Raw genomic sequence first — 60,948 nt, forward strand, 5'->3', positions numbered from 1 at the left:
TGCTCTATCAGCCAAGAGGGCACAGAAGCAAAGATACCCCTGTAGCAACTAACACACTTAGTGCCCAGAACTTAGTTTCCCGTAGCATTCTCTACTAAAAGGGCTGGTTAGGGCTCCTTAGAGAAATGGCTAATTCTATGACTGGGGCAGAAAATATACAAGATGAGCCTGGAGCATCTTATAGTGCCAGAAAATTCAAAAGTGCTAAAAACAAACAAACAAAAAACCACACTGGAATGTTTTGAGCAACAAAATTAAATAGCATGGGGTTATAACCCAAAGTATAGAATAAATATCTATGATATAAATAAATGATGAAATAGACTATAAATGGGGGGTGATAGACAAATCTCCCATGCAGAAGAATTGCAAATAATTTATGTAGACACTCCACTCTCAGAGAGGTAGAACATAACCTCCCACTTAAGTGTGGGCTGCACATGGTGACTGCCTGCCATAGAGAACAGTATGGAAAAGGGGAAAAAAGAGTAACTTGACAGTAGAGAAACTTGAAAACACTACCTTAGCCAAGTGATCAAGGCCAACATCAACAGTGATAAATAATGTTGAGGGTATGTTCCTTAGATGTGATGTGATGAGGATAACCCTTTACCTCTGTGGTCTTCCCCCCAGAACACATAACTGCAGTCTAACCATGAGGGGAAAAATCAGACAATTCTCAATTGAGGGATATTCTACAAAATACCTGGCTAGCACCACTCAAAACTGTCCAGGTCATCAGAAACAAGTCATGTCTGAGAAACTATTATCATAGCCAAGAGGAGCCTAAGGAGACATGACAACTAAGTGGAATGTGGTGTCCTGGGTGGGATCCTGGGGCAGAAAAAGGACATTAGGTAAAAACAAAGAGATCTGAATAAAGTGTGGATTTTAGTTAATGATACTGTATCAGTATTGGTTCATTCATTGTAATGGACCTTAATTAATTATTAAGAAGTTAATAATAAGGGAATCAGTGCAGGGAACTATCTTCACAATTTTTCTGTAAACCTAATACTGTTCTAAAATTAAAATTTTATTTTTAAAAATAAAGTGAATGCTACCCAAAGAGAAGGAATGCATGCACGCCTGAGCAAAGAGCAGGCGTGTAAATAGTAAAAGAGCTATACCAACAGGGAGGGTGAATGGTGGACAGCTAGTACACATAAAGCAAAGGCACAGAATTGCCAGAAAGCTTAACGCTTTGTCACTCCAAGTGTGACCTCTAACCAGCAACACTTTATCACGTGGAAACATTAGAAATGCAGAGGCTCAGGCCCTACCCCAACTTACTGAATAAGAATTTGCATTTTAACAGGCTCTATAGGTGATTTATATGCACTTTAAAATTTAAAAGGCACCAGCTTAATGACTATCAAATACAGATTGTCCGTTCATCCTCTATCCTCCCCAAACCCCACCTCTCCCCAGCAAAATTCTTTCACCTATAAAGCTCAATAATTCGGTTTTTCTTTTTATCTTTTTAAATTTGTTATACGATTTTTAAAGGTTACTTCTCATTTACAGTTATTACAAATATTGGCTATTTCCCCCGTGTTGTACAATACATCCTTGAGCTTATCTTACACCCAACAGTTTGTACCCCAATTTTCAACCCCGATATTGCCCCTCCCCCTTCCCTCTCCCCATCGATAACCACTGGTTTGGTCTCTATATCTGTGAGTCTGCTTCTTTTTTGTTATATTCACTAGTTTGTTGTCTTTTCTAGATTCCACATATAAGTGACCTCGTACAGTTCAATAATTCAGTTTTTCTGATAGACATCCTTTACTACAAAAGTCGATGAACTTACCAAGGATTCTAATTGTGAAAATATTTCTAACAGAACAAATTACAGGCTGGATCTCTGGACAAAGACAACACTTTTAGTCTTAATTTAAATTCTGTAGTAGTTAACTCTCCTCAAACAACTTAGAGAGTTGGTATGGGGAGTTCTTTTGTTAAAAGATAATTGTTTATTGATTGGTTTGAAGTATTGATATATGTAAGCTTACTCCAGGAGAGCAAGAAAAAGGCTTTCCCTCTGCCCAGATGAAGGTGTATTCACCTCTATCTACAGAGTGGAAAATCAGGCAAAGTAATTACAGGTGGAATAAGGACTGTACGCTCCAGATTACTCTCAGGAAACATTTCTGAGTCTAAATGTACTTTTTAATTATCTCTTCCAATAGCACCATGCTAATTGGCTAATTTGGAAATGATATGAGATCCCGTGTGCTTTAAAGAAAATCTGTTTGTTTATATATTTATTTGCACCTGAGACTGTCTTATTTCTGGCAGGACAAATGTTATTAAAACAGAATCACCTGCTTATTTTAACCAGATTTTTTTTTAACGAACATACATGAATTGGATTATCCCTAGGGTTTCAGGAGGAAGTATTGGCATTTTGAGTCATGGGAAATTGCCACTTAGCCAGGAAATAAATGAGCTTTAAAAAGATCCCATTATTTTTTACAAGATTATTATTGTAAATGTTTCATAATAGAAGAAATGCCCTTCAAGTTTGCCCTCATTGTTGGTTTATGATTGGGGTGTTAACCTCTAAGGAGTCCAGCTCTTCACATCAAGCCACAGTGAGTTTTCATAAGTGGTTATTACAAAAAATAAAATTACCCTTTATTGGTCCCCATAATATTTCCAACAAGTTCCTCCATTTGTTAGCTATTTTGTGAGGAAAATTTATTGAGTTTATTTGTCTGGGCTAGGAAACAGTGGCTTTTTTAAGTTTTTATGAGTTGAACATATTTTACTATTAACAAGACCATCCTGAACTCTGTAGAAACATGATTTAGGTGAAAACGTGGTGATATATTTGGGTATTTATTTATATTTCACATGAATATTTCACATTGCTGTACCTGTTTCACTAAGAGATGGAACTTCGTGATCCAAACAGACTTTCCCTCTAGCTTACTATTGAAAATGTTCCTTTCCAGTCTAACTACTGCCACTAAATAATGAAAGAAGAAACTGCTAGGATCACCCTGGATTTCAGAAAGTGCAGTGGTAAACAGTCTCCTCCCTCCAGCTTGACATTCTCCTTTTTTTCTGAAAGTATTATTGAACAGGCTGCTGCTCTTCTGCACTGTGGGCTGAACCTCATCGCGAAGTTTAGAAATGTTAGGGTGCCCCCTACCGTTGCAAATGGGGAAGCACGGTTCTTCGCTGTTACATTCGGGGAACAGGATTCTTCCAAAAGGAGTACTTAACCAAAGTTCACATAAGTGATGGTTAGTCACATGGAAGGCAGGTAAAGAGGGAGGAAGGGAAATGGGAGGGAAGGAAGGGAGGGAGAGAGAAATAATAACTCTACCTAAGGATAAATTTAAAATTTTGGAGCAGGGCTACTTTAATGTTCAGCCTGGTCTAGAGATCCATCCGTGAAGGGGGCAGGGGATTTGAATATTACACCACCAAAAATATATGTGTATGTGCACTTTTCTAAAATGATAGTGTGTAGCTTTCATCATATTTCAAAGGGATATGTAACCAGGGTCACTCTCTCTCTGCCACCTTCCCTGTCACCCTTTTTGGTAACGTCAACATCCCTGTAGGTGGTCTCCTACTTAACACCAGACTTCCCACTGTTTGAACTCCTCTCCTTCAGTGATCTTGTTCTCCAACCGATTTCAGTCACTCATGCCCATTGTCGCACCCCAAACATTGTTACCAACAACCCTACCATCTCCAGGATCTCACGTGCAAGCGTTCCACTCTCTGATCACCGTCTCCTATTTTTCTAGCTTCTTTTTTGTGATACTTCTCCACAATTCTTGACCCACTGGAATGGTCCAATCCATTGACCCTGCCATTTATCACTACCATTTCACTTCTGAACTTCCTCTTTACCCATCTTAGTTTCTGTGGTAATCACTAGAATCGTTTCCTAGCATGCACTCAGCTCCTATATCCACCCCCCCACCATCTTATTCACCAAGAGAAATTCCTACCCTCGCTAAATCCAGAGCTCCACTTACTCCACGTCTGAAGTTCAGTGGTTGCATATGAAGAAAGGTATTAAGGAATCAGTGGAAGAATAACTGAGGCAGAAGAAAGGAAAAGTGACCTGTAAGACAGAATGCTGGAATTCATGGCTGTGGAACAGAATAAAGAAAAAAGAATGAAAAGAAATGAAGACAGCCTAAGAGACCTCTGGGACAACATTAAATGCAGCAACATTTTCATTATAGGGGTCCCAGAAGGACAAGAGAGAGAGAAAGGACCAGAGAAAATATTTGAAGAGATTATAGTCATAAACTTCCCTAACATGGGAAACGAAATAGCCACCCAAGTCCAGGAAGTGCAGAGAGTCCCATACAGGATAAACCCAAGGAGAAACACGCCAAGACACATAGTAATCAAACTGGCAAAAATTAAAGACAAAGAATAATTATTGAAAGCAGCAAGGGAAAAACGACAAATAACATACAAGGGAATTCCCATAAGGTTAACAGCTGATTTCTCAGCAGAAACTCTACAAGCCAGAAGGGAGTGGCGTGATATACCTAAAGTGGTGAAAAGGAAGAACCTACAACTGAGATTACTCTACCCGGCAAGGATCTCATTCAGACTCAATAGAGAAATCAAAAGCTTTACAGACAAGCAAAAGCTAAGAGAATTCAGCACCACCAAACCAGCTCTACAACAAATGCTAAAGGAACTTCTCTAAGTGGGAAACACAAGAGAAGAAAAGGACCTACAAAAACAAACCCAAAACAATTAAGAAAATGGTCATAGGAACATACATATCGATAATTACCTTCAACATGAATGCATTAAATGCTCCAACCAAAAGACACGGGCTTGCTGAATGGATACAAAAACAAGACCCATATGTATGCTGTCTACAAGAGACCCACTTCAGACCTAGGGACACATACAGACTGAAAGTGAGGGGATGGAAAAGATATTCCATGCCAATGGAAATCAAAAGAAAGCTGGAGTAGCAATACTCATATCAGATAAAATAGACTTTAAAATAAAGAATGTTACAAGAGACAAAGAAGGACACTACATAATGATCAAGGGATCAATCCAAGAAGAAGATATAACATATAAATATATATGCACCCAACATAGGAGCACCTCGATACATAAGGCAACTGCTAATAGCTAAAAAAGAGGAAATTGACAGTAACACAGTAATAGTGGGGGACTTTAACACCTCACTTACACCAATGGACGGATCATCCAAAATGAAAATAAATAACGAAACAGAAGCTTTAAATGATACAATAGACCAAATAGATTTAATTGATATTTATAGGACATTGCATCCAAAAACAGCAGATTACACTTTCTTCTCAAGTGTGCACAGAACATTCTCCAGGATAGACCATATCTTGGGTCACAAATCAAGCCTCAGTAAATTTAAGAAAATTGAAATCACATCAAGCATCTTTTCTGACCACAATGCTATGAGATAGAAATGAATTACAGGGGAGAAAACGTAAAAAACACAAACACATGGAGGCTAAACAATACATTACTAAATAACCGAGAGATCACTGAAGAAATCAAAGAGGAAATCAAAAAATACCTAGAGACAAATGACAATGAAAACATGATGATTCAAAACCTATGGGATGCAGCAAAAGCAGTTCCAAGAGGGAAGTTTATAGCTATACAAGCCTACCTCAAGAAACAAGAAAGATCTCAAATAAACAATCTAACCTTACACCTAAAGGAACTAGATAAAGAGGAACAAACAAAACCCAAAGTTAGCAGAAGGAAAGAAGTCATAAAGATCAGAACAGACATAAATGAAATAGAAACAAAGAAAACAATAGCAAAGATCAATGAAACTAAAAGCTGGTTCTTTGAGAAGATAAACAAATTGATAAACCATTAGCCAGACTCATCAAGAAAAAAAGGGAGAGGACAAATCAATACAATTAGAAATGAAAAAGGAGAAGTTACAGCAGACATCGCAGAAATACAAAGCATCCTAAGAGACTACTATAAGCAACTCTATGCCAAAAAAATGGACAAGCTGGAAGAAATGGACAAATTCTTAGAAAGGTATAACATTCCAAGACTGAACCAGGAAGAAATAGAAAATATGAACTGACCAATCACAAGTAATGAAATTGAAACTGTGATTAAAAATCTTCCAACAAGGGCTTCCCTGGTGGCACAGTGGTTGCGAGTCCGCCTGCCGATGCGGGGGATGCGGGTTTGTGCCCTGGTCTGGGAGGATCCCACGTGCCACGGAGCGGCTGGGCCCGTGAGCCATGGCCGCTGGGCCAGCATGTCCAGAGCCTGTGTTCTGCAGTAGGAGAGGCCACAGCAGTGAGAGGCCCGCGTACCGCAAAAAAAGAAAATCTTCCCACAAATAAAAGTCCAGGACCAGATGGCTTCACAGGTGAATTCTATCAAACATTTAGACAAGAGCTAACACCCTTCCTTCTCAAACTCTTCCAAAAAATTGCAGAGGAAGGAACACTCCCAAACTCATTCTATGAGGTCACCATCACCCTGATACCAAGACCAGACAAAGATACTATAAAAAAAGAAAATTACAGACCAATATCACTGATGAATATAGATGCAAAAATCCTCAACAAAATACTAGCAAACAGAATCCAGCAACACATTAAAACACCATGATACACCATGATCAAGTGGGATTTATCCCAGGGATGCAAGGATTCTTCAATATATGCAAATCAATCACTGTGATACATCATATTAACAAATTGAAGAATAAAAATGATATGATCATCTCAATAGATGCAGAAAAAGCTTTTGACAAATTTCAACACCGATTTATGATGAAAACTCTCCAGAAACTGGGCATAGAGGGAACCTACCTCAACATAATAAAGGCCATATACAACACACCCACAGCAAACATCATTCTCAATGGTGAAAAACTGAAAGCATTTCCTCTAAGATCAGGAACAAGACAAGGATATCCACTCTCACCACTATGATTCAACATAGTTTTGGAAGTCCTAGCCATGGCAATCAGAGAAGAAAAAGAAATAAAAGGAATACAAATTGGAAAAGAAGAAGTAAAACTGTCACTGTTTGCAGATGACATGATACCATACATAGAGAATCGTAAAAGTGCCATCAGAAGACTACTAGAGCTAATCAATGAATTTGGTACAGTTGCAGGATGCAAAGTTAATGCACAGAAATCTCTTGCATTCCTATACACTAATGATGAAAAATCTGAAAGAGAAATTAAGGAAACACTCCCATTTACCATTGCAACAAAAAGAATAAAATACCTAGGAAAAAACCTACCTAGGGAGACAAAAGACCTGTATGCAGAAAACTATAAGACACTGATGAAAGAAATAAAAGATGATACCAACAGATGGAGAGATATACCATGTTCTTGGATTGGAAGAATCAATATTGTGAAAATGACTATACTACCCAAAGCAATCTACAGATTCAATGCAATCCCTATCAAATTACCAATGGCATTTTTTATGGAACTAGAACAAAAAAATCTTAAAATTTGTATGGAGACACAAAAGACACAATAGACAAAGCAGTCTTGAGGGAAAAAAACAGAGCTGGAGGAATCAGACCCCCTGACTTCAGACTATACTACAAAGCTACAGTAATCAAGACAATATGGTACTGGCACAAAAACAGAAATATAAATCAATGGAACAAGATAGAAAGCCCAGAGATAAACCCAAGCACCTATGGTCAACTAATCTATGACAAAGGAGGCAAGGGTATACAATGGAGAAAAGACAGTCTCTTCAGTAAGTGGTGCTGGGAAAACTAGACAGCTACATGTAAAAGGATGAAATTAGAACACTCCTTAACACTATACACAAAAATAAACTCAAAATGGATTTGAGACCTAAATGTAAGACAGGACACTATAAAACTCTTAGAGGAAAACATAGGAAGAACACTCTTTGACATAAATCACGGCAAGATCTTTTTTGATCCACCTCCTAGAATAATGGAAATAAAAACAAAAGTAAACAAATGGGACCTGATGAAACTTCAAAGCTTTTGCACAGCAAAAGAAACTACAAGCAAGGTGAAAAGACAACCCTCAGAATGGGAGAAAATATTTGCAAATGAATCAATGGACAAAGGATTAATCTCCAAAATGTATAAACAGCTCATGCAGCTCAATATTAAAGAAACAAACAATCCAATCCCAAAATGGGCAGAAGACCTAAATAGACATTTCTCCAAAGAAGACATACAGATGGCCAAGAAGCACATGAAAAGCTGCTCAACATCACTAATTATTAGAGAAATGCAAATGAAAACTACAATGAGGTATCACCTCACACGAGTTAGAATGGGCATCATCAGAAAATCTACAAACAACAAATGCTGGAGAGGGTGTGGAGAAAAGGGAACCCTCTTGCACTGTTGGTGGGAATGTAAATTGATATAGCCACTATGAAGAACAGTATGGAGGTTCCTTAAAAAACTAAAAATAGAATTACCATATGATCTAGCAATCCCACTACTGGGCATATACCCCGAGAAAACCATAATTCAAAAAGACACATGCACCCCAATGTTCATTGCAGCACTATTTACAATAGCCAGGTCATGGAAGCAACCCAAATGCCCATCGACAGACAAATGGATAAAGAAGATGTGATACATATATACAATGGAATATTACTCAGCCATAAAAAGGAACGAAATTGAGTCATTTGTTGAGATGTGGATGGATCTAGAGACTTTCATACAGAGTGAAGTAAGTCAGAAAGAGAAAAACAAATATCGTATATTAACATATATATGTGGAACCTAGAATAATGTACAGATGAACTGGTTTGCAGGGCAGAAGTTGAGACACAGATGTAGAGAACAAATGTATGGACACCAAGGGGGGAAAGCCACGGCGGGGTGGGGATGGTGGTGTGCTGAATTGGGTGATTGGGATTGACATATATACACTGATGTGTATAAAATTGATGCCTAATAAGAACCTGCTATATAAATAAAATTCAAATGAAAAAATTCAGGAAGTTAATACAAATTAATAATAAACATTTTATAATAGCTATCAAAAAAAAAGCAGGCCAAAGTTAATACATCATATTTCGGGGTCGGGGATGAAGAATTTCATCAGATATGGAGGGTAATCAGATATCGACGATGGGAGGATTCTCTGTTAACTGACTTAGCAAGATTCTTGCTAAAACTGTGCAATGCAGGCCCAGGAAGGACAGACACAGAAGCCCAAGGTCAAAACCTAATTGAGAAAAGGGTTCAAAGGAGCCTGACTAAAGTTCAGTCAAGGAGCCTGCCTCTGTCAATACGTGGGTGAATAGACAAATGATAGATCAGATAGATAGATAGATAGATAAATAGATAGATAGATAGGGACATAGATAGAGACATAGATAGAGACATAGGTAGGTAGATGGATGGATAGAGACATAGATGGGTATGTAGGTAGGTGGATGGATGGATGGATGGATAGATAGGAAGATAGGTAGATAGATAGATAGATAGATAGATAGATAGATAGATAGATAGATAGATAGATAGATAGATAGATAGACAGGGAAATAGATAGACAGATAGATGTAGAAGTGCTTGTAAATGTTCTTTGGGAAGGGCGGGGATCCCCGATCTGTAGCATGTGTTGGTTTGCTTAGTGTAAATACTTTCACTGTAGCTGGTTTCAGGCTACCAACATGGGGTCAGGGACACAGTGCTGGGAAGGAATGCCCACAGTTGACCACAGTGGACAGTAAGAGCAGGCTCCAGCCCACCCCTGCATAATTCTGGACTGTGCTCCCACTTCCCCATCACCATCTGGATCTCATCCCGCCCCGGCATCACATTTGTATATCAAAGAACCGAGGCAAGGGCTTCCCTGGTGGCGCAGTGGTTGAGAGTCCGCCTGCCGATGCAGGAGAGGCGGGTTCGTGCCCCGGTCCGGGAAGATCCCACATGCCGCGGAGCGGCTGGGCCCATGAGCCAGGGCCGCTGAGCCTGCGCATCCGGAGCCTGTGCTCCGCAACGGGAGAGGCCACAACAGTGAGAGGCCCGCGTACCGCAAAACAAAACAAAAGAAAGAGCCGAGGCAGGAGGGAGGGAATGATTCAGCACAATCTGCAACAATAACTCTCTAAAGCTACATCTAACAGTGTGGTCAGCTGTGTCCTCTACAGATACTCCAAGGACAATATGCTTTTCTGGCCATAAAAAGATGTGAAAAGCCACCAGACATCGTGTAGTTGTTAGAAATCAAGTTTTTATTCCCAAAATTCTGCTCCTTGTAATTAAGTCTGTTTTCCCCAGATGCTGACAGAGACTTAAAAGCCCATTAAGCTTCAGTTGTGTCACAGTGACACCTAAAGAGAAAAATAACAAAATGTTGAAGTCAAAATTTTGTGACCCTGGTATCACAAACCAGACTTTGAATATCAGGCCACCCACTCAAATGCATAGCATTCTTAAGCATACTAAACATGACAAACTTCCAGCATCATTCTGGGCTATGCCTTTGGTGAGCTTCAAGGTTAACTCCAAGTGCTCGGCAAATTCTTTGGTGCTTTATAGGAAACAAGAAAATAAAGTTTAAAGTCCAAGATCTAATTTATTAGCAACGCATCCAGGCATATAAGCCCTACCACAGTGATGGCTGAATTATAATATCTAAATCCAGAATGGACTGAACATTTTAGATGAACACGGATTTAACAATTCTTTGGTGTAAATGAATGAACGCCACAAAGATCACATGGCTGTTTTGCACTTGGTCCAGTCTGCGTACTGTAACTCATTCAGAACATTTCTGATAGTCTCAACACAAACTTGTCCTCTGTGATGTTTTTTTGATGCAAGATTCCATACATTTTCAAATTCATCCTCGGAAAGCTTGACACCAATGTTACATAATATGTCTGCAATCTAGGGGAAAAAAAAACTTTCAAAGTCAGGCTAATATTTATGTGTTTTTCAGTTTGTATTTTTAAAAATATCTTTATAATATCTAAGACTATGGACATTTATCCCCAAAAAAGATGTGAGGATGTGTGTGTGTGTGGTGGGGGAGGAGGGCTTATTACATATAATAAGCCAATATTAAAATTCCAGGACTTTCAGCTCAGGAATCATTTTGCTAATATGAGTGAATATGAACATGTTCAACTCTACTAGCCAATATATAAAATTACTTTCAACTCCAAGTGTTTCTGTTTATTTTAAAGGGAGGTGGCCAAATTCAATCAGAAAGGGTAAAAGAGTTAAAGATAGAAGACTTGCTGGATTTGATTTCCGTCCCAGTCACCTCTTATGTATGTTATCTAGACCCCTTGCATATTAGTTTCTCTTCTTTAACATAAGAATATTTATGGGACTTCCCTGGCGGTCCAGTGCGCTTCCACTGCAGGGGGCACACGTTCGATCCCTGGTCAGGCAACTAAGATCCCACGAGCCACGTGGCCAAAAGATAAAGAACATTTATGGAGTGTCTCTAACTGGCCTGTTGTAAACTTTAATTATAGCTGGGGGTGTGCAAATGTCGGAGAGAGAGTGCACGTGCGAGCGAGTGAGCAGACTAAGATCTGAGCATATTGAAAACCAGCAAACTTTGGTTATTAATCATCTCTCTGCAGTGATAATTAGTAAAAGAGATAAAGGGAGGGGGGAAACATGCTTTACATGTCCCAGGGAAAATATAAGAAAGGAAAGATAAGAACCAGTAGTGGGAAGAAATATTAGAATGAGTAGAGGGAAGAAAAGATTTGAAAAAAAGAAAATGAAACTAAATTTAAAAGAGGGAAGACATTTACTATGAAGCATACAGGAGGGAAGCAAAGAGGGAAATGGAAAGAAAGGTTAGACCGTGAATAGGAAAGCCAAAGAAATAGAAGACCTGCAGAATACCTCTATTAAACTAAATCTTAACAATTAAAAGGTCCCCTAGGTATGATGTGCCTTGTGGGAAATTAACAATATAATCAAATACACTTGAAATTCAGGAGAGCAGTGCTGTCAGCGGCAGCACTTACACAGCGGAAGCGCCTCAAGGCACCCGCGCATAGTTGCTATTTTCCTCCACCCGGTGACAGGAAAAGAAAGTCCCTGCGGGGACCTCCCTGGCGCTCCAGTGGTTAAGACTCCACGCTTCCACTGTAGGGGGTTAGGGTTCGATCCCTGGTCAGGGAACTAAGATCCCGCATGCCACGTGGTGCAGCCCCAAAAAAATATGTCCCTGCAGAGTGAAGCCCTGAGGTGTGTTCTTGGGCATCCCAGCCCTTCTCCCCTGCTTCCTTCCCAACTCTTTGGGAGACATTCCTACCCTCCTTCAGCTTTCCATCCTCGTGTATTGATTAGCTAACACTTTTACGGAAGGAAACCCATCTATTCTCAGGGTGACGTTATTACTCCAATCAGGTCTCTGGGTTCTTTTTTTTTTTTTTTCAATAGACTTTATTTTTTAGGGCAGTTTTAGGTTTCTAGAAAAATCGAGCAGAAATTATCTAGAGTTCCCGTATGCTCTATCACTTGCCCCCTCTTTTCCCCTGTTAGTAACATCTTGCATTAGTGCAGTATATTTGTTACAGTTGATGAGCCAATATTGATACATTCTTGTTAACCAAAGTCCATAGCTCACATGAGGGTTCACTCTCTGCGTTGCATAATCTATGGGTTTTGACAAATGTATAATAACACGTATCCACCGTTATGGTATCATACAAAATAGTTTCACGGCCCTAAAGATCCTCTGTGCTACACCTATTCATCCATCCCTTTTTCTCTCCAACCTTCTGGCAACCATCAGTCTTTCTACTTTGTCCATTGTTTTGCCTTTTCTAGAATGTCATTTAGTTGGAATAGTATATGTGCAGGCCTCTGGGTTCTTACTTCCTACCTAGAATTGTGAGATAAAGGATGACTTCCTAGTTAAAAGAATTTTAGGCATCAGGAAACAAGCAGGAGATTTTTCTTTCTTTTGGTGGCCCTGAAGCCCTATTTCATAGGCCCTTTAGAGTGACTGAGGGAAGAGAAAACACAGTCTGCGAATGTCTCTTCTCTAACCTTCTGTGGTGGATCCTGGGTTCCTTCTTTGGGACCAGCCAGGAGGCATCTTCCTCTGAGTTTCTCCCCTCCTCTCCCCCCACCTCAGTGGGAATGAATCATTGGAATGAATCTGTTACTAAGTTTGCAAGTTTGCAAGCCATCAACCCTGCATGTGAAGTCCCAGAAAGCATCACACGTCTGTTCACATCATTTCTAGCTCTGGATTTGAAAGCTCAGAGAAGCAATTGCTCCCTTGATCACAGCCTGCTTTCCACAATGACAGATCTAGACAGGCTGGCTGCTCTGACCAAGACTTGCCGTTACTCCTCGGCCCTCAGAAACCCAATGGCTATTCTGGCCTAGCCGGTTGCACCTGCTTTATAACAAACCTAGGAAGAAAATCACCTGGGCCATGAAGACCACGTTTACCAAGCGAAAAAACAAGATACAATGGGCTGACACGTGGCAACAGGACAGAACATTTTAAATCAGTGCTTGTTGTAGATAGTCTGAGATAGCAGCTCATAAGGATGGCAGAGTGGCCCTCCTCACACTTACTCTTTGGTTTTGGAGACCCACGACCACAAGGGTACTTACACAAGGAAGGGATTGAGCCACTTTGCTTTTACTCAATGAAGAATAGTGTTGAATATCTTAGGAAAACAGTTTTCTTTTTATACATAGGTCACAGTGAATATATGACGTGAGTGTAATGCTTCTTATTAGAGCAAATTCTACTTCAAGAATTGTACCAAATATCACAACCAAATTGAACATTATCCTCAAGAATCCTAATGGGGGGGGGGACGGGGTGGTCCTGATGACTTTTGTAATATAAACGCTCAAGCAAATAAACATTTCCACCGTTGTGTGTCGTTGGCCTTTCTTTCAACCCTTTTGAAATCACATGTTGTACCTCTTTTTTGGATCTGGTCTTGAAGAAGTCTCTTTCAAACAATCCTTTCTGGCCAAAGATGGTAGGATACAGCAATGAATAGGCATTTCCCTCTTCACCATAATTGGTTCTGTCACTGATACGGCGAATTCGGGGGGCGGGAATATCGGACCGAATGGTTGGAACACCGTAGGTGGGATAACCTAGGACATGGATGGGGGAGGAAAACAGACATTCTAAATACAGCCGCCACCAACCATGCGCCTACTGAGCACTGGAAATGTGGCTGGTCCAAACTGAGCTGTGCTCTGAGTGTAAAATACACAATTTCAAAGATGTAGTACCCAAAACAAGAATGTGAGACATTTAATTAATCATTTTATATTGATTCCTTGTTGAGATGATAGTACTTTGGAGATACATATTGTATATAAAATATATATATATACTATTAAAAAAATTGTTTTTTATTTTGTCTGTGCCACGCAGCATTCAGGAACTTAGTTCCCTGACCAGGGATTGAACCTGGGCCTCGGCAGTGAAAGCACCAAGCCCTAACCACTGGACTGCCAGGGAATTCCCAATGTACTATTAAAGTTAATTTCACCTGTTTCTTCTTCTTAATGTGGCTACTAAAATTTTTTAAATACAGATGACACCAGGACTTCCCTGGTGGCGCAGTGGTTAAGAATCCACCTGCCAATGCAGAGGACACAGGTTCGAGCCCTGGTCTCGGAAGATCCCGCATGCCGCGGAGCAACTAAGCCCGTGCGCCACAACTACTGAGCCTGCGCTCTAGAGCCCGCGAGGCACAACTTCTGAAGCCCGCACGCCTAGAGCCCATGCTCCGCAACAAGAGAAGCCACCGCAATGAGAAGCCCACGCACCCCAATGAAGAGTAGCCCCCGCTCGCTGCAACTAGAGAAGGGCTGCACGCAGCAAGGAAGCCCCAACGCAGCCAAAAATAAATAATAAATTAAAACAAAAAAAAATACATACAACACCAATTGTATTTCTATTGGGCAACACTATTCCAAAGCAAGTAGCAAGCTCTCATCACAACAGAATGTAAAGCATGTCTATGAAATCCAGTTGAGAAAAACATGTAAATCCTTAATCATGGCCTTAGTCCAAAAAAGGGATCTTGACCAATATAAAAGAGTCTTCTAAATTCATCATGCTTGATATTGAGATCTGGGCAGTTATGGGTTGAACTGTACCCTCCCCAGACTTTTATATTAAAGTCCTAACCCTTAGTACCTCAGGAGGTGACCTTATTTGGAAAGAGGGTCATTGCAGGAATAATTAATTAAGATGAGGTTATACAGGAGAAGGGTGGACCGTTAGTCCAATATGATTGGAGTCCTTAAAAAAGGGGACATTGGGACACAGATGCTCACACGGGAGAATATCAGATGAAGACGAAGGCAGAGATCAGGCTGGTGCAGCAGAAGCTGAGTAGCACCAAAGACTGCCGGCAAACCCCCAGAATCCAGGATAGGGCCTGGAGCAGATTTTCCCTCACGGCACTCAGAAGGAAGCCACCCTGCCAACACCTTGACCTCGGACTTGCAGCCATCATGAGATGATCAATTTCTGCTGTTTAGCATTCTGTTTGTGGTATTTGTTATGATAGCCCTAGCAGACTAACAGACGGGGAATAAAGATGTAAGGAACTGTTCTGTAAGAGCTCATCAAATATTTGAAGGCAAATCTGTTTGTAGCTAAGAATCACGTGGTTCAAAAGTCTCCTAGCACTTGGTGAAGTCTGAATTACGACGAGATCTAACCTTCCGGGTTCTGAGCTATGATGGTTTCAGTTTCATTGATACAGAGAGAGTCATTTTACTTGGGTCACCATGAACACTAGTTCAATTCAGCCTACATTTATCGAGCCTTCCTGGTTGCTTAGAATACAGAACTGAATGAAAGGTCCTGGGCTTTGAGAAAGTTAGAGTCTAATTGAGGCTGGGGGACAATGCAAGGACAGACAAAGGACACTCCCCTTCTGTGTTTGTTGATCCTTTTAACACTCAGCAAATAATGTGACATACTCACAAGTAGAAGGAACAGCTCCTACAACTGCACTGATCTCCGAAGAAGTGGTCTTGTAGTGATTAGAAACTTGATCGCTTGGCCTCAGAAGTGTCCGCAGAGTCTTTTCTGAGCTCCCTGGCTTTTTCAAGACAATATCTTCAGGCTTTATCAGGAGAGCTGGTTCAGATTCTTCTACATTAGCCTCAGCAGGGTTTGCACAATCTGGTTTTCCACCTTCAAGCAAAGACGGAAAGGGGGAAAAAAAAGTACAGGACAAAGTTACTACCTGGTGCTCACCCTGTAACAAGATGAGTTTTCCCATTTAGTCTCTTCTTGCTGGTGGAAACAGAGGCTGAGCTGGTGTAGACCCTCCACTGACACCAGTAGCCACTGTGGAAGCACAAGTTCAGTCCAAGGTCATACACCAGGAAATCTGAACAAGGTCTAATGTTTCTGCTCACCACTGCACTCATTTTATGCTAGAATAAAGCTTTAAATCTGAAACACCAAATGAAAACGGAGAACTTCTTTTTTCTTTCCTCTTTTTTAAAATTAGAGCCTATTTTCATATTTGACTTGAACTACAGGATTACCAGAGTTGTTCCTAAGACTGTGCCCTGGGGAGGGACAAGGGAAGAAATATTTGGAGCTGTAAATTCCACACATACCTGATCGCGGTAGGGAGGGAGCCCCCATGCACTGTGACATTTGGAGAGGCGACGAGAGCTCGCTGTGAGCGCAGGAACCGATTCTATAAATAACTCCCTTCCAATCAGTGTATAAGAGAAAACCCTGTAAGATTCTGTTCTCTTTTGCAGATTTGCTTTGCTGAGTCAGTTCTGAAGTTGAGGAGGAAATTCCTGACACAGCTTTTTCATGGAGCTGCTAAGTACACAGCTAGCACTAGGCGACGCTGTGGTCTCTCGAGCGCGGGAGGAACTCAAGGTGCTGGGGAAGGCCCAGCACCGGTTACACGGCGAAGAGTGCCCCAGTGCCCGATCGGGGTGGCAAACCAGAAAAGACAGACCCATCTAAAGTCTGCACCCCCCGACTCAGTCCCTGCCAATCGCTGCAGTGAAAGCGTCGGGCCCAGTGTTCCAGACCCTCTGGACCCAGTCCCTGCACCCCCGAGTGGGTGGGCGCAAAAGGCAGAAATCTGGACCAAGTACGAAAAATAGTTTCTCAGAAAACTGCTCGAAAACCCCTGCCTTAAATGAAGCTCCCCCTTTTCTCCAGCCGTCAACAGTAAGATGGAACTTGATATAAGAAAATTCCTGGCAATACATTCCCGAGTCCCTTCTGACTGACCCACCAGCCACTGTCTTAGAAGAAGAGGAAAACCTCAAGAACTCCGTTGAAAATGGCGCTCAAGTCAGGACCCCCCAACCAGGAACAATTAGAAGAACCACCTGGTTTGAAAGCAGGCTTTTGTTTCCCCCACTGCTTCATGAGTTGTTCCAAGAAGGAAAATACTCTGTCACCCTCTATTAATTTCTGAGAGAACTAGGGTAGAGTTGTTTTCTATAAAAAGCTTCATTAGGTAGAGAAGATCCTCCTGCTTTCCTAGTGGACAGCAGAGAAAAGCCATCCCAGAAACTGGTAAGGGCTCCCGTGGTCAATAAAGCCCCAAATGTGGTACTGGCTTTGCAGGAATAAAAATGAAAACAGGAGTATCTTCACGTTTTAGAGGAGAGATATTCCAAGAGGAGATAAGCATGTAGACAATCTTTCAAAAGTTAATCGTCTGTAAGAATCAAGACTTGAAAATTAAAGCAAATGAGGTATCATTATATAACAACTAAATCACAAGAATGTTTGAAATAACACTCAATGGTAGCAAGATTGGAGTAAAACCTTCTCACCAACGTGACTGATAAAATTGCAAATTGGTACAATCATTTAAAAAAGCAAAATGAAAGAGAGAGTTACTTCTGGGACAAAAATAACATTCATAAGAAATGAAATAGAAACAGAAAGCTTTCTGAGAGATGATAATCATTATAGCGTCACCCATATTACTTTAAAAATATCTGGAAATAACCTAAGTTTTAAAAAGTGAGGAAATGGCTTAGTAATTCATAATACCTCAGCTTAAGGGAACTGAAAATGAAGTTTACAGAAACCATAAAAGTATCTCTTCATTCCATAGAAATTTGAGAGCTAAGTTTTTTTTTTTTAGCCAAATAAAAATGGTACAGTCACCGTGATTTTAGCTATTTTAAAATATTTCCATACATGGACTTCCCTGGTGGCACAGTGGTTAAGAATACGCCTGCCAATGCAGGGGACACAAGTTCGAGCCCTGGTCTGGGAAGATCCCACATGCCGCAGAGCAACTAAGCCCGTGTGCCACAACTACTGAGCCTGCGCTCTAGAGCCCGTGAGCCACAACTACTGAGCCTGCGTGCCACAACTACTGAAGCCTGTGCGCCTAGAGTCTGTGCTCCACAACAAGAGAAGCCATCGCAATAAGAAGCCTGTGCACCGCTACGAAGAGTAGCCCTTGCTCACTGCAACTAGAGAAAGCCCACATGCAGCAACAAAGACCCAACACAGCCAAAAATAAAATTAATTAATTAATTTTAAAAACAAAGAACAAGCTTATAAGAAAAATTTCCATATGCACACACACATATGTATATATGTATATCTATATATGGTTAGTGATGCAGGAAGATAATGTGTAAACATAAAGATATTTGAATAAAAGTAAAGATTATGTTTTTCCTTTTCTTAAAAAATTTAACAGATCAAATTCTATTTTACAATTGACTTTTCCTGGGGGAGGGGAGCTAATTTCTCTGAGAAAATGGTTTTCAAACAGCTTTCTGAGGAACTCTCTTTCATATTTTGGGCTTCTGTGTAAATTGTTTTGCTCGTAACTGTTTTCTTTTGAATGAGTAATACACGGTTCTAAACTTAAAAGATACAAAAACATAGATTGAAAAGTGAGTCTCGCTGCCGCTTTGACCCTCAGCAACCAGTGTCCCCTCCCCGGAAATAATAAATGTTATCAAATTCTTTCCTAACCTTCCACAGATATTCTATGCATAAAAATAAAAACAAATATATGTATATGTGCATATCTTTAAATATATAATATTAAAGTTGACAAGAGTCAAACTCCTAAGAAAAAGAAAATACTAAAGTCCATTTAAGAATTTAGCAAGCCTTCGGAAATTAAATACCTTTAATAATGACCCTCTCTTCATACTCCTTAAGGGGGGTTTTATCTTTCCAGTTAAGAAAATTTGCAAATTCAAGGTAGTTAATCAGCCCGTCGTTATCCACATCACAGTATTCAAACAGCTGGTCCAGGAGCTTCTCATCTATGTGCACACCGGCCTGGTCACACGCTTCCCGAAGCTCAGCTTTATCTATGGCCCCATCTCCCTTCTGTTAGACACGAAGCAAAAAAAGATGACGTGAGCATTGTCTTCACGAGCAGAGTGGGCAACATCTGTTATTTCCTTTAAGAAAAAAAGAAAGAGCTCTATCACATAAATTCAAAGAATCGGTCCTATTTTTCACATAAGGAGAGTCAGATACTAAGCGAGATTGGTCCCCATCGTGTCTATCTGATATGTGCCTGGTAATTTCAACCCTGGTTGGAGTGGAGTGTGGCTCACAGCCTTTGTTCATTTTAATATCTTTCTCATTATTTTATTTTTATTTTATTTATTTATTTGTTTTGCGGTACACGGGCCTTTCGCTGTTTTGGCCTCTCCCGTCGCGGAGCACAGGCTCCGGACGCACAGGCTCAGTGGCCATGGCTCACGGGCCCAGCCGCTCCATGGCATGTGGGATCCTCCCGGACCGGGGCACAAAGCCGTGTCCCCTACATCGGCAGGTGGACTCTCAACCACTACGCCACCAGGGAAGCCCAATATCTTTCTCATTAAATCATGTTGTTTACACTTGGGTTGAGAAGGCCTAAGCATGATTCATGCTTGACATTTCATTTGACCAATGTTGTGTACTTTTGACAGCTTTCTGCAATTTTCAATGCTTTCAAAGTTGGTGTTCCAACTAGGCAGTCAGGGACTTCCCTGGTGGTCCAGTGGTTAGGACTCCACACTTTCACTCATGAGGGCCTGGGTTCAATCCCTGGTCAAGGAACTAAGATCCCACATGCCGCGCGGTGTGGGAAAAAATTGAAAAGTCAACTGGGCAGTGATTGTCCTACACTACATTGCCTGGTGAAAAGAAGAAATTAGGGAAGTGGCTGCAGGCCAAGCACAGAGAGTGGATTCAAAGGCAGCTGCCCCTGGATATTAACGCTCCCCGTGGACAACAGGATTCACTCAGATTCATCCTGGAAGCGGGAGGAGGGGAAGTTTCCACCCCTTTCAGACAACAGTTAAAGACAGAAGCACCTACGCTGAGCGTGAAAGGAGGGAAATTTAGAAAGACTCTGGGCAGAACCCGGCTGATTCACTCGCAGGGTGACGGGCCGGAGCACATAATGCTTGTTAAGGAAGAATGGCCAGAGCTGAGCGTCTTACCACTCAGCCCTACTGCAGCCCGTCAAGCCAAACTTAGATCCATCCGAGATGACAGGGAAAGGTCCCAGTGTTTTCAAAGTGGGTGCCAGCTGCTATAAGGGAGCTTTGGCCCTCTCAGAGAGATTTCCCCGAGATAGTTAAGCTCCCAAGGGAAAACATAAATGACTCAACAACAATCAGCTCCTAGGCCCAGGGTTGGATTCACAACGCTGGTGAAGGCAATCCCCTTGAGAACAAGAAACTGACCCAGTGAATTCTAGATAAATTCCTGCAGCCAGACCCATAGGCCCGGAGAATGTTCCTAACCCTCATGTTGAAAAAGAATGAGAATTTAAAATATATTATATGGGGCTTCCCTGGTGGCGCAGTGGTTGGGAGTCCGCCTGCCGATGCAGGGGACACGGGTTCGTGCCCCGATCCGGGAAGATCCCACATGCCGCGGAGCGGCTGGGCCCATGAGCCATGGCCGCTGAGCCTGCGTGTCTGGAGCCTGTGCTCCGCAACGGGAGAGGCCACAACAGTGAGAGGCCCGCGTACCGCAAAAAAAAAAAAAAAAAAGTAGACTGCTTTATGAAAGTCTCTGCTGCCAGCCCAAGTCAACCAAAACTACGAGCCCCACACCCCTAACTGAAAAGCAAAGGTGGGGTGGTGGGCTGTTGAATCGAGGGTCCCCAAATCTGAAAAAGATGGTGGCGGTAATGAAAGAAAATGCTTCTTATTCACTGGGTACGGAGCCACTCCTGCCTCTGCAGCCTTGACGTTTCCCTCCCCCCATACCCCAACCTCAACTGTTCTAAGCAGGACTAGGTATGGGACAAGAGCTCCTCGTCCCCAAGGGGGATCACAGGCCACAAGTATCTGTCCCAGTATGTTGTGGAACTTCAGGGGGGTGGAGACTGAAACCACTACGGCTTCATTGGCTATGGGTGCCAAAGTCGTCACCCTACTGAGTGTGCAGCAAGAAGAGACGTCAGGAATCAGCTGGTGGCGTTTGGGCAGGGTTTGTTCAAAGTGGAGAAGGAAAGTTAACAATCTATTATTTCTGTGGCTTCCACTGCTGGATGTGTCAATTGATATTGATGCTTTCCATCCCTGTCTTATGAATGTTCAGGCACTTATGATCAAGAGAAGCCACGTGGAGACAATGCTAGTACCTTTGGGGCCCCTCAACCCTCATGACCCCTTTGAGCTGCAAGTCTCTATGAATAATGATTTCACCACGTAGAGCCACTGGGCCTGGTTCACTAACCTGAAACCCAGTGGTCTTCACTGGTCTGCTGTGGCTTTCAACCTCAGTAAGAGCTAAGGACCAAAAAAGGGCATAGTCACTCTACTCAGTGGGCAGAACTCAAGGTTATTCTCACAGCTCCGGCCAATACTGCCATTGATGAATCTGTTATATTTTTACTGACTCTTGGACTGTTGCCAATGGCCTGCGTGCTTGGTTGCCACTTGGAAAAACTACAGACTGGGGACTTCCCTGGTAGTCCAGTGGTTAGGACTCCATGCTTCCAATGCAGGGGGCATGGGTTCGATCCCTGGTTGTGGAACTAAGACCCCACATGCCGCCCGGCATGGCCAAAAATACAGAAAATTAAAAATTTAAAAAATTTTTAAAAAGACCACTACAGATTGGAAGATTAAAGACACCTCTTTTTGAGACAGAAAACTATGGATCAACAGAGGAATGGGTAAAGAAGATGTGGTACATATATACAATGGAATAAAAATGAACAAAATAATGCCATTTGCAGCAACATGGATGGACCTAGAGATTGTCATACTGAGTGACATAAATCAGACACAGAAAGACAAATATCATACGATATCGCATATATGTGGATCTAAAAAAGAAGGGGGTACAAATGAACTTATTTACAAAACAGAAATAGCATCACGAATGTAGAAAACAAACTTATGGTTACCAGGCAATGGGGGGGAAGGATAAATTGGGAGATTGGGATTGACATATACACAGTACTATACATAAAATAGATAACTAATAAGAACCTGCTGTATAGCGCAGGGAACTCTACTCAGTACTCTGTAATGACCTACATGGGGCAAGAATCTAAAACAAAAAGTGTGGATATATGTATATGTATAACTGACTCACTTTGCTGTACAACTGAAACTAACATATTATAAATCAACTGTACTCCAATAAAAAAAAGAAAACTATGGAAACAAATCCCGGCTGCTGAGTGAACCATCCAGGTAATTCACATAGATGCCCAGGATAAGGGTCCATCCTCCGATGTGGATGACAGGAATCAAGCTTTGGATTGAGCCTGCACCACCCAGGTTGCACCATCGCTGCCTGGATCCATCCTTGTAGCAGACACGACAATACACGCACCATTAGACAAAGTGCCAAAACAGCAGTCGACGTTTCTGAGGCAGAGGCTACCACCACATGCCTAACTTGTGACTCCTGCCACAAGCTGACCCACTTGTCTCATGGTGAGGGAGGACACATCACACACAAGGCATTGCCCCATGCTCCTGGCATACTGACTACACGAACCTTTGTCTCCACTCAGAGCTATTGATGGTACATCTCTCTGTTGACACGTTTTCAAGTTATAGAATCGCTATTTCAGGCCAATGAGCCAGCTGCAGACACAAAAGTGTGGCCCGTGCAAGTCATCTGAGTCACGTGCTTTGCTTTCTGGACCACTTTAGGTCTGACAGTGGCGTGACTTATAGCACAAAGGCTACTCAACAATGAGCTATTAGTCAAGGTATTCACTGAACCTTTTCTGCCCCCAACCATCCACAGCAGTCTGGTATTACTGAGCTTTGGAACGGCCTTGCTCACACGTCTTAGTAAACCAGTTTTGTCAATGAATGCAACTGTCCCCCAAAAGGAATCATCCCATCTCAGCTACTTCCTGGATAATAGGCAGAATAAAAGGAGTTGGAATTATATATACCTATTTTGAAAATTTGAGACTCTGCTGTGACCATTCTTGGACATGATGAGTCTTTATTTCCCCCACCCTTTAGATTTTAAGTTCCCTGAGTTAAAAGCCTGCACGTTATCTGGGATAATGTTTGATGTGCTGTGAGTGTTCAACAAATAACAGAATTAATCCTCTAAGCCAAGAAGAGTCATTTAGGAAATCACAGTTTATTTGTTCTGTTTTGTTTTGCTTTTCAATTAAATTAAATCTGGGCATTCAACAGTATAAGATTCTAATCATCAAAAACAATCCTACAGCTGTACTAGGAAGACCCACATCTTATTACCCACTCAGGAAAAAAAAGCTCCTCAAGGGCACTGAGCACTACATTGTACATATTAAAAGTTAACTATTTACGGGCTTCCCTGGTGGCGCAGTGGTTGAGAGTCCGCCTGCCGATGCAGGGGACGCGGGTTCGTGCCCCGGTCCGGGAAGATCCCACATGCCATGGAGCGGCTGGGCCCGTGAGCCATGGCTGCTGAGCCTGCGCGTCCGGAGCCTGTGCTCCGCAACGGGAGAGACCACAACAGTGAGAGGCCCGCGTACCGCAAAAAAAGAAAAAAAAAAAAAGTTAACTATTTAAAAGGTATATCAGCATTAAATAATTCTCGGTAATTTCCTCCTGCTTAATTTAATGTTATCATAAGGAATGTGCCTGGTGGTTCACTGAGATCATCAACAGCTATTAAGATGATCACCTTGATTATGATTACATTTAACATGAGGAATTTTTAGAAAGAGGAGCACTATGCACCCTGCTAGTTTTCCTTATTCACGTTACTACCATGTAAATTTCCCCAATATCATCTTTGTAGATACTTGGAGTTGAGTAAGGTTTAAAATATACTTGTTGGGCTTCCCTGGTGGCGCAGTGGTTGAGAGTCCGCCTGCCTATGCAGGGGACGCGGGTTCGTGCCCCAGTCCGGGAAGATACCACGTGCCGCGGAGCGGCTGGGCCCGTGAGCCAGGGCCGCTGAGCCTGCGCGTCCGGAGCCTGTGCTCCGCAACGGGAGAGGCCACAATAGTGAGAGGCCCGCATACCGCAAAAAAAATAAATAAATAAATTTTATATATATATATATATATATATATATATAAAACTTGTTTTTGCTTAAGTAATTTAATTCTGAAGAATAATTTTTAAATTACCTGTAAATAGCAATCGGTCTCTACTAAAAACCAGAGAAACAGTTGAATACTTACATTTTCTTTAAACACAGCTTTGTGAGAAATGTCGTTGATGACTGATTGGTGTTTGTCCTGACATAATTAGTACAAACCTAACTGAGGTATTTAACCCACTTTTTATTCACCAGTACATCACAGGTACATAGGCCCCTAATCTAAAATCAGATAAAACTCATGGGCTTAAAATGAATGAGCCAATGAGTGATCAAGATTTTTTCATAAGATAAAAATTGTGAGGTGTCACTTTTCTAAAACTGTACTCAACATTGGAATGGAGATAAGACTATTATCTTTTTTTCCTTTTGAGATGAACTGAAATTATTCTGCTCTTTCTTTTCTTCTCCTATCAAGATTATGATGCACTACCTCATCACGGGTTTATTATTGAGCTTTTATTTGTTTATGTTAGACTCATTCTAAAACGGTTTGAGGCCGCCTAGAAAAAGAAGTACAATGAGAGCCAAAAAAAGTGAGGAAATCAGGGCAAAGAGAAAATAAAGTTGGACGAAAATAAGATGAAACCTGAAATAAAAAGAGTGCACAAAATGTATGCTATAAGATCACCTTCACAAACTAGATGTGTTTCTCTGTATTGGCTCTGAGCTTCCTGGCAGCCAAGTCAAAAAGGTATGCACTATTGGTCCAAATTCATGCTGTACGTGACGCAAAAACAAACCAGATACCTAGACAGAGCACAGTTATGTGTTTTAGAAAGACTGGGTTTCCTTATAAAGAGGATGCGTGTGACAAAAATAAATAACAGCCGCGTGGGCATACTAATAAAAAATGTGCCACGTTTCACAAACTGTTTGTGTAGTAGCGTTCCTTAGTGCAAGCCTAAGGCGCTGTGCAGCTTGGTAAATCCTGTAATGGCCTAAAATGATGTCCGGTAATTATGCAGCCCTGGGTTGATCTGACTTGATCAAAGAATAAAATGTAGAGGAGCTTGAAAATTGAGTGATCTTACTCTCAAAACTGAAACCACACCTGGTGCCCAGGGGAGAGCGTTCTAAGCTTGACTTGGACCAGACTGACAGTGCCGTGTGTACACATTCAGAGTGAGGCAGAGACTGTCCATCCCCCAGGCTCCCAGCACACTCTAGTTTAATGATCTGCAACAGTGGTTCTCAAACCTCAGCCTGCATCAGAATCACTGAAAAGCTTGTTAAAACACAATTGCTAGACCCCAACCCCAAGTTCCTAATTCAGGAGGTCTGGGGTGGGCCTTAGGACGTGCATCTCTAGCATGTTCCCAAGTGACACTGACGATGGTGAAAGAACCACATTTTGACAACGCAGGTCTACTCCAGCAAACATTTTCTGTCAAGGGCTCAAAAGTAGATACCATAGGTTTTGCAAGCCATTCAGTCTCTCTGCATGTGTAGTTGCAAAAGCAGCCGTGGACAATACTTAAAACAAATGGGCATGCATATGATCCAGCAATCCCACTCCTGAGCATATATCCAAAGAAAACTCTAATTCAAAGAGATACATGCACCCCAATTTTTTTAAATATAGGCATGTAAAACTATTTACAAAAACAGGTGGTGGACCGGACTTGATCCTGATCTACACCAGCCTGCTGGGACCTGTAAGCCCATGCGTAGACCAAAAAAGCTTCACTTTACTACTGGCCTTGTCATAGTGTCTGAAGGCTGACAACAAAGTGTCAAAGTTTTGGTAGTTAACTTTCTTTAAGTGATGTCGCACTGCTGCAACCAGGGCTCTCTGTCTGTCCTTGCCTCGGAGATATTCTCCCGGAAGTCTTCTGTGGATGAGATCACCAGCTCCTATTGAAGAGAGGGGGGAAAAAAATCTTTTATCTGAATTTAAAGTCTGTCACAATTATTCCCACACTAACTAAAACAGAGAGAGATCTAGCAACTTCTGTGAATGAAAACACCTAACTCCAATACTATTATGCATCATGACAGAAAATTCTTTTGTATAAAAAAAAAAGTACAAAGTAATTGATAAAAATGAATACTTCTGCTGTATGCGACTTCTTTGCTCAATGAAAAAAATCTGAAACAATGAATTTTATGGGGGAATCATGAGCCCACTCAGCTGTCAAATCCTTTCCTAAGACAAAAAAGTCCTTGCCTGACACCCTCTTAGCAGACATTTGTCTACAAGGCTGAGGATCTGAAAGCTGGGGCTGATTCCACGTGGGGGTCACTCTGTGTGCCTCAGGGTTGACCAAACATCTGGGAAACCTTGTAAAAACTGGACACAAGTTCCCTACTCCTTCCTAATGTGAGTTCCCGGTCTGCCTTCAGTCTGCACACCAAGTCCCCATTTCTCTCCTGCTTCCCCTACACTATTACCAGGACAGGAGACCTCCATTCACAGTCCATTAAGTGAGTCCTGACCCACAACCCCGAGTAATAACCCCTCCAATCCACCTGCTGCCACTGCCACCCCCAGCCCTTGCTTCCACTTTTCTTTCATGACTTAAAGGAACTTTCCTGAATTATGACACAAAGAAAGTACAAATACACTACCTCTAAACCCCATTGCTTGGATGTTAATGGTGACACAGATCAGACCAGAGTTGACCATGTTGCTTCAGATGTGACGGCTTGGTGGATGTCACCAGAAGAAACCTTCTGCCTCTGTTCTTTTTCCCCTGGCCTATACCCCTCCCTTCCTGCTTTCTTGCGACAGGGTCATGCTGGCAGTTGGCTGTGATATCCTGGGTAAGTTAATTTAAATTTCAACATTGACGGATGCAACTACAGAGGATCATACTAAGCGAAGTATGTCAGAAGGAGAAAGACAAATCCCACATGATATCACTTATATGTGGAATTTAAAATATGACACAAATGAACCTATCTATGAAACAGAATCACAAACATAGAGAACAGACTGGTGGTTGACAAGGGGGTAAGGGGTTGGGGGAGGGAAGGATTGGGAGTTTGGGGTTAGCAGATGCAAACTATTATATATAGAATGGATAAACAACGAAGTCCTACTATATAGCACAGGGCAGTATATTCAACAGCCTATGATAAACCATAAAGGAGAACAATTTTTTTAATGTATATGTATATGTATGTAAAACTTTGCTGTACTGCAGAAATTAACACAACATTGTAAATCAACTATACTTCAATTTTTAAAAATTGAAAAAAAATAAATTGCAACATTGGTTGCAGTTCAAGGCAACTAATATTCACACCTACTTTGTACAAGGCCCTATATTATTAGGCTCTGTCAAGGGTCTTTTTTAATAGGTACTCGTAGCACCTCTAAGTTTATTATAAAATCAGGAGTTAATCCTGCATATTCTGACAAAAGCCTTCTTTCTAAGGGTAGACCCTAAGTATGGGTGAAAAGCCCACAACCAGTGCTGGTTCCAGGAACTGGCCAAGTGCCTCAGAACAAGATCATCTGAAACGGGGTCAGCTATTATCAGACCATCCTAACGTAGGCAAAACCCAAGTAAGGCTCTGCGAGAGGAAATCAAAGTGATTAGGGGTGATTTTTGACACATAAGTGTGGCTTCCTTTCCTCTTCCACATTTCTTCCCCTGATGTCAACCCTCTGGGGGGCTTCTCTGTATAAGGACCTCCCCCCACCCCGGCTCTTCCACAAGATGGCTCTTGGTTGAGTTTTTTTTTATCTTCAGAGGCCTTCACTCTCCATTAACATCCCAAAATAACCATTTGAATGGTTGTATCTCCAACTCTACCTGGTTTTCCCACCACAACCCTACCAGGTATGACTGCCTAGTGGATGAGAGGTACGCTGATACCCTCTTCTGGCCTGGCCCTGAGAGAATATTTATGAAGCTCATGTCAAATCACTGACAACTACTCAAGAGCCACCTCTGAAGAGCTGAAATCAGGAGTACAAGCTGTGGCCCTAAGAGAGAGACCCATGACCTTGCTACCACGCCAGGGACATCAGAAAAGCCACACCTGCTCCTCAGTTGCACCCTGCCTGCTACCAATTCTCATGATGCACTACTGCCTATGATTCTCCTCCACATTGCATCTGCCCTGGTGCATTCTGGGAGCCGGATTCTCCTCCACATCGCCTCTGCCCTGGTGCATTCTGGGAGCCAGATTCTCCTCCACATCGCCTCTGCCCCGGTGCATTCTGGGAGCTGGACACAGCCCTTGCACTTTTCCTGGAAGCATCGTAACATAACCAACAACCCCAGGCCTGAGGGATGAGGCATTCTTTGTGCAGTTGCCTTTCTTTCCCTAAGTAAGGGTAAGGGAGCAATCCAGGCCCAGTAAAGAAACCAATATGTTCTCGGAAGCAGGCAGGCCCTGAAGCTTTCCACAGAATAGATGCTGCTAGTTAACCCCAATAGTAGTCACAAAAGGCCACTGGGGATAATCTGTGTCCGTCCATGAGCTCCAGGAAAAGTCTAGAGAGGGCTGACAGTCCCCTTACACAGTTACGCTGTACGGTGCCAAGGCCAATACTGACACATTTTTTAAACTATTAATGTCAGTGTCCTTCCTTTTCACTTTATAGCTCTATCTTATCATTCAACTTTTAAGGGTAATGTAGCTCAACTATTAGGAAATTTGTCAGTGTTGCCTAATTGTCAACATGATAAACTATGTGTTAGATACATTGATTCATGCTATAGATTCATGCTATAGATACTATAGATAGATATAGTACTGTGCGCTAGACCCCAAGAATCCAACAGACAGCAAGATGGGGCGCCAACCAGCATGAACCTGCCCTCAAGGAGGCAGCTGACCATGGTTATCTACTTGTATTTCAGGCTAACTGATGGATTTCCTAAATCATCCCTTACCCACTTCTAGAGGTATGAAGAGCCTCTAAGATGGGCAGGCATCCATTACACATGTAACAGTGGATCTAAAAACAGAACCAAAATATAATCCCCTAATGTGGTGATTCATGGTGCTCTGAAACACCATGTTGCAGAAGCTCAGTAAATATTTATTTTATTTTTCAGTGAGTGGACTCTAACACATTTTTAGTAGCAGTTCTTAAAGTTTAGTGTACATGAGAATATATGAGCATGGGTCCCAGGAACCTGCATATTTAATAAATTCTCTGGGTGATTTTAATGCAGGTACACTGCAGACTGTATTTTGAAAACCAGTAAAATACAGCCCAATCCTGATAAGTTTTGGCAGAGTTTTCCCTTTGGAAGTCTGCTGTTTAGATCCCTTAGCACTAAAGACAAAAATCCTGGGAATTTTCTTCTGCCACTTTATAGGTTGATTAATTGATTGGCTGGTGGGAAGAGTGGTTCTTAAGTATGTGGTTGTAGAGTACAGTGCTTTCTGGAACTTGAATGTCCCTACAGTTCATCTGGGAATGTTGCAGTTTCTGATTCAGTAGGTCTGGGGTGGAGCCTGAGATTCTGCATTTCTAAGAACCTTGCAGGGGCCACCAACACTGCCCATCTGCAACCACATTTTGAGTAACAAGGGTCTAGTACAATATTGGAATTCATTAAAAAGCTGCCTCACTTCACTTTGGCTTGTTTAATACAGGCCTTATTTATTTTCTAAATAAAATTCTGAGCCTTAAATACACTTAAGGAATTCATTACAAGGGCTTTAAACTGTTCCTATTTCAAATATAATATGAAAATTTTGTTTCTTTCTTGTGCTACAAATTGTTCTCTTTAATGTTAATGTAATATTTTAAGCCATTAAAATTAGAAGCTTTGAGAGAAGGAGATGGTGAACTTAACTGCATGATTTGGGGGGTGGGGGGGATTTTGTTGTTTGTTTTTTAAGAAGAAAGTTTGTATATTTACCATAATCATCAGGACGGAGACAAGCCCCAAATGTGTGGTCTGGGGGAACATTCATTGTTTCTGCAATGCTATCAAAGAAAACAAATCTTTTAGTGAAAATTCCCACCACATGGCATCCCTGGAATTTAAAATATGTTTGCCTTTTTTTTTTTATCGCCTATATTTTCTCCTATAACCAAACTATGAGAATCAAACAGAAGTTCTCCAACAGATCTTTTTCCTAATCTCCCACTCGCATTAGCAATGGCTGAATGCTTTCACTGGCTTCCAGTGAAAAAGTCCAGACTGAAGAAGAAAAAACAGAACATACTCAAAGCAGAATTATGGAAGTACATACATATACATGGGGGGGCGGGGACAAGGAAGAGAGAGGAAAATATAATGCAATAAGTTAAATTTCTGAGATCTCAGAAATAAAGCTTTACACAAAATTCTTCCACCCTGTTCTCCAAAGGCCCCGTCCATTTTGGAGACTCAGTACTTTCCTGGAACCCCAAGCGCTATAGAGGCTAATAAGAGTTCCCTGATTAACACAAAAGGATGATTCTTATTTAATTGATAGAACCTAATAGAACACAAACCAAAATTTACCACAAGAGTAGTTTGTAAATTTGATCCAAAAACATTTTCAATTCTAAGTTAATCATGAACTTACGGATCTAAAGTTCTTCCAAGTTTATGTTGAAATTTTTCTTTGAAATCATCAACTCTCTTGGATACAACCTTAGCTCCTCTTTTCCTATAAAATTAGAAAATTGTCAGGTATCTGTATTACCTAAAGTATTCTTGGCTACCAAATATACATATGGTGAGGAATACCATAGTATCATTTGGGCCATCACAAAATAAATCCAGTTTCAAAAGAAATTATATGCTAAAAAGAAAGCTTTATGTGTTCATTCTTCTATCATGTATATTCTATTATAAAGATAAGTTTATAATAGAATATAAAATTTTGATTAAAGAATAAGACAAGCAAACAAAATTTTTTTCAGTAAACAAAAAGAGTTAATATCATTCTTATGAGTGTAACTCCTAAAACTGCTAACGGAAAAGTAAGCATAAAAGAAATAAATAACCAAAGGATATAAACAAATAACTCAAATCTAGTAAGCAAATATATGGAAAAATTATAATACTCTCCAGTAATAAAAGAAATATAAGATAAAAGAACAACAAAGTACCACTTTTAAATAGTACGTAAGTAAATATATATATATATAGAGAGAGAGAGACAAGAGACAGAGAAAGAGAATATCTAACATTGGCAAAAAGTATGGTAAAACACTTGTAGATTGCGAGTGCAAATTGCTATAATCCTTTTGGAAATAATTTGGTAACATGATTCAAAAAGCATAAAAATGTTCATCCTCTTTTATCTACATCTGAAAACCAATCATAAGGAGATAATCCACATAATTAAGTGTGAAAAGAAGTTACATTTATAAAAATGCTTGTAGCCTCACTGTCTACGATGGGGAAAAAAAAAAAAGAATCTAAATGTTCAATCCTGGAGGGTGATTATGTCGTATTAACAAGAACACACTTTGTGTGCATTCAAAATGTTGGTTATTTAGAATACACAGCAATATAAAATTATTTTATGTTAAGTGAAAAACCAGGATATAAAATGTTATTGCACTCTGATTAAAGCTATGCAAAAATCAACACAGGAAGCCACACTAGAAAGAAATAGATTAAAAAGATAATAAAGGTTGAATTAAGGTGACAGGATTATGGGTGATTTTATTTTGCCAATTTTCTGTAACATAATTTCATTACTTCTATCACTGTGATTAAATGACTAAGAATTTCTTTTGAAAACTGCAAAATTACAACACCGCTATTTAATAACATTAAAATTAAGAAATTCTCTATTGTTTTGCTAAGACTAAAAACAATGAACATTAAACTCTTAGATTCCATTTGCTTTTAAAACTATTTCCTGTACTGGAGAAATATGGAGTTGAATAAATTTCTGGAGAAGAGTGACACTCTGTGGAGAAACAAAAGATGAAATACAAAGTAATTCATCTTTTATTTCTTCGTTTACTTCCCATTAGTTCAAAAAGGGAGAAAAAGAACAATATGGGTAAAGTCAGAATAAATCAGAGGCAGTTTAAGGGCTGTAATCTGAACAAATAAAGTTGACAATCTAAAACCAGCTCCAAGGACTTCCCTGGTGGCACAGTGGTTAAGAATCCACCTGCCAATACAGGGGACACAGGTTCGAGCCCTGGTCCAGGAAGATCCCACACGCCGCAGAGCAACTAAGCCCACGCACCACAACTACTGAGCCTGCGCTCTAGAGCTCGACAGCCACAACTACGGAGCCTGGAAGCCCACGGTCCTAGAGCCCAAGCTCCACAACAAAGAGAAGCCCCTTCAATGAGAAGCCCGCGCACCGCAACAAAGAGTAGCCCCTGCTGGCCGCAGCTAGAGAAAGCCCACATGCAGCAACGAAGACCCAACGCGGCCAAAAATTAAAAATAAATAAATAAATAAAACCAGCTCCAAGGGGCATGATTAGGAACAAGCCTGGATGGTAAAGGTAAGGATTCTAAGTCATGGAGCCTACGCTTCTCAGCCTAAAAGTGCCTGGGTTATGTTTCTGGGAGAATCGGGAAGTATTTCTGAGCAACCAAGTATGTCAGAGTATCAATAGCTGTAACATCATTACACACCTCAAAGTATTCACTAACCAGCTCAGAGTAAATCCTCTGCGTGCCAATCAATTTTTTCATTCAGACACATACACCCACCCACACACACACCCCATTTCAACATTCTAACTGATTCTTCAGACCAAAGGTCATAAACAGAATATAGATAGAGGTAGTTTTATGGAGGAAATACATTCCTTAAAAGTATATATCTCTAATAACTCTCAAAAGTTAAGAGTGAAACAAATTTATGTTAAAATAGTGCATATCAAAATGAGATGTAAACAAAACAGAAAAAGACTCACAGACATAGAAGACAAACAATGGTTACCAAAGGAGAAGGTGGAGGAGGGATAAATTAGGAGTTTGGGGTTAACAGATACACACTACTATATATAAAATAACCAATATATATAACAGGGAATATATTTCCCTGCGCTATACAGTAGGCCCTGTGCTATACAGTAGTTCTTGTATAGCACAGGGAACTATACTGCATATCTTATAATAACTTAGAATGGAAAAGAATCCGAAAAAGATTAAATTTATATATATATGAATAAATACATCACTTTGTTGTACACCTGAAACTAACACAACATTGTAAATCAACTATTCTTCAATTTAAAAATAAAGACAAAAAAAGAAGAAAATAGGAACAAAAAAAAAGAGATGTAAACGAATATACTTCACTCTAAGTTTATAATAGAAATCACACTGAAGAATGAAGTAGTGAGTCCTTTTTGAAATACAACAAATCAAGGGAATAAAGAATCTATCATTTCAGCAATAATTTTCCAACTAAGTTCGAAATACAGAAAGTGATCAAATAAAACAGTGTTCCATAAATGATGTTTCCTTGTGGGTAGAGACAAGTTGGTGGGAAATGCATCCTGCATATGGCCTGCTTTTATAAATTCAGTGTGGTTTTTTATGACTATCCCTAATCATTGATAAATATGTGCTTGTTAATGACCCAGAAGCTCTACTCTTAGGACCTCGTTAAGGCACCTTGTGAATATGTTTATTTCATATCTTTAAGAAATGGATAACAGATTTAATATTTCTAAGCTTTCAGAAGTGGATAAACCATATTTGTCACCTTCTTTTAAGTGTCAATTTCTATGTTATATTTAATTATAAATATCTAGTGAAATACTTAAATCATTTCTTCATGTTTTCCTTTATGTATATTTTAACAACTTTAATAGCGATAAATTCATGAATATTTGTTTTATAAGCTCTTCTTCTATACCCTAAAGAAAAACTATCTCATATGGGTTTAGTATAATATTGAAAGAATTTCTTCTGTGTTTGTGTTTTAACATTATTGTTTTCAATAATTCAAGTATCAGAAATTCATATAATAAGGGAGTGGGAGAAAAATGGAAATCAAAATTTCAGGCCTGTGATCACAGAATCCACTGTCTATACCCCTGGTGTAGTGGTTAAAGACAGCCCCTGGCGACACACTGCCAGGGTTTCAACCCTACCCCTAGTATTTCTCAGTTGCATGATCTTGGGCAAATGATTTCACTTCTCTGTAGTTCAGTTTCTTTTTTTTTTTTAATTTTATTTTTTTTTTATTATTATTTTTTGCTGTATGCGGGCCTCTCACTGATGTGGCCCCTCCCGCTGCGGAGCACAGGCTCCGGATGCGCAGGCCCAGCGGCCATGGCTAACGGGCCCAGCCGCTCCGCGGCATGTGGGATCTTCCCGGACCGGGGCACGAACCCACGTCCCCCGCCTTGGCAGGCGGACTCCCAACCACTGCGCCACCAGGGAAGCCCTGTAGTTCAGTTTCTTCATCGGTAAAATGGAAAGGCTAAAAATTATAGTACACCTGAAGTATAGTTGAATTACAGTGTTGTTAGTCTGCTGTATAGCAAACTGACTCAGTTATGCATATATATACATTCTTTCTCATATTCTTTTCCGTGATGGTTTATCACAGGATGTTGAATATAGTTCCCTGTGTTATACAGTAGGACCTTGTTGTTTATCCATTCTGTATATACCAGATTGCATCTGCTAATCCTAAACTCCCAATCCTACCCTCTCCCACCCTCTTGCTCCCTTGGCAACCACCAGTCTATTCTCTGTGTCCCTGATTTTGTTTCTGTTTCATAGATAGGTTCACTGAATAAACTTTTCCATACCCCCCTGAAAAAAAATTATAGTACACCTACCTCACAGAGGTTTTGGTAGGATTAAATTAATCATATATAAAGTACTAAGTATTTGGCCTCTATAATTGGGAGCTGTTATTTCAGCAACCAGACAGGCAAATGAGCGAGGCAGGTGGGTGCCTGTGGGAATGTGCAAACTCTGTGTGCACCCTGGGGGCCTATGGAAACTTGGAGGGCCAGTGTATCCTTTAAAGAGGACAGAGGGTATAAAAAATGGTACAAATGAACTTATATACAAAACAGAAATGATGTCACAGATGTAGAAAACAAACTTATGGTTACCAAGGGGGAATGGGGGGGAGGGATAAATTGGAAGATTGGGATTGACTTATACACACTACTGTATATAAAATAGATAAACAACAAGGACCTACTGTAGAGCACAAGGAACTCTACTCAATACACTGTAATGACCTATATGGGAAAAGAATCTAAAAAAGAGTGGATAGATGTACATGTATGACTGGTTCCCTTTGCTATACAGCAGAAAGTAATGCAACATTGTATTTGTTTTGTTTTGTTTTTTGTTTTTTTTGTTTTTGTTTTTGGCCGCACTGTGCGTCATGTGGGATCTCAGTTCCCTGACCAGGGATTGAACCCGCAACCCCTGCAGTGGAAGCTCGGAGTGGATGGCCAGGGAAGTCCCAACACATTGTAAATCAACTATACTCCAATAAAAATTAATTTTTAAAAAGTTATAAACTAAAAAAATAAAGAGGGCAGAGAGCAAAGCAAATCCACTCCCACCATTGATGTATAGAAATGCAAGCCCAGTATATTCGTTTCCTGTGGGTGCTAGACAAATTACCATGAACTTGTGGCTTAAAACAGTAGAAATGTATTCTCTCACAGTTCTAGAGACCAGAAGTCTGAGATCAAGGTGACAGCAAGGCTGCATTCCCTCCAAAGGCTCTAGGGGATAATCTGTTCATTGCTTCTTCCAACATCTGGAGGCTGTTGGCACTTTTTTTTTTTTTGGCCTTCCTTAGCTTGCTGTCACATCATTCCAGCCTCCTCCATCTTCACATCACCTTCTTCTCCTCTGAATGTCTTCTGCTTTTCTGTCTCAACCCTCCCTCTGCCTTTCCCTTATGAGGACACTTGTCATTGGATTTAGGGTCCACCCAGATCATCCAGAATGATCTCTTCATCTCAAGATCTTTAACTTAATTGCATTTACAAAGACCCTTTTCCCATATGATATAACCTTCATAGGTTTTGGGAATTAGAACATGGACATCTTTGGGGGCCACCATTCAACCCAGTACCTCAGTATTTTCAATCTTCTGATTTTTTAAACATAGTAGGAAATATAGGTTTTTATTTTGTTTGTTGGCTTAGATATAAAATATAAGACAGGGAATGAAAAACTAAGGAAACTTATTTTAATTTCTTAGGAAAGTAGTCAAAATGTAGAATGCAGGTATAAAAAGGTCACAGTTTGTGAGAGTTAAGTCAGATGCTCAGGTGCCCAAATAACTATTAAAGAAAGCTGAATGATAAATGACAGGTCAATTATATGTGACATGATTGTCTTTGTTGAGACTTGAAACCCCACTATCTTTAAGAAACATAGTAGGGTTGATCCCATAGATTAAAAACATTCATGTATGTCTTCCAATCTGCTGAAAAGACATGAAATTACTTTAGAATCACAAACACACACACAGGGAAGTCCATGGCAGTCCAGTGGTTAGGAGTCTGCACTTCCATTGCAGGCGGCCTAGGCTCTATACCTGCTGGAAGAACTAAGATCCTGCAAGCCACGCGGTCAAAAACAAACAAACAAAAAATCAAACAGAAAAAAACCCAACAACAACAACAAAAAGACAGTATCATGGTTATCTCTGGGGGAACTGGACAGTTTAGAAGACATACCATTGTGTATCTTTTTCTATTATTTTTATGTTTGAACCCTGTCACTGCATTACCTCTTCAAAAAATAAACGTAATAAACTGTCAAGTCCATATGCCATATATCTAACCCTTGTTCCAAGACACAACATACTTAAACTTACATTTGTAGTTCGTGGAGCCAATGTAAAGTTTTTGCCATGTTTCGTCCATCATTAAAATGTGGTGTTGGGATCCCATACAAGTTAAATCTATGAAAACTTGACGGATTATACTTTCGGTGCTTTGCTTCTCCTAAGAAAAGAAAAGGGAAGACTTCTGACTTAAGCAACACAACTTTGTGCAAGAAGCGCACGATGTTCTCACTGACAATGAAAATGAGAGTGGGAAAAAGAATGGAACTGTCACAGCACAGGAAACTGCACACATTTGGCTACAGATGACAGATGCATTCTCCCATGTGAGCTGGGAGACTGGTGGAACAAGGGCTCCTTGTGTTAATATTTGGAAAGTAAGTAGAAAAATGATGTAGGAGAAAGACATATAACTGATGAAAAATTCAGGGCCCATCAATGTTAAAGAAATCCTTAAGATCAGGGGAGGTACTGCAAGGCTTTGTGACCCCAGCGGTGCTTTAAGCTATGCTAAGATTTGAGAGATTGGTGTTTTATATTTGCTCTCACTGAGATTTGCGTTACAACCTTCACATTTCGTTATAATCACTTATCTCATATTAGAGACATTCAAAGGGTGATAGAGGGCTGAGAACCCAACAGGGAGGTCTTTATTTTTAAGATCTAGTACTGTACCATGATGTGGTATTAGTTTTCTATTTGTAGGTAAGAAAGTAAGACTGAAACTAGAGATCAGCTAAAAGGTTATAAAATGATGGAGAAAAGATATTCAGCCTCACCAGTAACCCAAATAATGTAAGCAAAAACAATAGCGCACAGTTATAATTCAACTCTCAGTTAAGCAAAATTAAAGAAGATTGGCAAAGTTCGCCATTGGGGAAGATGCAGGGAAATGGAAATTCTCATACACTGTGCCTGTGAGGGCAAACTGGGGCAGCTATCCAGGTGGAGAGTTTGGCTCTAAGAGTGAAATTTTCAGATGCTCAGAAATGTAGGAATGTATCCTATGGAAACAAATCACATTCACAAAGATATATAAACAATACATTTTTGTAATCCTGAAAAATACAATATTGATAACTGACCTGAAAAGACAACCAAGAAATTTCATATGTGGGGGGGGGGGGGCGGGGAAGAAAAAGGGGAAAAAAAAGTGTGTACAGTAGGATGCAAAACACACACATACACTCATATATGAATGAGCAAAGAAAAACATATATGAAAGTATCACCTATGGCAGACTGGGAATTGTGGGAGATTTTCTTTGCATTTCATATACTTCTATACAACCTGCATTTTATAAAAGAAAATGTGTATTACTTTAGTAATAATTTAAATTAAGTGTATTTAAAAGAGGTTGTTATTGTTATTGAATGATGTCCTTGACATACTATTTCAAGTAAATGCATATAGCAGGTTCTCCAAAAGCATGGAGATTATTGTCACATTTAACTGAAGATAGCTCCGTGGATGGGGGTTAGAAAGATGTTTGATGTATCAAATGTAGTTATCTCTGGCTAATGGGATTTCAAGGTTACATTTACTTTTTCTTCATTTTTCCATGATATTTACATTCTCTACAGTTATATTTTTATAATAAAAAATAGTGCTTTCATTAAAGGGAAAAAGTAAAAAATAAATATTTAAAGGATTGGATTCTATTCCTTTTCAAGAGGCTAGTGAGACTTTTGTAAAAATCAGCAAATGAAAGTAATTTCAGTCATGTGATAGTCCATTAGAGTCTTCTAAATATTAAAAAAAAAAATTGGACTGGGAGTTTGGGACTAGCAGATGCAAACTACCATATATAGAATGGATAAACAACAAGGTCCTAGTGTAGAGCACAGGGAACTATATTCAATATCCTGTAATAAACCATAATGGAAAAGAATGCACATATGTACAACTGAATCACTTTGCTGTACACCAGAAACTAACACAACATTGTAAATCAACTATACTCCAATATAAATAAATAATTTTAAAACTACACTCATTTTCCTCCAAATTGTCCTCCAAATGCTAAACGCATGTAAAGGGTGTCTATATACATATTCATTGAAATAGTTCTTTCTTAAAACAATTAAATGGCATTGGATTAGATTGTGCTATCGATGCTAAACTTTTCCAAAAATGAATAAAATATTTTCACAAGAGAGGAATGGAGGGAAGGAGGAATAAAGAAAAGAAAGACTAGAAGGAGGAAAAGAAGAAAGGGAGGGGACTTCCCTGGTGGCGCAGTGGTTAAGAATCCGCCTGCCAGTGCAGGAGACACGGGTTCCGGCCCTGGTCCAGGAAGATGCCACAGAGCAGCTAAGCCCGTGTGCCGCAACTACCGAGCCTGCGCTCTAGAGCCCGCGAGCCACAACCACTGAGCCTGCGTGCCACAACTACTGAAGCCCACACGCCTAGAGCCCGTGCTCCACAACAAGAGAAACCCCCGCAATGAGAAGCCCACGCACTGCAAGGAAGAGTAGCCCCCGCTCACCACCACTAAAGGAAGCCCACGCGCAGCAACAAAGACCCAACTCAGCCAAAAATAAATAAAATAAAATAAATTTATATTAAAGAAGAAGAAAGGGAGGGACAGAGCCAGGGACGCAGCGGCGGAGGAGACACGGAGAGAAGCCTTGTCAAGGCTGTGAAAAAGCGCGGTGGAAGCAGCCGTGGGAGGATGGAGATGATCTCAGCACCGGGGTGTACCGGCAGCGTAAGGAACCAGCAGAGACTGGTCATGGGAGAAGGGAATGGCTGACTCCAGCCGGGGAGCAATGGGCATAGCAGACAAGCCCCAGAAGGAGTATGATGTGAGGGGGCGGTGGAGGAGAAAAGTAAAGAAATAAAGACGGAGAGAGGGGTCTTGTGCTGCAGTGAAGGGCTAGTCTTACTTCTAACTAATGCAGATTAGTTCGTGAATCTTGCACAGGCCATCGGCTTTCTCAGGACAGGTATCAGAGTCTAATTGTCAATCCTCTGTTAGATCAAGATTCTACTTAGCACCCACACGTCAACAATTAAATTGTAGTTTACAGCAAACATCCAATGCCTTTTAGTTATGCTATAGAATAATTCTAGTAATAAGGCTTTTAGTCAAGATCACTTAATAATAATAATAATAATAGTTACTGAGCCCTCACTATGTTCCAGGCACCATGCTTGGCATTTTGCAGGCACTCACTTCATCCTCGCAACATTATTATCCCTATTTAATAAATTTAAAATAGATGGTGATAAGTAAAATATTCAAGGTCTAAAAGATAATAAATGGACAAGCTAGGCCTTGAACTTGATCTGACTCGAAAATTTCTGCACTTGACCATTATCTAATATTCCTCATGTAAAGCAAAGCACTTAGAATAATCGTATTTGAATAAAAAACAAGATTAGACTACCCAACATTTAATCTTACTTAGCTATTTTTTTCATTTTAATGAAACATATCTTTCTACATTTTACACCCAAAATGCATAAGTGTATGTGTTCCCAGCTATCGGGGTTTATAACCTTATAAGTAATAAGTTATTATTTATTGATCACCTATTATATGCCAGGCATTTTAACTTTAAGCACATCATCTCCCTTATTCCTCTTCACAAATCTGAGTCTCATATTCTCAGGCCCATTTTACACTGGAGGAGACTTACCTGCATAATAATCATTGTGAGATACAATATACAGATCGTGTCCTGCCTGTCCTTCTTCAAATACTTCTTGATAGGATTTTGGTGGATTCACCACCTCTCTAGCAGGTAATTCTGAAGGAAGAATTAATGAAATCAGTTTTAAGGCATTTTTCAACTCTTTATAACATATTTAAGTTGACTAGAGCAAATGACAAACTGGTATGCTAACTATATAAGCTACATGGGCAAAAAGCCAACATACATAGAGATTTCTCACCAAAGACAGGAATAGCCCAGGCGTCACTGTCTTAAGGATCCCACTTGAACAGATTCAATCCCTAGAATTCTGAAGAACTCCATACTGGTTAACCATTTGGTTGTCCTGAGCTATATGCCAAGCCCAGTTAAATTCCCAATTTTGAGGATCTCAGGATTCTTTTTATTTTAGTTTGCTCCAGACTTCCCAAGATGATCTAGGCAAATTTGAATCACAAATCAGTTTCAGAAACCCTGATACCCTGTGGGGAAGACTTGATGCAAATGTTGGCAGCTGTAGACAACAGCACACAACCTGAATCTGTTTAGATGTGAATATCCATCTTCAAAATAGCCCAAAGTGCCGGGGAAATCACTGGCATCAGAAAGAAATTCTTCCTCTTACTGCTCCCAAACCTAGAGCTAGAAGATCTTTGTTGAACAGCTGCTTTTCCAGGACTGGTGGTCCCTGGTTTTATATATAGCGAATTATTTTCTTTTTATTGTTTCATGTAATGATTTTTAAATATAATTCCATTTACAATTTCACTCTTCTCTTTCAACCTAACAACATACATTAAGATGTTTTCTTTTGGACTTTCTGCCAAGAAGTGGGGTCTATAAACAGTTAAGAATACCAGAAGGTAGCCCTACTCAGAATAATCCTGTAAAGCAGTGCTTCTTTTTGATGTGGGAACCATTACACCTATTAATACACATATATACATTTTAGAACATTCTCTCTATTACATATTTAAATGAGGCACACCTAGGCAGTACTTTCCATATTAAATTCTTGATAGCGGTTATGATATAATTACTGTAATTCTGTAATGCCTGGTGTACTTAAATACAATTTTTAATCCTATTTAAAAGGAAAAAAAGATATTTTATCTGTTCTAAAATACATTTTTCATGTTTCAAATTTTAACAAGTTTTAACTTTAGATCTGATAAACTAAAGTACAACTGCAGATTTTGCATTCCAAGAGAAAGGCATAATTTATCTCCAGAACGGATGTTACTATGTCAAGGAAAATAATCTAATGGACATTTTGGTGAAAAAAAGATAAGTTCCTGGTGCAGAGCCGCAGTGGGTGCAGAAAGATAAAGAAAGAAGCGAATTCCTCTGCAGGATGATAAAAAGATGGAATTTGAGTTTTCCTGTAATAAGATCCCTGGAAGGAGAAGGTAAGAGACCAGAAAAGGCTAAATGTGAGAAGGTGTAAAGGGAAAGCACCCAACAACATGGCAGGACGCTGGGGCTGCAGAAGAAAATATGGCCTGTGACCAATTCTATTCTAAGTCATTTGCTGAAAGATTGCTTCACTCCCTCTCAAGATGAGAGGGGAATCTGCTTTGATACTGCCTGTTAGGTTAATAAGCAAGTGTACACATCATGGATCTTCATGAATGAGTGTTGTACACAGCATTTACCTAACATCTGTTTTGCGGTCTCTGTATGAAACAGAATTTCATAAAGAGTTAAGCACAGACGTAGAGAACAAACTGGTGGTTGCCAAGGGAGAGGGTGGGTGGAGGAGGGATGGATGGGGAGTTTGGGGCTAGCAGTTGCAAACTGGTATATATAGAATGGATAAACAATATGGTCCTACTGTATAGCACAGGGAACTATATTTAATATCCTGGGATAAACCATCATGGAGAAGAATACAAAAAATTATGTATATATGTGTATTACTGAGTCACTTTGCTGTACAGCAGAAATTTACACAACATTGTACATCAACTATACTTCAATACAAAAAATTTTTTTAAAAAGAATTAAGAGTTATGAACACATTAGAGGCTTTGGTGGAAATAAAACACACAAATAGATGTCCAGGGGAAAGAGATAGCAACCCTCACATCTGGTCCCAAGATCAACTTCCCGGAGTCTTTTTCCTGTCTTTACACCATCTCTACTCTGCTCCCTGAATCTCCTCTCCAAACCCTGAACTCTTACTGCCTTGACATACATCAACTCTAAGGCTTCTGGGTCTGAGAGTAACTTTCTTGCTATGATTCCCATCTTTCATTCTGGGATCAACATTTACACCAGCACTAAATAAATCCCAACAAGATATTTAATCCCATTTTCTAAGAAGACATTTTATCATTCCTTCCCCACACTTTATTTTCACTACCTTTGATGACTGCCGTCCCAAATGTCGTGTTGAGTATATCCAGGCCTTTAGGTAATCCTGGCGTCTGGTCATGAGATTTTCCTAACGGTGCCCGTTGATTGCTAAAATATACTGATTCCTTCTTATCTTTCATTTTCTGTTGAAAGGTTGTAATAGGCTGTGGGTTGATCAGTACCTTTGCCTAAAGAAATCGTACAAAGCAAAGGTGTAACAACCAAAAACAGGAAAAAAAGTCTGAACACTGAAACTCAATAGCTGGGGAGAAGACAATATGATTGTGGGAAAACATTTCATGATCGTTGTCTTGGCTCACCTTCAAATGAACCATCAGAATTGGGGTTATGCAGCTTAGACATGTCTAAACATGACTTTTCATTGGGGCTAAAGAATTTATGAGGGCAACTCCCTGGTTACTCGACTCCAAGGTTCCAGAAAAGTAGGAATGACAAGTGCAAGAGCCACGTGATTCCCACCAGCTCCCTCCAGGTATAAGATCAGGTCTTCTGACCCTTGGCTGTCCATTCAATCTGTAGCAGGTAACACCGGGACCCTGCGTGCACACAACGCATGTACAAGCGCTCTTAGCATCTCCAGCAATATCACCCAGCCTTTGTCCCCACCATGCTTTAACAAACCTTGACAGCACTTCTCTTTACTGTGAGAAAATTAAGTGCAGCTTGGCTTTTATTATCTGAGGGGAGAATATTAGTCTGTGGCTTAAACCATTGACTTTTCTACACTCACCCTCCTGGCTGCGGCTGCTTGGATTTTTTTCACTGCCCAAGATTAAGAGTGGGAAGGAGATATTTCACTAATACCTCATTTGTTCATTTTCACCTTGGTAAGTGAATAATGTACAGGGAAAAATAGAAAAGAAGTTACCGGTGTTGAAATTTTAGATCTGATTCCGTGTGTCAAAGAAGGTGCAATTTGGGGATCATTTGCTCTGCCGTAAAATACTCTTTCGGCTCCAGCAGGTGGATATCTGAAGTTGAAAAATTTTTTTGCTTCAGGTGGGGTCACTAGCTACCAACAGGGAGAGAAGAAAATAGAATTATTAAGTCCAGTCAATCAGATATTAGCAAGACTGATCTATACCAATCAATGAACACCCTTCATTACATGAGTTTAATCAGTACCTGGGGATCTACAGCTCCAAACAATGAAACATCCTGAAAATTTTTTAATAGAAATAAACAACATATTTTAAAAGTTATATTTAGAAAACAGCCAAGAAGTATCCAGGTTAGGAAGCATACCATAAATGACTATTTCCCATCGAAATAAATGGAATCTCCTGTAGTTTTTGTAGAGCTGGAAATTGTAAGCCTGGAATTTTCACTTCCTCGGACAAACTCAATAGAAGGCCCCAAAATACAGTAAAAATAATCCAAATTGACCACATTAAATTTATGCAACTCTCAGAAGGAATGTTGAGCGTTGTTTATCTTATGTTCACACAAATGGATTTTTTTTTTTTTTTTTTTTTTTTTTTTTTTTGCAGTACGCGGGCCTCTCTCACTGTTGTGGCCTCTCCCGTTGCAGAGCACAGGCTCCGGACGCACAGGCTCAGCGGCCATGGCTTACGGGCCCAGCCGCTCCGCGGCATGTGGGATCTTCCCGTACCGGGGCACGAACCCGTGTCTCCTGCATCGGCAGGCGGACTCTCAACCACTGCACCACCAGGGAAGCCCCACACACAAATGCATTTTGAAAACACTCACCCTGGGAAGTTTTTCAGTCAAGCAGTTTGCAGCTCTGTATCCAATCGGAAGAACTTTCCCTGCCTAAAGAGAAAAAAAGCAATAATTGGTCATTGTCAGGTCCAGGGGTAGTGTTTTGAAGAATGGAATGTATTTCAAATTTGGCCTATGTATCTAATGCTAAAAAGTTACTTTCAACTACTTAACACAATTAAGAAAAGTAGTAAGAACAATTAGCAAATCTAAGACAATCCTGATGTATAATATAAACGTTAGATGCTACATATATTCAAGCATACCTTTTTTTTTCACAGTGCAGCATTATTAGTGATCCATCAATTATAGGACCTCTGCAACATGCTGAGGGATTCAACTTTCAGAAATAATCCCGTCATAGTTCACAGGTTAATTATCGGCTGTCCTATTGTCATCAGTACAATGAGAGTGTGGCTGAATTCAAGCTAAACTCAAAGTATTAAGTATTTCTGAGTGGGTGTGGGTGTGTTTGCACTGTGGGTGTATTTCACCAACACCCTAACTTTTTTTTTTTTTGCGGTACGTGGGCCTCTCACTGTTGTGGCCTCTCCCGTTGCGGAGCACAGGCTCCGGACGCGCAGGCTCAGCGGCCATGGCTCACGGGCCCAGCCGCTCTGCGGCATGTGGGATATTCCCGGACCGGGGCATGAACCCGTGTCCCCTGCATCGGCAGGCAGACTCTCAACCACTGCGCCACCAGGGAAGCCCACACTAACTTTTGATATATGCGAACATGTCACCCCTGGCCAAGCTCCTTCAGTGAATGGCCCAAACCTCACTTGGCTTTGTTCACTTAATTCTAATTTGGGTCTTATCTGCCCTTCCCTTGCCCAAGCAAAGATTATAACAGTTCATTCCCAGCAATGCACCTCTTATCTATTTGCCGTTTATCATTTCAAGGCAGCTGATAGTTATTTCTGCAAAGCATAAGTTTCTCTTTAAAAAACCGAGAGAAAGAAACTTCCCATACAGAATGTTCTAGGTCTCTGGAGGAGGATGGAGGAAATCAGTGAAAAGCAGAGAGGCTGAGAGCTGGGTGAATGGATGAATGTGTAGGTGTTGGCAGGGGGATGGATTAATTAGACAAATGAGGGATGACTGGATGACAATAAAGACAGATGGATATAGGTGGGTAGGTGAAAGTTTTTTATTATGTTAAATGTTAACTGAGGAATTCCTCTTAGAGGGAGAATCATCAAGGATTAAGAGAGTAAGGACTTCCCTGGTGGCTCAGTGGCTAAGAATCCACCTGCCAATGCAGGGGACACAGGTTAGAGCCCTGGTCCAGGAAGATCCCACATGCCACAGAGCAACAAATCCTGTGCACCACAACTATTGAGCCCACGTGCCACAACTACTGAGCCCATGTGCCACAACTACTGAAGCCTGTGCACCTAAAATCCGTGCTCTGCAACAAGAGAAGCTACAGCAATGAGAAGCCTGTGCACTGCTACAAAGAGTAGCCCCTGCTCTCCGCAACCAGAGAAAGCTCGTGCACAGCAACAAAAACCCAACACAGCCAAAAATTAATTAATTGATTGATTGATTGAAAAAAAGAGATTAAGAGAGTATCTTGATGACACCTCTGTGTATAAAAGAGGAAGCCCATAGACATGGTCAGACAGAGAATTTAATTGCTTTGCTAAAAAATGGGAGAAAATATGAAGTCTTGATGGGATAGACTAAAGAAGGATTAAGAGAGATGAGAGAAAGACTGAGAAAGAGGTGGGAGGAGGGAATGATCTAGCAACAAGGTCAGAGGCCGGGGGGCCCAAGATGCGAAACTGGCCAGTCACAAGCAGTCCAACCTTAATGCCAAATCTTGGGTAAATTCTACTTACACAACTACACAATAGGAGAAGAACCTTAGGTTAAAAAGGAAAGGGGCTGTGCTCTAACTTGAGCGAACCAGGGTGGGGAAAAGAGAGGAGGGATGCAAGTGATTTTTTAAAATTTCTTTTTGTTTGTTTTTTATTTTATTTATTTGTTTGTTTGTTTTTTGAGATACAAATGATTTTTAATTCAGCTGGAGATGGTAAGAAATCTCAGAGATATCAGGGAACATAAAGTCTCTCTTGCTATACATGTTATAGAAGCTCCAGCCATTCTTTTAAATATTTAATGTAAAGATTAACTCATAAGGAATGGAGATGTGGTACATATATACAATGGAATATTACTCAGCCATTAAAAGGAATGAAATCATGCCATTTGCAGTGACATGGGTTGACCTAGAGATTGTCATACTGAGTGAAGTAAGTCAGAGAAAGAGAAAGAGAAAGGAATCTAAAAAGAAAAGATACAAATGAACTTATTTACAAAATGGAAACAGACTTGCAGAGTTAAAGAACAAACTTATGGTTACCAGGGGGAAGGATTGGGGGAAGGGATAGTTAGGGAGTTTGGGATTAACATGTACACACTGCTCTATTTAAAATGTATAACCAACAAGGACCTGCTGTATAGCACAGGGAACTCTTGTTCAATATTATGTAACAACCTAAATGGGAAAAGAATTTGAAAAAGAATAGATACATGCATATACATAACTGAATCAGTTTGCTCTACACCTGAAACGATATATCACAACCTTGTTTATCAACTATACTCCAATATAAAATAAAAAGTTAAAAAGAAAAAAGACTAATTCCTAAGGCTGGGGGTACCCAGGGCAGCTACTCGCCAGGTGCTACATGATGAGAGAGATGGAAGGAAGATGATTTTACTTGTCCGTCATCTGCTGACTTTCCAAGTGTTTGACATTGGATATTCCAGGTTTCTATCACTGTAAACATTCTGTTGGACAGAAATGCCTTTGGTATTCCTCATCAAGTTGCCTACTTGAAAAGCAATTTGATTCCAAATCAGTAGCTGTAATCAGGTTTGGATGTTCTCAGGCCATTTGATTGGGGACACAAAGATGGAAGCCATTATGTCTGATTTCTATCTACCGTGTCATGTTATGTGTGACAAGTCTCGCTGCAGTCATGGATCTCTTTTTATCTCTTTTTATTTCAGTTGTTTTCAAGGATGCCTGTTCATCAATTTGAGATGTGAAGGATAGCAGAATTCGCCACCCCCAAATATGCCTCTTTGGCATAAGGATTGTTTTGAACCAATTATTTTAAGAAACAGCAGAAGCTCTGAAAACAGAGTAGAAGTTACCCTTTTGTAAGGGACATGTACATTTTACAAAGGAAATCGCTTGTAAAGGTGTTTCCCTCTCTGTACTAGGAAGAGAAGGTTGACTCTAAATGTCCAGGAACTCTTATCAATGGAGAAGGCACTGATGTAATCTGCATAATAATCCTTACCCTTGTTTACCATGCTTTCCGTGGTAACCTCCCATAGCTGGCCTTCTTTTTGCCCCAACATCTTTTTTTTTTTTTTTTTCATAGTTAGATGAGTTTTCTTCTTTTGTTGAAGTATAGTTGATTTACAATGTTGTGTTAATTTCTGCTGTACAGCAAAGTGATTCAGTTATTTTTTTAATATTCTTTTCCATTGTGGTTAATATAGTTCTCCGTCAACAACCTATTTTTTTATAAGATTTTTTTTTTTGATGTGGGCCATTTTTAAAGTGTTTATTGAATTTGTTACAATACTGCATCTGTTTTATGTTTTTGGTTTTTGGCCTCAAGGCATGTGGGATCTTAGCTCCTCGATCTGGGATCGAACAGGCACCCCCTGCATTGGAAGATGAAGTCTTAACCACTGGACCGCCAGGGAAGTCCCCCAACATCCTTTTTTGTCTGTAGCTAAAGATGGTATTTAAGGTGGTGACTTGGGCCATCTTGGGACTTACTCAGTTTTCCTGGGTATCTTCCATGTATACATGAGGTATACGTGTTAATAAATGTGTTTGCTTTTCTCTTGTTAATCTGTCTTTTGTCACAGGAAGTTTCAGCCAAGAACTCAGAAAGGCAGAGGGAAAATTATTTTCCCTCCCCTATTATTTCTCCATCAAGCTCCACAACATGGATATACTCTATTCTTCATAGCCTACACTTTGAATCTGGCTATCCCAAACATGCTTCCCAAGTTTGGTGAAAATCTGTTGTGTAATTTTTCATGTGGTCCAGTAAGAGACAAACGCGGGCTTCCCTGGTGGCGCAGTGGTTGAGAGTCCGCCTGCCGATGCAGGGGACACGGGTTCGTGCCCCGGTCCGGGAAGATCCCACATGCCATGGAGCGGCTGGGCCCGTGAGCCATGGCTGCTGAGCCTGCGCGTCCGGAGCCTGTGCTCCGCAACGGGAGAGGCCACAACAGTGAGAGGCCCGCGTACCGCAAAAAAAAAAAGAGACAAACGGAATGAACTTTTGTTTTATTTATATAGATATAAACACACTAAATACGCAACAACAGGCAAATGGTTAAATAAAATATGGTACCTTCAAAAGATATGCTATCGTGGAATCATTTAAAATGATGTATATACATCATTTTAATGGTATAGGAAAATGTTCATGAATTTAAAACAAAGACGTAAATTTGCATCGTACAAATTCAAAGAATCACGTCTCTATCTGCAATATGCACAGAACACCATAGACAAAAAGTTGTTAGTTGTGATCGCCATTTCTGAGTGGTGAGATTCCATGTGCTTTTATTTTCTTCTTTGTACTGTTTTCTCAATATTTTACTGCGTACTGCTTTATTACGCAAAAGGAAGCAATGGAGGCTTTCAAAAAATCTATAAACAATATCAAATAGAAGGGAAACAGCTGCAAGAGCACTAGAAATAAGAATGAGAATCAAGTATATGCAGAGCCGGGACGGAACTTAAGAGCAGCTTTAACGGTCACCTTAAGTTCTACTTCCTGAGCTCTAAAGGGGGGACCTCTGCTGATCCTAGGGACCCCTTAACCCGAGAAAGGGAACAATGATATTTTCTGAGTCTTTTTCCTTTTGCCTCAAGGGCATTTGTTTTAATGTCTCAGAAATGTCTTTGATTTCATCCTTCAATCCTCTACTGAATGTTTATTTAGACTCTCTAAATAACTTATATTTAAGTTCTAAAATGTCGTTTCTTCTTCTCTGGCTGTTCTTTTCTTTTTATTATTTTTATTTATTATTAATTTTTATTGGAGTATAGTTGCTTTACAATGTTGTGTTAGTTTCTGGCTGTTTTTTTAAAAGTTCCAATCTTGTCTTACGAATGCAACATCTTTTATCTCTCAAATAACTTTCCTGTGTGCTTACATTTCCCCTGCTCTCTCTGGGTTTTCTGTTAGCTTGTTTCGGCCCCTCTCTTCAAGCTGGCATCTGATCATCACAAAGTTTAAGACTCCACAGAGATGATTATGGAGCTCTGTGTGTTACAGGGCTTGTTGACTCTCAGGCTTTCCTATAAGATGATCAGTTAATGAGGCAGCCTTTATTTTGGTAGAGTCCCCCTATAAATTTTTTTTTCCTCTAGGCTATTCAGAATTTCCAGAGACTAATAATAATGGTAATAAAAACTGACGATAATAAAGCACATCACATAGGCTGGATACCATTCTAAGGGCTTCCTATGTATTATTTCATTTAATACTCACAATGGTTTACACAAGGTAGGTACTATTATCATCTGCCTCATAAGCAAACTGAGGCACAGAGAGGTTGAGTAACAGGGTTACACTGCTCATATATTGGCAGATATCTGAGCCCAAGCAGGCTGGCTTCTGAGTCTCTACTCTTATCCGTCATGCCCTCCTGTCTCTCTAGTCACTGCCTACTGGTGAGAGGGTGGGCTTTACCCCCAGCTGCTGGCCCTTGAAGGGCCCACTGGGAGAGGAAGCTAGGGAAACTGCACTACAGAAACTACACTTTTACTTACTAACGTCCCATTTTCAGCCTGGAGCTGCCCTCCTGCCTTATCTTTGGCTTGGAGTCTTTTGACTCCAAAAGGCACTTTGGGAAAATAAATCCACAGTTTTGGTAGAACGGAGTGGGAGCTGGTGGAGAGAGGTGGGAATCATGGGAGCATAGAATGGAGGAGGGGAACTGGAAACCCAGCTACACTGAATTTGGACCTTCAACCAATCCTTCAGTTTTCAGATCCAAGTTTTACTACATCTTCTTCCACGGGCTGAGCTTCTCAGGGATTATTCCAGGCAAATGGGATCATTTCTGGTGGAAATTACCACCTGATTTCCCTCATATTTCATTTCCCCCTGCAAAATCAGTGGCCATGTCTCCATCTTCTTATTTTCTAAAATTTATTGAAATTTTTAAACTGTTGTGTCCTCTTTTATTTTCTTTTTCCTCATGGTTTATTATCTTAAGAAAAAAACAACAATTACAGGCCACAAAAGTCAGGAAATTAGCATGGATATAATTCTAGTATCTAATATAAGGACCACATTCAAATATCACCAGTTGCCCCAGTACAGTCCTTTCTAGAAAAAGGAGTATATCCAAGGTCACAGCGTGAGTGCTTGGTTCCTCTGAAAACCAGACACCCCCATTAGCCATACAAGAGATTTATGAAGGGAAACACCTGTGAAAGATGAAGGGGGAGGCGGAGGGTAGGCAGGGAGAGCTTTCAGACCATGTCACCTGTGAAGTGAGAGCAGGAAGGAAGTATTAAGAAGGGCTTCATGCCACAGCACAGTTCTGAGAACACTTTGGCCAGGCCAGTGTGTGGTCTCTGAGACTACGTTTCCCATTAAAGGAATCTGTGTTGGCCAAACAAGTTCAGTTCTAGAGTCCCTGCCTTGCTCTGTCCTGGGGAGTGTGGCCTGGTGAAGGAATGCTGCAGGGGATTCATGGGGCAGCAGGTGGAGGCTGTCAACCGGCTACACTCTTCCCGCCACCCCTGACCCCGGCCCAGACCCCCACCCAGCAGGTCTTCTTGAGGGGAGTCAGGATCCAAGTGCCTCGGTAACCAGCACACATGCATAGCATTTACTTGTCATGTCTGTTCTGTCTTCTTTGGTCAGGAACAGTTCCTAATGTTCTCTTGTCTTTTATGACCTTGACAATTTTTGAGTATAGGTCAGTTATTTTGTTAAATGATCCTCAGTTTGGGTTTGACTAGTGTTCTCTTATGATGAAAGTTATACATTTTTGTCAGGGCTATCAGAGAAACAATGCTGTGTTTTTCTATCAGGAAGCACACACTGTCAGTTTGTCCTATTAGTGTTAACTTTGATCACTAAAGGAAGGTAAAGCCAGCTAGGTTTCTCCACTGTAAAGTTTGTAATCAATAATTATTCTATGTAATGGATAAACAACAAGGTCCTACTGTAAAGCACAGGGAACTATATTCAATATCCTGTGATAAACGTACTGGAAAAGAATATAAAAAGATTTATATGTGTAACTGAATCACATTGCTGTACGGCAGAGATTAACACAACATTGTAAATCAACTATGCATCAATTTAAAAAATTATTATGTGTAAATATCCAGTTCCTCACTAAACTTTTACTTACTGTTTTAATATCCACTGATGACTCTGACCTAAATCATTACTACTATGACGGTTGCCAAATGGTGACTTTCTAATTCCATCATTCCATCTGTGCTATACTGCAAGGAATTATTTTTTTCTTGCTATTTTTTCAATCACTCATGTATTTATATCAGTATGGGCTCATGGATTTCTGTTTTATTCAATGGTAATTTCTTAATTGAAGTACAGTTCATTTACAATATTGTGTTAGTTTCCGGTTTACAGCAAAGTGATTTGGTTATTTTTTTCAATTTTTTCCCCTAGTTTATTACAAGATATTGAATATAGTTCCCTGTGCTATACAGTAGGTCCTTGTTGTTCATCTATTTTATATATGGCAGCGTGTAACTGTTAATTCCAAACTCCTAATTTATCTCTCCCTCCCTTCTCCTTTTATTTAATATTAATTTTATTCAGTGCTCAAAGTATAACAGTTTGGGCCACTGGGAGCTTCTTCAAGCTTGTTTCTGCACCCCTTTGACATATCTGCATTATTCTTTGAGCACTTTCTTACTTTATAGTTCTCAAAGGTGTTCCAAGTTCATATCGTACTACACCAGCCCTAGAGTCAGCCATTCTCCCAAAGAGTCCTGATTCCTTTTAGTAGAGAATGATATTTAGAAATCAAGATCCCGGTTCTGGTGTGCTCATTGCTACTAAGTAAACATTGTTTCTAGATCCTCTTAGAGGATGGAGCTAGGAAATGTGTGGTGTATACACACCCCACACATTTGCATCTATATCAATTCTATGATACTCTGTTTAGTTAAATGTTTAGCTTAGATATTGACATGTATATAGACATAGATGATATAGATATAGATGATATAGACATAGACATTGACATAATACCATGAGTTTCCACCAATACCTCCAATCACAATCCAACACAACAGGATTCCTTCTATCCTTCTCCTTTTCGTATTAGTAAGATTTTTCTCTACCAGTAAGAAACCTGGCTTCTACTGTTCTCCGTCTTTACTTATCTGCTCAGGCCCTCTGTCTGTAATCAAACTCCCAACTGCACTGACCACCTCCTCACTCAGGCACCTCCTTCCTCCGTTCCCAGCCACAACAGTGCCACCTCCCTTGGCCAGCTCGTCAGTTGGTCCCCAATATTACAGGTTTCAGTGACCAAGTATGATTCAAGTCAACTCAGAAAGGTTGATATGAGACCATTTTCAGCTGCTAAAGACCCACTGACCCATAGTCATCCAAACTCCGTGTGGGCTGGCATAATGGTCCGATCTCTCCCTTGGTCAAGATCACTCTGTTTTGCTCGTAGATATCCCTAACTCGGAAAATCTCAGCAAAAATTTAGGAATGATGGCATCAATCTTTCTGCCCAGAAGGCCCTGAACCCATTAGGCAAATAAAACCACCCACTTCGCAGAATTCTGCAGAGATTGGCTCTTTGCACATTCAGACAAAATGAATCTTTGTGACTTTTTTTTTTTTTTTTTTGAGTATCAGGGCTTGCATGACTATCAGGTTCTCACAAGATTTACAAATAGGTGACCCCTTTGCCTCTACCCATCCCCCAAATAGCTATCAGGGTCTCTTTGTGTAGAAGAGGAAAAAAATAAGGCATCCCTTTGCATGACATTTACCACATTGTAAAATCATTGGTCTATTGGTCTCAAGTCTCTAGACTGTAAGGTTTTTGGAAAGCCAGTACTGTATCATTTTTCATCTTTGTAGCCCTAGCACCTAACATACTGTCTAGTCATTGTAGACAATATTATCTTTTTAAAACCTTTCTTTGAAACTTTCCTTCCTTCCTCCTATTTGTACTTCAGGCTTCAATACCATTTATCAATGCACTTTGTAAGGTTCAGTTGTTTAGTCTTAATAACCCCAAGGTTTCTGCCATAGTCAGTGCATTAATGTCAATCAAGGGACAGTATCAGGATGTCTTGGAGAAATGACCATTAGAGAGATTTTGATCTCTACCAGAGTGCTGTCCAAGAGCCCTTCCAAGGGTCTACACAGAGAGGACCTCGTTTTACCAGACTCTTTAGTTCTTGAAGAGCACTCCAAAAATCTCCTCTTGGGCCACCATTTCTTGGCTTTTCCTGAATACAGGTCCTTGCTGCTATACCAATGACTGTACCAGCAGTCATTGCTGCTATACCAATGCTGCTATACCAATGACTGTACCAGCAGTCATTGCTGCTATACCAGTGACTATACCAGCAGGATTAGAAGGCGTAATGGGGTCTCATAAATCCATCAGAGCAGACTTTCACTTGCAGCCAACTCTGGGCAGCAACTTCAAACCACAGGATGAGTGTCCTTACAATGAGATGCATCTGTTCCCCTCCCCCCAACACTGGAACGGCCTCTCATGGAGATGACAGTTTCCTGAGCGCACCCTGATGAAAAGCTAGCGTCCTCGCAGGTTGATTTTAGCAGGTTCTTCACAGAGGTATTTCCATCTGAGCTCTGCTCACTGTCATACTTGAAAATGGGTTTTGACCTCTCCCAAATGAACTTCTTCCCTTCTCTGAAACTGGATGAACTCAGGGGCACCAAATACTTCACTAGCCCATCCCTTGATCAGGATCCTGGGGGTCTCCTATTCTTTTCCTTTCAGTTGTACGTGTTCCACTAAGCCTACGAGAAGTAGATAATGCACATAATATCTAAACTCTTACAAGCATAAAGAAAATGAAAATATGGAAGTCTTCTCAATTCTTTTCATGTGCTAGCATCCCCCTAATACCAAACTCCAAGAAAGATAACCCAAAAAGGAAAACTGTGTCCAATATTACATGGGATCGTAGATGCAAAAACCCCACTAAAAAACTGGCAAATCAAACCCTAGAATATATTATAATAATAATATATCACAACCAAGTAGGGTTTAGCCCCAAAATATGAAGATGGTTTGTTATTAGAAAATTAATCATATTGATTCAGAAAAAGATATATTTCAACAAATGTGGGGAAAGCTCTTCATAGTTCAAGCTCTATTCCTGACTTTTAAACATACTTAGCAAACTGGGAATGGATATGGCAAAAATAATACTTAATGGTGAACTGTTAGAATCATTCCCATTAAAGTCTGAAAAGCGACTTTTCAATATTGTGTTATTGATCATAGGCAATGCAGTGAGATAGGAAATTGAAATGAGAGTTATATATATTAAAGAAGGAAAGACAAAAGTGTCAATATGATTGTCTACCTAGCAAATCCAAAAGAAATAATAAGCAATTAAGACCAGAGTTCAGCAAGATGACCAGATATAAGAATTAAAAAAAACAAAACAATGAAAACAAACATATGAAACAATTTTCCAACTCATTATAAATCAAAGAAATGTGAATTAAAACAATGCCTTACAAATCATTATTAATTTTTAAAACTTAGTGGTACAATCTTTTAGGAAGGGATTTGGCAACAAGAACTAGAGAAAGATTCATCGTTTGGCTTCTGTTGAAACTCTATCCTAAGGAAATATTCTAAGACATATACATAAAGAAGTTCATAAACTATTTTTACAGAAAAATCTGGAAAAAAATCTATTGTCCAAAAAGAGAGGGAATGAGTTATCTAAAGAATCATATATGGTATACACTACCAAGCGTAAGATAGATAGCTAGTGGGAAGCAGCCGCATAGCACAGGGAGATCAGCTCAGTGCTTTGTGACCACCTGGAGGGGTGGGATAGGGAGGGTGGGAGGGAGGGAGATGCAGGAGGGAGGAGATATGGGAACATATGTATATGTATAACTGATTCACTTTGTTATAAAGCAGAAACTAACACACCATTGTAAAGCAATTATACTCCAATAAAGATGTAAAAAAAAAAGGAAGCATATATGGGCTTAAAGGAATATTGCTTTTATCACTAAAACATCTTTTAAGTTCTCTGTAATAACACTGAAAAATTTATTAAATAATAGTAAGTGAAAAGTCAAGACAATTTTTATGCTTGCTGTAACAACTACATAAAAATGATTAGGAGAAAAGTGTCATGGGAAGTATAGTACAGTCTAGAACTCAGACTCTTAAATTGGAAGTGGTGACTTCAAATCCTGGGGCTACTACTTCTTAGCTGTAAGACTTTGGCCAAATTATTTAATTTTCCTCAGTTTCCTCACCGGTAAAGAGTTAATACCTGCAAAGCTCCATGGGTAGCGATGTTGATATAGTAAATCCACTGATAACAATTAATGTGAGGGCAGCAAAGTGCCAGTAGGTATAGTGTTAGGGTGATAAGATTATTGTGCTTTCATTCCTGTTTTCTAAATTTTCCATGTTATTATCTTTGTTTTATAGTGAAAGTAGATATTTTAATATTTAAAAAATTATTTTAAAAGGAACCTTGTTTCTAATCTAGGCTAATCTCTCCTCTGGCCTGTGATCCCGTTTCCACTCCCTCCTGCTTATCTGGGGTCTGGTTCCACCCATTATCTCGTTTGTGTTATCTCAAACTCCCCTACTGATTCACTAAATAAATAAAATTATTCCTAAATGGAATCTTTACTCTGTTCTCTTCACTGTCACACTTCTTAGGAGAAAAAAAAAAAAGTTACAATAGTTTTCTCCAATTCTAATTTCACTCTTCAGTATATTGGAATCTGCATTCTCACTATGTTGCTAATTCCCTTAATGCCCAAAGCTAATTCATCTTTATTCTATTTACCCTATCGGAGACGTTTTAACACTGCTGGTCACTTTCTCCTTGAAGCTCTCTTCCCTGTCCTCTCACATTTTTTTTTTTTTCCTCTCACATTTAGAAAGGAGGACGTGAGAGGTAGCAGGAAGCAGAGGTTTTAGAACTGCCTGTATTGGAAACCGGAAGCTGGTTTCTGCTTGTATGTGAGATCAGGTCTGAAGCCATAGACCCATAGACTGCAGAACCGATCCAGAAAGGAGAAGCAGGCATGGTCAAGTGAGAAGAGAGTGGCTGGGGAAATCCAATAACGGAACCAGAAAGCAAAGTGGGTCAAAGACAAAAGAACACCCTGACTCCCAAGGGGAACAAAAGTCTGCAGATGCCAAAAAAAAAGTTCTGCAGAATCCCTGTGACCACTTCAGCAGAATTGTGTTCTCTAATGTCTCCTTTACTCCCAGAATACTTCAAGGATGCTCCCTTTATGTTGCTCAATACCACCCTCTCAGACTCACCTCTTTCTTCTCTGTTTTTTCTCCCACTTAATCATCCAGCCTTCCTTCCATTTATCAAACATATATATACTGAATGACCAGTATAAGCTGGACATCATGATATGCCATGAAGCGACATGATAAATAAGAGAAAATCCTTGTCCTCAAGAACTCACCTAGTTGACATTTCTTTCTCTGATCATCTCATGTGTTTCCCAAGGTAAGATCTTGCCTAGACCTTCTTTGTCCCATTTCCACCCATGGCTCCAACTGTCTGCCTGGCTTTTTCATCTGATACCCTGTAAATAACTGAAACTCAGGATGGCCAACACCAGATATTCATGTGTCACCAAACCAGAAGATGTCTCATTATCAAACTAGAAACTCCTAAGTCATCCATTAACTTCCCTCTCTTTCACCACATAGATCCACAACTGGACGGCAATTCTTAACAATACCATCTCCTAAAAGGTTCTCAGAATTGCTCTCTCCTCTCCAATTCTTTCCAACTCTACGTTAATTTCAGGCCATCATTACCCTGAAATAACCTTCTAACTTTTTCCTGTCATCCAATATCTTCCCCTTCCAGTCCACCATTATTATTGATATCAGAATTATCTTTCCCAAAGGCAAATTTTATTCATTTCTTCCCTCATGAAGATCCACCATTGCTTCTGTACCCATACGTTTTACCCCTGCATTCGGGACCTTTAGATTTCTTCTTCATCTCTTACCACCATGCTGGCTAAACAGAATTGCTTATACCTCCCAACACAAGAAGCTTTGGTCATACTCCATGCCATTCTTTGCCCAAGATGCTCCAACCGTTTCCATCTGACAAATACTGACACCTTTCTAAATTAGCTGAAATATTACTTGCTCTGTAAAGCCTTTCCTATCTCCTCCAAAACAATTGTCCAAACTCTCCATTGCGCTTCATATTTAGAGTGTACTTCTATTAAGGAAGAGTGTTTTCTATGCATTTAGACATCTATATAATATTTGTTTAGTTATTGCCTCCAACATTGGAGTGAGAGCCTAAACCCATGGGATTAGAATCATGTGCTTCTCATTTGATAGTGCCCTGGACCCAGCATAAGGACCACCACAAGTCTTTGCTGAAAGAATAAATAACTCACAGAATAATGAATAGAAAAAGCAAACTGTTTTTGAAAAAAGTACATGAATATTAGGATACAACATGTATTACAGTTGGAGGGTTGAGAAAATGCAGATTGAGGAATGAAATGTAGGTCAAAGGAGAAAGGAGGGAGAAATCAAGAGGACCCATTCGTGTGCACAGAAAACAAAGCTGACATTAGAAAAGAAGGCAGAGAGTCAGAGGAGATCGGACAGAATAACAGCTGGAAAGAGTCTCTTGGGACAAGGAATATCAGAATCTCAACAAAATCTCTGCAATTTGACTCTGCAAATCCAAACAAGTCTCACTCGTTTATCATCTTGATAGAGACATGGCTATACATAGTTCCTATGGAAAGTACTAGGAAAAAACTTACACTTGGCCAGCAAGGCAACCGATCAAAAAATTTCCCAGAGTATATGGATCTGATGCGATCTGGAGGTTCTACTCCTGGTTCAATGTTCTCAGTCTCCCTTTGCTCTTCAAGTTGTTGAGCCAACTGGCACTCAGAAGGTTCTATCACCAAGCCCATTTGGGGTTCTGTAGGCTTAGTTTCATCTGGATCCTCTGGTTGGGGGAACCCCATGTCCACCTCCACAGGAGGCTGCATCTCCATGCTGGGCTTCATCACCACACAGGTGGACTCTTTTTCCAGTCCCTGTCTAGGTTCCATACCCAAAGTAGGTTGCTTCCCCACTGAAGCCCCTAACTCTTCAGGGTCACCAGCCACAGGACATCTCCTGCTGCCTAGAGCCTGTGGACTTTCACACACCAGGCCCAGTGGAGACTGTGTTACCCTTCCAGGACGACACCCCGCCAGAAAACGCTCATTTTCTAAACCTGCTCTTCCTGGCAACATTCTCAGAGGACATTTTGTTTCCTGTGAGGCTGAGACCCTGCTGACTCCTAAATTACTCCCGTCCATGAAAGTCCTAGAAATATTCTGTCTTTTTAATCTTATATCAAGCCCATTGCTCGATGGACATTTTGTTTCCTGTGAAGCCATCCTCTCCTCATATTTATTACTGCATGGAGAATTTTCTTTTCCTAATCCCACTCTGAGCCCCAACTCCGTGGGAAATGTTGTTCCCATGAAGACCCTTCTCTCTCCTAAGTCATCTTTTCCTTCCTGGGTGAGTGCCACGTCCATGCTCAGGGGAGATTTCCTCTCAGATACCCTCATTCCTCCAAGGGTACTCATCTCTAAGGGGTAAGCTGCACCTGGCTAGAGGGAAGATACCAATCCCTTGGAGCGCCCCAACCCTTTGGGGGACCCCGCTCTTACGAAAGAGCACATCTCCACTCGGACTTCCTGCCCACTGCTTCCTGCCCGCCACTTCACACCTAGCAGAATTCACTGGGGAAAAGAAGATGGAGGTCTGTTTACCCAGTTACCTGGGAAACGGGGGCGGGGCTTGGAGCGCAGCTCTTTCCAGGGCAGGACCCCCACCCATCTCTCTCCCTCCTTCTCCTCTCCCCCACTCTCTCCTCTTTCTCTCTCCCTCATTCCCCCTATTCTCCCTTATTCCTTCTCTCTTTTTTCCCCCTTCTTTAGTAGATTTGGAGGGCAGGAGAACTTGAAGGATGTGGTCTTGGGCTCCAGATCAAATGACCCCAAACTTCTCTTTGGTTTCCCAAGCAACGCAGTCCCGTTAGGATGGGTTCAGCCAGGGGCCTACTCCTGGCCACGGGCCTATTAATTTTACTGGCGATCAGAGAATAAATAACCCTCTTTCTGGTGGTGACCACCAAGTTTAGATCCTTCCTTGTGAAAGTACATGCACACTGCATGTAGTTCTTTCAGCGCTTAAGACATCCTTTAAAAATTCTGTAAAGTTCTATATTTGGCAGCTGTGGTAAGGAACATCTTAAAGTCTTTGAAAACACACTCCAATAAATAGGCTTTAAATAGCATTTCAAGTAAATATATTAAAATTTGAAATGCGTTACACAATAATGCATATTGACTTTTTAAAATAATGTTGCGAACTCAAAATTAAGTATGGGATTTTTTTTAAACTCAAGTTTTAATGAATGTGTATTTGGTGAATATTTGTCATGTTCTACACATACAGGGGATACAGAACACCTCGCTTAGAATTTGAATGAAATTTATAAGATTCCACTTTTTTAAGAAAGCCTCATGAAAAACTTGAAAAGTCCAAATTTTTTTTTTTTTTTTTTGCTGTACGCGGTCCTCTCACTGTTGTGGCCTCTCCCGTTGCGGAGCACAGGCTCCGGACGCGCAGGCTCTGCAGCCATGGCTCACGGGCCCAGCCG

General features: G+C 40.4%; 1 protein-coding gene across 1 annotated transcript; it reads right to left on the reverse strand.

The window, feature by feature from the left end:
* Nucleotides 1-10,719: 10,719 nt before the first annotated feature.
* Nucleotides 10,720-59,965, reverse strand: EFHB (EF-hand domain family member B; the record flags this gene model as incomplete). Its single annotated transcript, XM_082840177.1, is given in 14 exon segments — nucleotides 10,720-10,893; nucleotides 13,925-14,106; nucleotides 15,962-16,174; nucleotides 19,129-19,336; nucleotides 26,223-26,389; nucleotides 30,367-30,434; nucleotides 31,022-31,105; nucleotides 37,237-37,366; nucleotides 40,851-40,961; nucleotides 43,231-43,411; nucleotides 44,113-44,256; nucleotides 44,955-45,017; nucleotides 59,045-59,893; nucleotides 59,897-59,965. Coding segments are annotated over 14 exon segments (2,643 nt in total).
* Between the last annotated feature and the right edge of the window lie 983 nt (nucleotides 59,966-60,948).

This window comes from Leucopleurus acutus, assembly GCF_964270905.1.
Source record: "Leucopleurus acutus genome assembly, chromosome: 5".
Classification (NCBI taxonomy): domain Eukaryota; kingdom Metazoa; phylum Chordata; class Mammalia; order Artiodactyla; family Delphinidae; genus Leucopleurus; species Leucopleurus acutus.